The following is a 72,089-nucleotide window of genomic DNA, read 5'->3' as shown; positions in this document are numbered from 1 at the left end:
AATTGAGTATGTTTCAGTCCCCAATGAATCCTTAAATTGTGCCAAAAATGTCCTGGTGGACCATTTGAGTATGTTTCAGTCCTCAATGAATCCTGAAAGTGTGCCAGAAATGCCCTGGTGAATCATTTGTGCATGTTTAAAAGACATGCTGAGGCCGGACAATAGTATCTTTCTTGGACTCCATCAAGACTAGTTGAGCATGTTTTCGGGACGTCACAATGTCCTCACGAGAACGTTTTGAAAACGTGCTGAAGATGTGTTACTGTTGTCTGGGCACTTTGTTGCAACCATACTGTTGTCAATTGAGAGCCAAAAAAGAGTCTTGAGCATCGTTTGAGCATAACTTTGAAGTTATGAAATGTTCTTGTCGCTGATCTGGCAGTTAAGCAGCTTTGAGGCTGTATCGAATCTGTGGAAGAACATTCAGAAGTGTGCTTGATTGTAAGCTCGAGCGCGCATGGGACCTTACAAAACTGTGATGCTCTGCACACAGCAACAAGTGCATGGATTGCAGCTTGTATATGCTCTTCAGTGACCCCACCATTGTAGTTGTCCAGCGAATATTTAGGCAATGTAACGAGTTAGATTTCAGGCTTTGTGACATGGTTGCAGTTTGCTTGCATATAGGCAAGTTGATGTTAGTGTTTTGTTACGACTTATTTCAGTGGCCGATGAAACACCGCGCTTCTGTTATCGGGGGTTAACTGAGTTTATTAAGTATTAGGGCACAGGAATAGGCGAGGCTACGGGGCGGTAGGAATGTAGAGAGAAGTGTTCAGAGGCGGAGAAGTGGCCCGCGAGCAAGAGGGCCCGACGAAATTTAGTACATCAGCTTGGAGTTCGTAGAGGAGCCCTCAAAGGGGAACTCCAGTGCATTTTCGACCATATTGAGATGGTGCCGTTTTTAAATAGTAATAGAAGTCCTGTATCAGCTAGGGTGGTTCATTTTGCTGAGGGACTCCTCAATAATTTTAAATAGACAATAAAAGATGATTCAAAACCGAAACAGGGAGCTGCTCCGTGGTGGGTATGCGATGACGTCACGAAATACGCTGCACGCTGCCACGACTAGCCAGGGTGTAAACATAGCACACGTGCTTCTCCTATCGCACGAAAAGCAAGCTGGCAATGTCATCCGACGTGGAATCAAGCTGTGCCAGCCTGTGTGAACTTACCAGTGACAAGTTCAACGATGATCACAGCTACTGAGCGCGGAAGCATCGCCTTTTGATTTCGACCCGCCGGCGCATGATGTAGCTGACATCACCCGCATCGATCTCCTCGTTGCTCAATATTGTGCGTGCTTACTGTAAGACCAGATGTCAGCAACGACTAACATGCTGTGCAGCTGACAAAACCGAACAACTGTGCTCGCGTCGTTGTCGTCACGTAGAAGAAAGCACACACTGCATGTGCTGGACGAGGCGGGGCTGGAAAAGAGTAGGCACGTTACGTTGGCGTACACAGGGTAGCCCGCGTTTGCAAATGTGATTCCGGAGTTGGCTACCAAGTTTTAAAGTTTGTTTTCTAAATACTCAAGGTTGTACAATTTTCCACATATCATCAAGGTACCGAAGAGAACATATTTGAAAGTTTTATTGAAACTGGTGAATATCGAAAAATTCCTTTTAAGCGCGACTTCTGAGATATGAAGGTGCTGAAGCACATCACAACCAGCATGTTGGGACCTATGTCATAATGACAACCACCATGTGCATGGATTGCCTACTTAAAGGAGTACTGACACAAAATTTTGAAGGCGAGATAACTTGTGGGATAGATTTGTGTGGACACACATGTATCATCTACAAAATATCAATGGATAATGCGGCCTAGAGAGAGAGAGAAACTTTATTTGCGTATAACGCGGAGCAAAGCAAATGGTCGGGCCCCTATTCCAGGGCTCCGCTGGCCCTTGCCATCTTCTCTGCCCGTTGGATCAGACAAAGCTGATCATCAAATCTAGAACTATTTAAAATCAATTTCAAAGTATGTGTCGTGGCACTGCGAGTGAAACGTGCCTCTGGTTTCCTTGTAAACAACCAACCGCCACCTGCGTCACGAGTTTGTGTTGGCTGCCGTTATCCTTGCAAGCGCTGTCTCCTAGCAGACCTTTTCAATGGAAAGAGGGGGCAGGCTTGCACGGGAGTACAAAGGCTGGTGTCCTTGCCTTGGCAGTGCATTTTTAGGGGGTCACGTATATTTCGTTGAAGCCTTCGTTAAAAAGAGCTGTCAAGGCGGTGCTCACGTGCACGCGGTTTTTTGTCCTCACGTAGCCAACTTATGTTTACACGAAAACCACTCTAGGTCCCGTCTCGCTCCGCACTCTCTGAAACGGAAACTGCGACTGGGCGGTATAAAACCCTTCCCAATAATTAACCGCGGTGCACTCGAGCAAACGAGCTTTCCAGCCATGATAAGTGGATTATTATCTACTTATTGCCAAAAGAAAAAAGAAGGTGCAAAATTTTTGTGTTGGTGCTCCTTTAAGAACTGTTTTAGGCAGCTAACAAGAAATATACGGTTATCAGCTTTACAGGCTTACCAAGATGGCTTTAGTGGTAAATAATGCTCACTCATAACAAATTTAAAGAAAATGAGATTTTATTGCAGTTGGCCCCTAGTTGCACACTGAAAGCAAGCTAGACAATCTGGTTGGATCGTTAGAAGACTGCTGCCTTGAGATTTTACAATGTTGTGGAGAATTTGAACATAAAAGGTTCACAGTAAAGAGTTTCTTACATTCACTAGCAAGCATTTCATAAGATAATGAAAGTAAATGGTAGCATGACCTAGGTTTGGCCCATGGTAATTAGTTAATTTTTTAAATGGGTACCAAGAATATAGCGAGCCACTCGAGAGCATGCACTAAACCAAGGGAACTTTAGGCTCATGTTCCTCAAAGTGGAAAAATTTAACAGCATTGGTTGTCAAGTATTTGAGTATATGTATATAAAATACAGTTGAAACTCGACTTATTGAAGTGACGAAGGGGCTCGAATTATTTAATTGAATCAGGAAGTTTGTAAAATTGAGGGAGGGATTTTTCAGTCCTTTGAAATCTGAAATTTCAGCGTAGTGTCACCCAAAACGCACTGTGGCATTTTATTTGCCACTAATACACGTTTTCACATGTGAAAAGTCTGCGAGGGCAGTCCGAGCAGAAATTCGTCCGATGTTAGGGCGATACAGCGAGGAAGACGGCCACATGCAGCTACGAAAAGCTGCCGATATTCAAAGACAGGGACAACGAATGCATTTAATGTGCGAGCAGGCAGAGCAAGAAAGTTTTATAGAGACTATTGGTGCCATCTGCTGCATAAATTATTAAATAACAAAAGTAACCACCGTGTTCGTGTGGGAGTATTTCTAGAGACAGCAAACGCTATCTGCCTCGCGCACTTTGATACGTAAAAGCACTGCTGGCTGCAGCGTGCAGCCTTGTCAAAATAAAACTAGTCTGACTACCACGTTACTGATTTGGTTAATGGTCTAAAGGGGTACTCATACAGTAATTTTCAGTTGTCGTTTTCTTTGTGCCAAATGAAAAGCCAAGCCCTCAAGAGCCTAGAAGCCCATCCTGAAGAAATAATTATAGTATGTTTTTAAAAGCTAGTTTTGGTTCCTTCTGTACCCGTGCGTTAAAACACTGTGTGAGCTTCTCCTCATGCTCTAGCACAAGATATCATGATATTTGCATGACCACTTCACCTCATGTGCTAGCACAAGATATCGTGATATTTTCATAGCCGTTTCATACCGTGGCTTCGTTGGTGGGGCACGAGTGACAATTTCGGTTGTTTCAGTGACACACAAGTGGCCATTTCGGAAATTTTGGTACCCGACATCATCACAACTAGCCAGACTGCTGCGTGTAGTCACCAAAATTAGTACTGTAGCCTGACGCCAAGCTAATGTCGATGCACCATGGGAAACTTGGAAGAATACCTGAAATTGACTGTTTATCCAAACAGTTGTATCTTCTGAGGGAATATACGAGGCTTTCATAATTTTTTCATATTTTTGTTCAATATCTCCCCTTTAAGCCCCAAACTTAATATTGCTGAAGTTTTGCGGAGAAAAGTGGCATTTTGCCAGTGGTTTAGTATAATGCCATGTCTGTGGGCATTATACTAAATGCGAAAGAGGCAGTGGCCTAGCTTAATAATGCAACATGCATTACACATTGAAGTCTTTACACAAGAAGATCAATCATAAATAAGAATATCTGGGGTCAGGCCCGTAGCCAGGAAATTTTTTCGAGGGAGGCCCACTTGCTGAAAGCCTTGACTATTTGAGAAAAACGGCTACTTTCATGATTTATTTTTAATAAAACACCGTGTGTCATCAAAATTTCGGGAGCCCCTCCCCCCCCCCCCGGGCTACGGGCCTGTCTGGGGTCTGACGTTCCAGAACCACAATATGATTATGAGAGACGCTATACTTGGTATTCACGTGACGTCACGATAGAGCAGCCTGACGGGCGCAGCAGCGGAAAGGGCACGAACTGCGTTGGCCACCGTGGATCCGCCATCTTTTTGGGGGGACGGTGTCAACAAAACGTACTTCTCCCCATGCTTCTCCAGCACCGCGGCTAGTGATCTGTGCTTTTTCATCACTTTATCTGAGGTGCGCCAGTGTTTTCCAACCATGAATGCGGGCCTCTCCTTAAGGTTGAGTTCGTATGCGCAAAATTTAAACGCGAGTGCGAAGGAACGCTACATCAAGAAAGTGGAGCTTTGCGGTGGCGTCGATCCTCTTTCGCTTACGTCCAACGAGACGGCGTTCGATCTCGCGCTCGTACCCAAGGTAGAACTTTCGGACATCAAAGACTACCTCGTGCACGCGACGAGTTTCATTACTCACGAACAGCTGAAGGCAAAGAAGTCTCTCGAGTCGCATAATTACTTGACCAGCGGATTCGTGCAAGAGCCCCAGCTGCGAAGACACGGCGAGCACATCATCGCGCGCACCAAGGTAAGACAATCTAAAGCGTACTAGGCAGACTGAATTTCTGGATCGCGCTGTAAAGCTAACAGATAGTGCTTACCGATGTGTGCGACAGTGGTGTGATTGATCTTGGAATATTGATGTTGAAACCTCGTAACACATTCACAAGTGTATGTGAGGTGATTACTACTTTCGCTTATAAGTCGTTAGAGCGTGACAGTGATAATTCCTGAAGTGCCTTTTTGCACAGCACAGGGTCAAGTAACGCAGTCTCTTCGGAGCTGAGAGAGAGAGAGGAAAAAAGCGATTGTAAAATAATCACTGGTCACAATCACACAGGTCTTTTCCCACCCTGCTGCTGTTAACAATTCAGGCTCAGCTGCGCTCTCCAAGGAATTACCTTCCTCGAATTCGCGAACTCTTGTCACTTACCGAAGTGTACTGCGTTTTTTCAGATTATCACTGCCGGCGAGGTAGCGGTTGTTGCGCATGTCCGCCCAAGTGTCTCTCAAATGTAACATATGCATGAAAGATGCTCGCTTGCGCTTTGGTTCTGTACTGTTACAGTGATGCCCACATTAGTTTCACTCATTGTATATGCAGTAAGTCGCCTTGCTTTGTGTGCATTTGGGCAGCCTGTGTTCTCAGCATGCATAAAGCCAGCAGTTAAATAAACTCCGTCTTCCTTTCGCAGGTGAACCACTCCCAGGCGATATCATCTCAGCCGCTGGAGCCATGGCTTCTAGTCAAGCAGGATGGAATGGTCGAAGCTGCACACTGCACATGCATGGCCGGTCTCGGCGAAGCCTGCTCGCACATTGGTGCGCTGCTCTTCTATTTAGAAGTAGCCTCAAGTTTCCGGGATAGTCAGGCTTGCACTCAAAAGGAAAATGCATGGCTGCCTCCATACATGAGTGCTGTGCCTTGTGTGCCGCTTGCCCAAATGGACTTCACATCAGCAACTACCAAGAAAAGCCGCCTGGAGGGACATCAGTCCTCATCCTCAAGGAAACCAGCCACCGCCATCAAAAGGCCTGCACAGGACAAGTGGAAGACTTTCTTTGAGGAAATTAAGAAGGCTGGGCAAATCTTCTGCAGTGCTGTCATTAAAAATGACTATTGTGAAGAATTCATACCAGTGCAAGTGAAGCATTCCACTGCTCTTCTGGGGAACTTGGCAAGAGACAAGCCGTTGTCAAGGGATGCGATGCTGGAGGAGTGCAAAATGTTTTCCCAGGCACATGTTGTAGAGCTGAAGGTAATTATGTTTCCATTAAACGATAGCACAAATGAGAGGAAGTAACTACTCGTTGCATGACAAAGAGCTCTGTTAAGTAATTGAAACTACCAGCTTTTATCTTGCTAAATCTGCCTAGTTATGTACGTCATGTTTCTAGTTGGGATCTGCTAGCTAAGCGCAGTTTTATGAATGCCATGCACCCCAGGTGCACAAATTTTTATTTTTTCATGCGAGACAAGGCATGGGAAAACAAAGCCAAAGGCAATTCACTAGGGATATATTGTGTAAATGGACCACTTGAGAGCTGAAATATCTGACATTTTGTATACATTGGCCAATATTGTGAAAACTAATTCTGTTGAAACTGCAGGTCTGTGAAGATGTTGAAGCAGTTACCAAAGATCAGTCGGCCTCAGCAACGTGGTTCGCCTTCAGAGCAGGGCCGTGTCACAGCATCGACGGCCCATGCGGCTTGTCGGACGTCTTTAACTCAGCCATCTGTGAGCCTCGTGAAGAAGATTTGTTACCCAGAGGACAGTAAGTTTTCTTCGGCGGCCACTTCTTGGGGAATGCGCAAGGAGGACACTGCCAGAAAACAGTACATTGCTCAAGCATCCAGGAAACATACAGAGTTTGAGTGCAAGAAGTCTGGACTACACATTAGTCCACTCGAGCCTCACTTAGCAGCGAGTCCAGACAGCCTGATTTCTTGTGCCTGCTGCCAAGGTGATGTCTTGGAAATGAAGTGCCCATTCTCAGCTGCTTGTGTGAATGACATCACGAAACAAAAAACTGGCTGTTTAGAAGTTGATAGCAACAAAACATTCAAGCTCAAACGACGGCATGCGCATTTCACACAAATCCAGACGCAGCTGTTCGTCTGCCAGCGCAGCTATTGTGATTTCTTTGTGTGGACACCAGCAAACAGCCATCTTGAGCGGATATTCGTGGATGCTGACTTCTACGAAGGCGTCGTAACCAGGAGTAAGGCTTTTTTCACGATGGTCCTCCTGTCAGAGCTCCTTTTCAAGACCTGGACATCGCCAGAGAGCGAAAACGTGCTTGGAAACGTGCTTGGAGACACTTCTGATGACGAAGCACTGCAGTACTGCTATTGTGGTGGTCCAGAGTCCGGTGACATGGTGGAATGTAGTGGCCAGGACTGCAAGGGCAAATGGTTTCACTTTGGGTGTGCCAACCTGAAGCGTCGTCCTAAAGCAAAGGCTTGGTTTTGCAGGGATTGCAAGCCTCGCAAGAAGTAAATATACAGTCCAGTCCCATTAATGTGACCACCACATATGTTCGAAGTCGACGTTGGAGGGCCCCTAAACCACCTCCGATGATTTTTCAACATTTCAAGTAAACGCGTGCATTGAGTTCAGAATGCCGTCACGATCAACAATGCCGAATGCGGCAGCACTACGAGCCACGGGCGCCCCACAAATTCCAAGAAACAATCCCTTCTCCTCTTTGAGCATCTCAGCAGTGTTCAGCTCCTGAAGTGTTAGCCGTGACGTCAACTACAAGACCGTTTCTCTGCTCACAGGTGCGTGCGCTCGGCGCTCTTCCTCCTCACACGGTGAGCAATCGGCCACGAGGAGAGACAAGCTGACGAACGAAGGAATGAAACGAGTGAGGGCCTCTTTTGGATCATAAAATGCGTGCAACTCTGCTATTACGGCACAGTTTCGAAAAATTCTCACGGCAACGTGGTCATTGTAGACACATGTACAACTGCAACAGCACAGCGAAATTTTGACCTCTGGGTGGTTTAGGGGTTCCTTTAAAGGGGACATTTTCAGTTGCCGTTTTCTTGCATTAAATGAAAGGCAAGCCCTCAAGAGCCTAGAAAATGTAGTGCTGAAGGCGAGAACACCTTGAAAAAGTAATTACAGCATTTAGAAGCTAGTTTCGGTTCCTATGGCAAAATGGGACTGTCCAAAATCAGCAATGTGGGAAAATGTGGTGCACCACAGGCCATAGATGACAGAGGTCGATGATGGCTGCGGAGACGCGTTAAGGTGAATAGACGTGCTACCGTTGAGCAACTGACCTCCCAGATGAACCAAGGGGCTACCAACAATGTCTCCCAAACTACTGTTCAGCGAACATTGCTGTGTCTGGGCCTCCGAAGCAGATGCCTGGTTCATGCACCTATGCTGACTGCTGTCCATCGGTGACGAAGGCTGGAATTTCCACACCAGTACCGCAACTGGACGTCCACTGAGTGGTGACAGGCAGTGTTTTCCGATGAATCATGTTTTATGCTCCGTTAGACAGATGGACGTTGGCGTATATGGCACCATGGATCCTCAACCGCATAATCTAGCGAAACTGGCTGCAGCACTGGGGTCAGCAAGGCTCAATGTCTGAGTGAGCACCTTCAACAACGTAATTGATTCTCTTCTGCACGTGTTGCTGCAGTCTGTCCTTCAACAGGTGGCTATTGTGGCTTTTGACAGGTGGTCATATTAATGTGACTGTACTGTGTATTTGTAGTTCTGTTGGTGTTATAATATGTAAATGCATGCATAAAAGGACCTGGAGAATTTCTTCTGGAAAATCAGTTTAGGCAAAAATGATTACAGTGCATAAATAGGGAAACAGAACAAAGTCCTCAAACTGTTCACACTATCATTACAATGCTCATTCTGAGGAAGTTGTCCGAGAAATGCAAAAGATTTGGATAACAGCACACAATTTTTATTCGCAGTGTTACCCCTAGCATTAGAGCCGCCCCTGTTAGGTCTTTTTGAAGATTCTTGCTTTGACATGTTTGGCTTGGCATGTAATGCACATTACCCAACACGTTTGCTTAAAGCTAGAGAGTATTCCAAGGCATGGAAAGTGTAGTTGTAGAAGACAAATGTAGGTGGCGAGATGAACTTTATTCCCAGCAGGTTTGTTTCTGCTGGGTGATCAATGGATTTTTAAAAAGATTCTTGCTTCAACAGAATGGGCTCAGCATGTTATGTGCGTGACCTAACATATGGTCAATTAGGGCAGGGAAGGGATTTCAAGAAAATCGAAAGTGCTTTTGAAAGAAATTTAGGTAGAAAAATGAACTTTATTCCCAGCTTTTCTTCTTACAGCATCAATGTTCAAAACCTCGTTCAGAGTTCGTACAAGTTTCACAGACAAAAATTACGGTCATTCAAGCCCCGTCAATGCTTCTAAAATGATTGAGAACGCAGCATAGATCAGCAAACTCACTCTGAGCGAGTCCGGGTGAGCCATATTTTGGCGAGTGTGAGTCCGGTTGAGGAAAATTTTAGCGAGTCTGAGTGAGTGGTATGAGGAAAACTTCGATGAGTCCGAGTGAGCTCTCGGAGCAAAATTTATTAAATGCGAAGCATTTCTTGGCGAACCTCTGGCACTTTGAGCGTTTCTATCTACGTATCTATCTATCCATCTAGCCGCTTACGTCAGGGTGCTCTCATGATCGCCTCCTTAACTTGGTGTAGACCAAAATTTGTATGAGAGGGTAAGAGGATTTGACGAATATGAGTGCCGGGTCATGACACGAATAACGTTAAAATCCTGTCGTACGTCGAACCCTTTCCACTAGACACGTGTGGCACATACCTGTTTACCACGGGCCGCTGTGTACGGCTATGCGCCACAGGTGATTGACAGTTTATATCTACCCAGGAACGGCGAGAACAGACATTGGTAACTTAAATTCTAGAGCGTTAAGGAAACACAACATCGGCAGCGTTGACTCAACGAATGGAAAGAATGAAAAACAGGATCCCAGCAGGAATCGAACCCAAGCATTCTGCGTGGCAATCTGGAACTCTACCACTGAGCCACGCCAGGTACATAAACTGGTTTGGAAAAAACAGCCTACGCAGGCGTAATATCGGTGCAACGTCAATTGTGGTTGTGGTGCTGGCTATCTAATTTTACAAGAAAGCAATAAACACTACATGATATTCTTACGATGTGTACTCCTACGATAGCAGGCGTCATATCAGATTAACGTCTGTAGTTCCAGTGTTGGCTCCGCTTTTATAGCAGTCTAATAAACATTACGTTTGTATTCCTATGATTCAGCAAGCTATATTGAAGCATTGCTCGACCCCGGAGGAATACATTAACGAAAGTTAAATATGATATCCACATCACCGCACTGTAAAGTGCACTTGGTCCACCAGAACGACGCAGTGTCCTCTTCATTTCTTATGAGGCTGGGCGATGGCCTCATGCTGACCGAGGATGATGCCAGATTGATTGACAGCCGCTTTGTAGACTAGCCTACGTAGGCGACATATGCCCAGGTAGTCTGCGAATACGACAAACACCATCCACTGATGTTGGTCTACGCAGCACTATCCAGGCCTACCAGCCTCGACGGCCTATACGTCACCAACGCGAAGGGTGGCTTCAGGTTCCGACATGTCGCCGGCTCTGTCGACAGACAATTTGTCGACGAAATGACCAAGGCATCCAAGAATCCCAACAGCTCTACTACACCACATACTTCACTACACATAGGCCCCTCGTCACCACGATCACGACCGGATCCTATAACAAGTCATGAACAGCTGCTGGTGCTCACTGATCACGGTGATGATGCCCTTGTTCAAGAACTGTCAAGAACTTCTTCCACACATGCACACGGGTTCGTGAAACGTGCGTGTGTTCTCGGGACACGTATTAGCACTACATATCAGCTTACTGCTTCTGGCGTTGGTAATAACCACGTTGCGATTGGCAGCTTTACCTAACCGTAAGCAACTGGTTATATAACACATATGCGGCTTTTCAACATGTATGTGTGCGCAGAAAATTGATACAAATGTTTAGCATCATTTTGTAACGTGTCGCTCAGTAAAAAAAAAGCTACGCCACAGTCACCTTCCCGCCGCGTGCTTCGCATAACATCGTCTCCCACGGAACGTGGGACCTGCCGAATTTTTTTTTTAAGTGAGCTCCAATAATTTTGCCAACCTATGCCGTGCAGCGCTTTTACCACAGTAACATCTCCACAACATCACATGAAGGTGAAAATGCATCATTGAAATGATGATAATCAATCAACTGGCACAACAGATTTGCTCAAGTTTGTCAGTGCAGCACAGACTGCAACAACTTTGTCAAGTTGTGTGACGGTGTCTCCCTTTCGCACTGCTACGAGATCAATTGGGACGGTGCTCGACAGTATCTTATACTTCCGCCTCAGCAAGCCTATCACGCGTTCCACATGTATTCTCACATTTGCAATTTTCCTAGTTTTTTCATCCTCCCAGGCTGACAGCTGAGGTTTGCCCCTTGTGAACGCGGGGATCTCGAGGCGTGCACGATGAATGCCTACAGCATCACCAATGGTAAATCCTCTGTCTGCAAGGACTGTGTCCCCTGGGAGAAGATTGTTTAAAATTCCACTAGACTCTGTTATAAGTTTGTCACTGGTCCGACCTCCCCACCCTTTTGAAATAAAAGTGATAACTCCCTGAGGTGCTATTCCAATCAAATATTTTGCTGTGTTATGGTGCTTATACCGCGACCATGTCTGCGACCTTGGAAGCACTGACGAAGGGCGCTGAATGAATATCTCAAAACAGTCGATTATGACAGCGACGCTTGTCCCAAACGATTTTCTGAAAGCCATTGGCATGGTCTGCTGCAGCTGTTCACGGCTAGGCCACTCCACAAGCTCCCCTAAACATGCATGCATGGTCGTGATCCACCGGTAAAATATTCGTGTCGCTGTGGCTTGGCTGATCTGAAAGATAAAGTCAACAGTCTATTATGACAGCCACGTTTAGTCCCAAACGCTTTCCTGAAAGCTACTGGTTTATGAAGCAAACGGGACCACCTTGCCGCTGAGTGTTAACCCTCGAGAACATGATGCAACTGTAAATAAGCGCTTGCAACAATACTCAGTGCAATTAATCCACTTACCTCAAATCTATAAGCCAGGTCCTGCAAGGCCGCTCCCAATCGCAGCCTCATTAGTGTTAGCACAAACTCTTGGAATTTTGCAAGAGCATTGTTTGCCCTGTGTGACACACTACTCTCGACAAGAGTAAACAGTACAATCAGAACAGTATAGCTTGGTAGGCCCGTGTAAAATTGCACACTGCTGTCATCATGCTCCAAAGACGCTTTCGATAGCTGAAGTGTGTCTAGAGAGCCCTTCACCTCCTGCAACTCGGTGCGTAGAGCCTGGTTATCGGCTTCAAAAGATTTCAGAATACTTCCTGTAATGTCTGTTTGAGTTTCAGCATCTTTTAGTGCTGAAATAAATGTAAAGGCAATACATTACTATGCATTTGTAATATTCAGGTGCACGGTGCTTGAAATATTTGTCATTGTACTTACATGAAGTGGTGTTTACTGAAGCTTCAGCTGTCGAAGTGGTGGCTTGAACAGCACTTTCAGAAAACTTTACATCTGATAAAGAATGCGAGATAGTGACTCTTAGAATCGCTTATGTTGAACACTTCTGGTTTGCTCCAACTGAACGAATGCAGTACTTACAAGATGAGGCATCCACAGCAGCTCCAACAGTAGAACCAGCTGAGGCCCTGCCTACCTCGGGTGATGGCACAAATGGTGGGCCTGCAGTGAGTTGTTGTCAGTAATTGAAGTAATGTTCTTAAAGTACTCAGGTCCTTAGCAACTGTGCGAACACAGATCACTTACAATATAAGTCCGCTGCAGTATCATAATCTTCAGCTACTGGTGCAGCAGGCTGCAGGTTGAAGCTGGTTACAGCTACTTTCAGCGTGGATTGGCCTGCATTGAAGTGTTGTCATTGGTATTTCACAACCATGAACTTTGTTTCTGCAACAGCCTTGGTTTATCACTACCTCAAGTATCCTGTGCTCACATAATGGGCCCACTGCTCCAGAAAGAGGGAAACAGCAAATAGTTTACACTGCAGGACTGTTGGATATGTGACACTGCTTACTGCAAGCAATTGGGTAGACGATGGGCATATAGTGAGGTTTTGTTATTTTTGCCAGAAAGACAAGTGACACCAAGATAGAAGGTAGCCAACTTGCCACTACCTGCAAGATCAAGTAACATAAGAAACACTATAATTCCATTACAATAATAATAATAATAATATCTGGGGTTTAACGACCCAAAACCACGATATGATTATGAGAGACGCTGTAGTAGAGGGCTCCGGAAATTTTGACCACCTGGGGTTCTTTAACGTGCGCCTAAATCTAAAAACACGAGCCTCGGCATTTTCGCCTGCGGCAGGGATTCGATCCCGCGACCTTCGGGTCAACAGTCGAGCACCATAACCACTAGATCACCGTGGCAGGGCTATAATTTCATTCCATTAAAATCACACTGTGGTGTAAAATACTGCCTAGTATATGGACAGCTTATATAGGTCACTGACCTGAACCGCTGTTGACTGTGCAATCAGATGCATGTGGCTCATCAGCTTCCTTGCCATGCACTGCAACGGGGCTCCCAAGTGGTGTGCCTGTATAAAAACAAGACGCTGAATGTCATTAAAGGAAACAGTTCCCTTTTATGAATAAGCCATGAACAGCTCGCATGGGGCACTGACCTGAACCGCTGTTGATTGTGCAACGAGATGTTAGTGGCTCATCAGCTTCCTTGTTATCCATTGCATTGGGGCTTCCAAGTGGCATGCCTGTATGCAAACAAGGTTTTATGACGATGCTGCATGCCTTAAAGGAAAGTCTCTTGTATGAATAAACCATTTTACCCGTGATAGTGCTGCACACAGTGCTCTGCTGCACATTCAATTTATTTGAGGACTGGAGAACTCTGCCATTGGCCTTGAGGATCTCCTTTGAGGTCGCAGCCCTCTTGCAACGTCGCTGGTGCCTGAAATAAAATGTAAAGCCTCTATGCGAAAACGTCTATGCTGCATTACTTCCACTGATGATTGGACCTCTACAACTGTTTGCTATTGGCAACAATACTTACCAGAGTTTTCACCATTTCGTAAGCTACAACCTGCCTGCTCTCTGCTGAAACTATTATTCTCATAACTTCAACATATCTATTGGCGCTCATAACTTGATGCTTGTGTAACTTGTACTGCAGCTTGCATCACAGGCAACCCGAGTAACAGATAACTTTCGATAAATAATGCAAAAATGCTCAGGTTGCCTGGCTCTTGGTGGCCTTCTGCTGTTTAAAGTGCTACATAAAATGTAGCTGCCATATTTACTACCACCTACCGTGTCTACTAGCACCTACTGAGGTCTCATTCATATTTACCTTGCATGCGTGGTATTCACTGATTGCTTGGCAGTTTCGCAGTTCAAATTCGTTGTGCATTACCAGAAGTAGCTTATTCAAACGTACCTTTCTTCGGATTTAGTACTTGAGTTAGTGTCGTACCCCAGGTGCAAGCTCGGTGCCCAGTCCGGGTTTGTAACGTCCATCAGGTAGGATGCCCTTCCTAAAGGTGTAAACGAGACTGTGTTAGCACAGCACAAAGTTGTAGAAAACTGTCACATTTCTAACAAGAGATACTCGCTGCAGTAGCAAGAAGTTCAACCATTACTTGGAGTCGAGCCACAACCACACGAAATAAATTCGGCCCTGTTCTAAGGGCTCCTGCGCAAAATAATATGAAGCAACGGGATTAATAGCACAAGTTTCGCTTCCACACCAACTCAGAAAAACCAACGGGCATAATTTAGCCTGGCCATTAGTTAATTTCTGGAGTTTACATGCCAACAACACTTCCAGACACGCCGCAGAAAGGGTTCTACACCACTTGGGGTTCATTACCCAAAGGGATATTCATTCATACAGACACCCCTGCGTTTCGAAAACGTGAAAACGCGGCTGCTGTGACCGAAAATTGATACCACGAACTCGAGCTTAGGAGCGCGTCGCTGCCAGCACTAAAGGAAAAAGCAATGAGCTCAGCGCAAATTGTTTCCGCAGCTTTTTTGTTTTGGGTGTGCAAGCGTCCCTATTTAGGATAATTACGCTTACACAACTAGCTTCAAGTTCGCTACCTAAAACAAGCCTTCAAACGTTTTGAAAACTACAAACGCTACACCATTACTAGCGTCGACCAACATACGCTAACCAATCTATGAAATTATAAAAAGAACGACAAATATTCACTCACCAGAAACGTAGTGCTCGCTGCAGACCTTGTAGTGAGTAGCGTTTGTATTAATATCTCCACGGTTGAGGCGACGAAACCATTCTGCCCGACGTTCGTTGAGATCTCAAGGGTATGATCGCACTGACGACGAATAACAGTCGGAACGGAAAAAAAAGCAGACCTTCGTCTTCTCACTAGAGTCAGCTTTCCGCCTTGACTCATTATTACATCCCAACACAGCACAATTAACCATGATTGAAATTCTAGTCGATGACTCCAAATTTCAATGCTCAGCGCTATGCTTGACAGCACCACGAACGAAAGCATTCCCCCAAAAACATGGCGACAGGAAGCGGAAGTCTCGCCGCGCCTTTCCCGTCATGCCTCAATGAAGCGCAGCCAGGCGCAGCGTTGCTTACACGTGAATACCACGTATAGTGGAGGGCTCCGGAAATTTCGACCACCTGGGGTTCTTTAACACGCACTGACATCGCTCAGTACACGGGCCTCTACCATTTCGCCTCCACCGAAAAGCGATTGCCGTGGCCGAGATCAAACCAGCGACCTTCGGGAAGATCGATCATTTATTGCACACTGAAAATAATTTCTATTGCGTAAAGGCGATATAATGCTTTAATAAAGATACGTACAAGCTGCTCTGACAAACTCGTTTTATAGAAGACTTGTATGAAGCCTTCAATGATTGTTTTTAGCAATAAGCAAGGGGCTTCTGCGCTAATTCTGTTCATCTGAATGTGTCTCTAGTGTTTTTGTTCTTTTACCGTTTTGTTGTCCTTCGTTTTGCTAGCATCTGTAATGCTCATTTATAGAGTTTTTGTAAGATTTGTTTTTCTTCTAAGGCACATTATCTTGGGATTTTTTATGCACAAGAATATAAAGTTTCACATTATTCAGTTCTCACTGGGGTTATTTCACTGCGTGTACAGGTACCCGTCCAGGCAGCTCTATCGGGTAGCTGCTGAGAGATTGGTCACCGCTCATCCACACCTTGCAGATAGGGTCGGTTGCAGCCTGTTAAGAGCATCGGACATCGCACTTTCTTTTTTCTATCTTTGCAGTGCCACAAAACCTTACCACACTGTGTAGCTGCAATACTAGTTGCCATTTTACATTGTGACTGTAAATTTTTCTGGTCATGTAAGAGCTAAGCATGATGTTGATCTCTGGTTCTTCTAATGAAGCATGTCTATCCCTAGCTGCTATTTTGGTGCAGATCAGTTGTTATAAGGGGCAATCAAAGTTTGCATTAAAGGGACTGTGTACGGTCCTTCATCACTTTTCTGTTTTGTACCGCAATAGAAAGCGTACCATCTGAAGTGTCCGACCTTGCAGCGGTTTCTCTGGAAAGTGAGTAGAAATTTTTGAAACAGAATTTTTCGATCTGCGTTCGGTCTTCTTTCATTGGCGTGAAACATGCCCACAACACTGGTTGGTGGAGGCGATGACGATTGTAGTGCCGGTAAAAATTAAAACCGAAAGCACATGTGATTTCTGTAGGATTACTTTATTTTCGCTGAACACTATTGTAATGAATGGTAACAATCGTTTTCAGTGCGCTAGCGGTAAATGAAGCCTTATTATACGATTACAGAACACTTGTTTTGCTGTAATCGCAGTCTATGCGTTTATTTTAGCACAGCTGCCGCAATCCAAGCCAAGTCGATCAATAAATGCGCGCCTTCACAGCGCAGTACATGTGAGACATCCTAACAACAATACAGCAGCACAGTACGATCAGCGCAGAGAGCCGCATGGCCTACCGCATGAGTTGAAGCAGACGAAATCGAAGATGGCACCGTAAGCAGCGCCACCAGGCGCCTTTTTGGATGCGTGAGAAAAAAAGCAAAAAATTACTCTCTGACGCAACCGAAGGGTGCCTCAAGTGCGTAAAATACAATTTCAAGTTATACATGTTTGTTTTTAAGCAAAATGAGTCTACCTGTGTGGATTTCTTGTCATACCAGTAGACTGAACCACATCGCCATTGGGTGACGCTAGCGGTCATTCTTTCACGATTTTCAACATCAAATTAAAAATATAATTCCTCTTTTATGGCGCAAAAGCATCCTCGTGGCTGCCGATGCGACGAACGATATTCTCATTTTCACCACAATCAGAAAATTTTTTCCGAGCGGGAGACAGTCCCTTTAAGAATGAAAAAAAAGGCGTGCCTGCTGGGGCAGTTTTGTGGTGAACGTGTACCATTGTTATGAACGAGAATGCAGAACTTGTGTCTCGTCTGTGGTGGGTACATTTCATTAAGGCTTAAAATACAAAAGCCATGTGCTCAGATTCAACCTTGATAAAGACCAGCAGATAATGAAGCCAAAGAAGGTATAGGAGGTGTTAACTGTACTGCTTTAAGTGCATTGTGGTAATCGCAATATAGTAGATGCGAAGAAAGTAAAGTGGACAAAAGGCAACTTGCCGCTGGCAGGGACCGAACCTGTAGCCTTCGTGTAATGCGCCCCGATGCTCTACCAATGTAGACACACGTTAAAAAACACCAGGGGGTCCGAATTAATCTGGACTCCCCACCATTTGGGTGTGCCACATAATAATATTGTGGTTTGGACGCATCAAACTGCAACATTTAGTTTCATTTTTATAAGTTTTAGGTGGGAATATGCCCTGCATTATGCCAGCCTGCTTTGCTATTTTTGCAACATCTGTCTGCCAGTCTACAAGCAATGAGGCATCCACTCGTGCATAAAGTTCTGCTACATCATTAAGTGACAGTTGACCACCTAATTCTTTGTCTCAGCTTTTCAAGTACAATGATATAGCCTTCACCATTTCAGGAGTGTCATAAGCTGGAGCGCCACCACACATTTACCAGTTTGCCACAGACATTCTTGAAACAAGGACCCTTCAAATTGCAGATCAAATTGCTGTTTATGATTTAACCTGTTTTTTATAGGTGCTGCCATTTTTTTGTTTTGATGCTTTAGGTGGGATCTACGGTAACATGTAGAGCAAAATTTGTATTTATGTTGATACAGAAGTGACGTGTGCTCTCATTTTGGTGAAAATTGCGCGTGGACATTCCAAATTCATGATACATTTGCCATGAAAATTTCAGAATGCTCGTCATAGCGGTACAGTCATGCTCAGTGCAGGAAAATGAAGGACGATAGATGGGCTAGCTAGTTGATATGTGATGAACTCAATGTAGCTCTTAAAGCAATGCTTAACAAAAATAGGTAAAAAATGACAAAATACCACTTGAAAGGCGCTAGCTAGTGACAGATAAACAGTTTCACATATTTTAACAGTTGGGTGTAGTTTTGGTGGATTAACAGTGCGTGACAGCTGCACGTCAGAGTAAGAGGGGCACATCGACGGCTGTGAGATTAAATGCCTCCCTGGCGAATGCAGGGTGCGTGTTTTCCTGTTCTGCTACCTCCCTTTTTCCGCCTCTCATCTGCATCGCACTCAACGGCTTTCACAAAGGCACTGAGGTGTGCCCCACCCGTTCGGGCCTTTACCCCAACCAAGAGCATTGTTCGCTGTCGGTGCCGATCATACGGGCTCTAGGAACCATAGTGAAAGCAGAGCCAGTTGAGAGATGCAGGCAACGGCTGGCAAAGTTGGCACTCCCATTGCCAGGGGCGTTAAGCATCACCTCCTCTAGTTCACAGCATGGCCGCTGCACGGAGCAATTTGTGAAAAACTCATTCAATTCATTCTTTTCCATTAGTTTCTGCCTGAAATGAAGGTTGTGGCTACAGAATGCGGCACCCAATCTTTCAGTATGGCTGAGAATCTAGGGGGCGAAAATTTTGTTCAGTGTTTCTTTCAGCAACATAAAACCGTGCATACTGGGCCCTACATGGTGTCTGGTTCATTAGTTCTGTTCAAGTTTGGTGCTATAATGGTGCCGTCAGCTATATCATTTGTGTAGTTAGTTCCGTGTGTACACCTGCAACACTGATGAATTTTTCAATGATTGTTATTAATGTATGTGTTTAAAACTTTACAGGAATCATGGGTGATCGCCCTGAGGAACAAGTTCCAACAACACAAGAAAAAAGCTACAAAACTGTTCGGAGGAAATGCTAATTCGAAAGAAACGCTGTCTGCCAAAGCAAATGCAGGCGCCATCTGAATAAGTGGCAAACAACAAATTGTGCCGTCTTTTTGTGAGTTGCTTTGAAAAATATTTCTTGCATCTTCTGATGGTATCTTGGTGCAGCAGCTGCAGTACCACTGGTGCTGCGCTATTATTTAGTGCTGTGTGGCAGCCGATTTCTTAAAGGGGTGGTGTCATCAAATTGCGAGGCTATAACAAGCCTGTTGTGGGTTTCCTCTGTATGCAAGGACATTCCACACGAAGGGTTGGACACAGCAAACGTTTAGAATATATTTTAATTCACTTCCAAAGTGTACCTAAATGCCCATTCTCCCGATCGAAACCCATCGCTAGCGCGCCAACACTGACGTAGATCTGTAGGATGCAGGGGCGTAGCCAGAAATTTTTTTCGGGGGGGGTTCAACCATACTTTATGTATGTTCGTGCGTGCGTTTGTATGTGTGCGTGCCTATATACGCAAGCAAAATTGAAAAATTTCGCGGGGGGTTTGAACCCCCAACCCCCCCCCCTTGGCTACGCCCCTGGTAGGATGGGCAACGAAAGTTGCAGTGACGTCACACCAAATCTGCAGTAGTAACCTGAGTGACCTCCGGACCTCCACCACTTCCGCAACGTACGTACCGGCTGTAGTGAACTAGAATATATTCTAGTTCACTATAGTGCCGGCAAAGCATCGGTTGCTACATCACTCGCCGAGTTTCGATCGCTTCCTGGCTAGAGCGTCACAGCCTTGTGTGGTCACGTGACCACGCCTCCTACTCTTCTACGTCACTGCCCAACCTCGGCGCCCAGAAACCGAAACCGAAAGTTGTCCACATCAAAAGGCGATATTAAATTATTTAGCGAGAACACATGAATCTTGGTGCTTGCATCATGCTTCCTGGAGCTATAGGAAACGCTTACAGCAAAGAACGCGCAAGCCACAAATTTGGTGGCACCACCCCTTTAAATAACTAAAGTGACAAATGCAGGAAAAATAAATTAGTTACATTGTGCAATAAAAGCTCGTCAATTTGGATATCATCAGACCGAAAAAAAATGACCGAATTAACAGAGTGCCATGTCATTGAAAGTATCAAGAAAACAATAAACAAATGCCTGTTACGTTATTACACTTTCATTTTCTGATAAATAAGTATTTCTTTGCATAAGAGCAGTGTAAAAGCCGCATTAGTCATCCTGTGACTGCATTCACATTGTGACCATGGCACAAGACTCCAGTGTTTCATTAGCCTGAAATGTGCTCTTCACCCCTCCCTTATAACGTACCGCCGCCACCACCACGTATGTGACGGTACTTTTTTCTCTGATAAGATGTTTGGCAACTGATTGTTTGTTCATCGCAACACAGCAATCAAGTTTTATGTCAGCATGAGGACTGCGGCTGAAAGCTCTTGGCATTCAACAGCTTCTGCGTTGTTTGAGTTTTGTGGCTTTGCGCGCGCAATAAAGTCCAAAGCTGCTGAGTGCCGAATTTGCATGCGGAGAATACACTAAAGAATGTTACGTATCATATTCGCAGTGTCACATCGTAGCGTGCGATGTTGTGAATATCACACGTAGCATTCGTAAGGGTATTGCTCCGGGGTCGAGCAATGCGAAATGTGAGTCGCACCGTGGCGTGCGCTTCGTTTCAATAAAACCGAGGTCCTTGCTCTAACATGAGTGCTGACTTTACCTCAGGCCCATTAAACGTCAATGTAGTCAGCCTGCCCAGTAAGAGCACGATTTGCACACAACTACTTCATTTACGAAAACGTGGCAGTCCACCTCGTAATGCTTCACACAAAGCCAAAAAAATGCAGCATAGACAGCTGCTTGCTGTCTGATTTGCATGAAACAGATTCCCGTGATGCGTGGGACCTGCTGAATTTTTGGATGAGTGATTGTCTGCATTCTTGTAGTTGCACTGCACCATTTCATTTTATTTTTCTTGCATTTCAGGACTGCAGCCATCTTACTACATATGGAGAAACCGTTGAGTCCTTGCAAATTCATAACGAAAGGCTCCAGAATAATGCAGCCTGCCACAATGAAGCAACAGGAAGGCCAAGGTTGCGGGCAACAGCACTGGACAGGCATAAAGAGCTTCGCAGCCTCACCCTGTTGGATGCTCTTTTACTGTTTCCATTTCTTGGAACTGAGGCATTGGTAAGTTCGAGCAAGACCCTTTGCTTTCTTTTTCGTTTGTCGGTTTTAGTGGCTCCTGTGTATCTCAGGCAGTAATTGCAGTGTCATTTTTATCACAGGATAACATGGGTTTATGCTGCAGTGATGAAATCTGATACGAGAACTGAATGGTACTTCGGGATGAGTACTGGGTCAAACCTTCTCAACAGTGATAAAGGATGTAGACCAAAGCACAACAATCGACTGATACTGCAATGCATTAGTAAAAAACAGAATCATGGTTTAGGAAATAGAGTACCTAGCGTTCATCCAATCACCAAGACATGTGCTTCAGTCAGTGCAGCAATGTGGATAATTCCAAATATTCATACAACTTCATTTACCTTGTAAATGTGGGATATCGTCAACTCCTTAAAATACTGGCTGATATATTTAGTGGCTGTTCATGCAAGGCGAAAGCAATGATGCCAAATTATCAGGTCCTGGCGCTCTTTGGCCATCAATGGCCCTTGCGCCATAAAACACCATATATCATCATCATCAATGATGCCAAAGAAGGGATTAGGAAACTGTCACTTGAAATAAGCTAAAGTGCAGTCAAGCTGGATGAAAAAGCAGCTTTCTGCAAGTAGCAGCCAAATGCACATTGTTCAAATTCGTGTTGTGCTTTACTGAAATATCCACCGTGTCCAGGTTCCCCAGTTTACTTTATTGCTATCCTCCTGTCAATAATACCAAGGATGAATCCTCATTTGGCATTAATACTGCCAACTTTGTGGATTGAATATATAATAAGCAAGGAGGAGACCAGGAGCTTGAACGTTTATTTGCAACTGTAAAAATGCAGTCAGTGAATCCAAACGAAGCATGGTTACACGATTATGTATGATTGATAGTTAAATACAATAATTAATAGTGAAATGAAAGTATATAAAAAAGCTGATGCATGCGCGACCTGAGCCCAGTTCCTATTATTCACCTGCTTGGCGTGTACTACATGTTTGTGTGGTGGATGCAGCTTCCACTTGCAGCATGTTTTCTTTCTGTGCGCTATTTTAAATGCAACGCATTTCTTCGCGAACCACAGGCACTTTGACTGTTTCATCTGCCCACCTATCTACCTACCCCCCTATGTCGTGGTACTCTTGTGATCATGTCTCCTTGGTAGACACTAAAATTGGCATTGGAAGACATGAGTGTATTAAAAGTACGATTCATCGGTAATGACAAGAATAATGTGAGCTCATGGTTCTATGTAACATTGTCACTCATGTTACAACGTAGATGTCACTTTCATTGCAATGAAGTCCACACTGCGTTGTGATGACTGGCATATTTGAGCAATGCTTGACCGTGCCTTGCCGAGTCGCAGGAGTACATATGTAATGGTTACGACGCTGTTATAAAAGTGGATCGCAGGCACTGCAACCATAATTAGCATTGCCCTGACATGATGCTTCTGCAGCGTCTTTTTCCAAAAGAGCTTGGAGCACTGGTGTCTCTGGTAGAATACTTAAATGCTGTGCAGAATGCCTGGGTTTGATTCTGGCTCAAGCCTTGAATGCCGGCACATGGTTTTCTCTTTAGCACTATCATGTTAACATTTCCAAAGTCTATTCTCACTGTCGCTAGTAAAGACAGTGTATCACCTGTAATACCACAGGCTGTGGTATGCAGGCATGTGCCACATGTTGCTGGTGGGAAGAGTTTAATGAGGTACAGTAAAAGCTCGTTAATTCAAACTTGGTTAAGAAGGATCCGTTGATGGGCGAGTTGGTACATGTCTTGAAATATACTGAGTATGTGCAGCGCAATGGTACGAAGACAAGAGAAGACACACAAACGACATAGACTGGCGCTGACTTCCAACTGATTTATTGAAAAGCACGAAGCCCGCTTTTATGCATGCGCACCTGTTAGCAACAACTCAAACGCATCATCAGGGACCATACAAAACCTGCATCTCTTTGTCACTTAGATAAACACTTGGCGTACTTACACTTGGCGTACTTATCTTGGCGTACTTATCTAAGTGACAAAGAGATGCAGGTTTTGTATGGTCCCTGATGATGCGTTTGAGTTGTTGCTAACAGGTGCGCATGCATAAAAGCGGGCTTCGTGCTTTTCAATAAATCAGTTGGAAGTCAGCGCCAGTCTATGTCGTTTGTGTGTCTTCTCTTGTCTTCGTACCATTGCGCTGCACATACTCAGTATATTTCAAAACTTGGTTAATTCGAACTTACTGCTAATTTGAACTGACACTCTGGTCCCGGCACAGCCCTATGTATTTCTATCGAGGAAAACTCCCGATAATTCGAACGCGTTGGTATCTACAACGGTGAATTCAAACTGGGAGCCCTCTGGCTTTCGTTCCTCCTCACAGAAATTGGCCCAGAATGATCACCCGAATGACTCATTACTTTTATCTGTAAAACAAGTGTAGTGATTGATTTCCATGTATGATTTTATGGTTCCAAATGTCGTCTGTCTGCTGCTACTGCTGTATGGGTGGCATGGCCCAGTCAGGCAGTGTTTGCCTTTAGCCGTGTCCCCTTGGACAATTTCAATATTGTTCTATAAGTAAACTAAGAAAGACCTTAAATTTTGATTGTGTTAACTGTGCCATGTAAATGAACGTGTTTTGGAGCACAAATAGCTTCGTATATTTTGGCATTAAGGCTCACTGCTCACGTGAATGCAAGTCCCTGCTTGTTTCTGGCATATCACTGACTGATCAATAAATTCTGTTAGTTGTTTGAGCATGAACTTAACTTACGAATTTACCTGCCACAAATCTGTAATATCGCCTAATTTGCAGGAACGAGTCCAGAGGTGGCTTCTCTGGGTTCTCTCCACACGCTGTGGCACGATATCTGTTCAATCTAGTGCCCGCACACTAATTCGAACTCCGCTTAGTTGGAACAGTTTTATACTCCCCTTTGAGTTTGAATTAACGTGCTTTTACTGTAGTTGACCAGTCATCACATTATTCAGGACATCAGCTGTGACATCGGAACATTTAACTGGTCAAGTTAGTGCACTTCCATCTTGAACGAATAAACAGTGCGAAAGAACAAGGACGAATGAAAGAAACGACAGACAACGGTGCTAACTCACAACTAAAAGCGTTATTCTGAAATGAACGGAATAAATTAGCAACTTGAGAAGGATTATAAACAATCATCATGCATGCACAAGGTAATAAAAGTAACAAAAAATATCCAAGTGGCTGATTATGCATGAACATGAGGCAAACTATTCCTGCGATATGATACATCTGCCTGTGATAAGGCTAGCGAAGGTTGGCTGATGCACTTGTGACCTTCCAGTGACATGTAAAAGGCTTCCATGATTTCTCGCATGTGCTGATCCCTGTGCCGATGCAAAATTTCTGTCCTATCTAAACATGGATTACAAGCACTTTTGCGACAATGAAGAGCCAAATGAGAACCTGTGCCATTTTTAGCTTCTTTTGTTTGTCCTTGTTCTTTGGTGCTGTTCATTCGTTCAAGACATCAGCTGTGAATCGTGTCTGTCATATACTCACGGTTTCATATGCTAATTTCGGTATGTGCCACGGTAAGGAGATGACCACGAGAGCGCCCTGGCATACGTGGCTTAATAGATAGATAAACAGAAAGAAGCAGTTAAAGTGCATTTGGTTTGCTGAGAAATGCTTTGCATTTAATAGATGTTTGCCTGCTTCCTTGGCCCTCACTGGCACAGGATGACATTCCCAGAGTTAATTGAACATATATCCCAAGGAAACTAAAGGCTGGCTGCTGCAGTAGATTGTGTGTGTTTCTCACCTGTAGCAAGTCCTTTCTTGTGCACATTCATTTTCCTTTCTCTTGCTGCACTGTTTTTGTTCTTATGGTTGTAACAAATAGACCTCAACCCTTGTTCTGTCTGTCATATCAGCTTCAATAAGTGTCATTAGCTGTGCAATTACTTGGAAATGGGGGAAATATTTTGGGAACGATCTTTCTTATCTTTTTTTGCCAGCTACTTTCAGAGTTTGAACTCTTTTTCCAAAGAAGTGTGCTCCATGAAATGAAGAGTGGCTTCAAGATGCTCAGTTACGTTATTCTCAACTTTGGGGAAGCAGATGAAGTGGCAGAAAACTAGAAAGGATCACCCCTCATGCCTCGCTGACCTTATCAGAACAGGCAGTTCTTCTGCATAGTTCTAAGGAATATTTTTTTTGTTTGGTTCAGCATTATCGACACTAAAAGTTACATTACGCTTAACAGCATTCTTTTTTTTTTCTTCAATCATAGGAACAAGCCCTGCTCACACCTTGCCTTGTGGAGAAAGAAGGACTTACTCTACACATTGACGGAGAGCCTGTTTTGAGTGTGCCATCACTTCTTGCAGGAATGGCGTGCCTGTTTGCATCGTTTTGGGTATTCCATGTGGAATACCCAAAAAAAGGCACACAAAATGCTCACATTCCTTGAGCACGCGTTCCTACACCTTTCACACGTGAAGCCGAGTCTGAAAGCTCTGGAACTTAGAAATTTTTTTTAATGAGTAACATTAATTTAGTTTCACAATTGTAGTTTTGTAGTTTTGTTCAAATACATTGTGCAAGCTGGCATTTTGGACTTCTGTGCCTTGAGAAGAGGTGAAAAAAAAAATGTGACAGACAAATGTTGATATTGCATTTTTTTGTACAAGGTTCTTTTTTCTTAAACCTTGGTCGTGTCGCATGTGGAATACGGCGTGCACTTGTTCAACCAATGTGTACATTTTTTTATTGCAAACAAGTTCTGCGGTATCCCGCAAGGTGGAGGAAAGATTAAGAAAGGGAAAATAGACAACCACCTGTTTGTAGCATGAAGCCACAAGAAAATTCATGCAGCTTTCTTAGGGAAAAAAAGGCTTCTTCGTTGCCAAAAAATTCGTCCTAGTTCGGGGTCCCGGACCAGGACGAATTTTTCGGCAACGAGGAAGCTTTTCTTTCGGATAAATCCGTATGGATTGCCTTGTTGCTTCGTGCTACAAACGGGTGGTTATCTGTTTTCTCTTTCTTAGCCTTTCCTCCACCTTGCGGGATTCCACAGAACTCATAGCTTTTTAGTTGCCGAAAAATTTTTCCTGGTCCGGGGTCTGGGACCCCAGAAAAGAACGAATTTTTCTGCAACTAAAAAGCTTTTCTTTCTGAGAAATCCATATGGATTTCCTTGTCGCTTCAGGCTACAAATGGGTGGTTGTCTATTTTCCCTTTCTTAAATTTTTTTTATTATTAAACCATGCTTGGCAGCATTTATAAAAATAATTTTCATTTTGTGATGTCAACAATGTGCCCATAGCCTCGCAGTTGGCTACTTGCTCTAAAATGTTTTATCCACCATTGAAATTTTTAGATGGGCCACCCAGGTCTTGAGTATTCAGTGAGAAAGCCTAGTTACTTTTGAATGTTGTGACATCATGAGTGATAAAATGGTTACTACAGGTATCTTACTTGCATTTGTAGTGTTTGTGTATGGTATATGTGGTAGCCATATATTATAGGTTATATTTAAGGCATCCAGGTTTACAAGTTTGTCAGCCTTTTTGTCATGGAACAAATGTGATCAGTTGACCTGTCTCAATGTATTTTTAAGGTATCCACGATTTATTTCATTGTGCTAAGTCATGGTGAACAGAATAATTGCAGCCGTGAAAATTGCTGTTAAATTTAGTTGACAGCACAGATCTCTAGTCATGTGTGAAAGTGCTTTACACATAGTACTGAGCAATTAGCTGTTTCAGTTTATAGAAATGTCATGAATGTGTGATATCGATATCTGATAGGGCCACCTTCTTTTACATTTATATAGACTTATCATTTACTGGCAGTTAAGGCACTGCTATACAATACCTGCATTTTGTATGTTTCTGTCCGCAGAATTGCTCACTGCCGGAAATTCAACACTAGACTTGTATTATATATGCTATTGGACATTTACCTACAATAAATATTTTTGTCAATGTTTGGTGTGTGTCTTCTCCAACGGCGCAAGCAGGAAGCCTTTCGGAAGTTCTGCATCGCCACTTCTGCTGAAAAGCCCCCCCCTCCCCCCCCAAAGCTTTTATTAATGTCTAAATTGTCGAGATACAGTTTTGCAAGAATGCTAGCATGGCTTCAGTTTTTGCGAGACTGTATTTTGGCAATTTAGAAATGGCATAGAAGCTCTAGAGGGAGTTATGTAGCAAAGGTTACTCCCGTTTACTACCGCAAGCACTCCCCAGAGGAGTAAACTAAAGTACCCTAAAAGCACCGAATTCACTCCCAAACTTAAGAAAAAACAAAACAAAAACGTGCTCGCTCAATAACAAGAACTCCCATTTCCCCCCCTAGAAACGACTGCATTACGCCTTAAATGCTCCCCAATAAGAACGATAAAACCCCCCATTGTGCCTCGCAAAATATTTTATTGGTGCACAAAGGGAGTAAAGCATATTCCCGACGTAAGCCCCATAAATGCCCATCTAAGGGAGTTATATGCCACCATTATTACACCGAAAAACCTCCCTAATGAGAACGACATAACCCCCTTTGTCTCTCGTGGAAATGTTCTATTCAGACACAAAGGGAGTAACATTTATGCCCAACGTACACTCTATACACACCCTCTTATGGGAGTTATTTTTTACGCCCTTTCGAGGGCATAGAAAGATGTACAGATGGGAGTGTTCTAGAGGACAAGCCAAAAACTCCCATCTGGGCGTTTTTCTGTTTAGAGTGTGGGCGAGCGCGTGAGCGGGAAACGCGGTGTTACAGCCAGGTGAGGCAGGGACGCGTCGCAGAGCTATTTTTGGTTTGAATTAGCGTGATGCTATGAGCGAGGCCGACACTTTTACGACGCTTGGGCGGAGGTCACCACCTCGCGGTGTGTTAAGGCATTGACAGAATTGAACTTCTATTGAAAGCGCGCCGAATGCGACGGACCTGTAACGCGTTGCAGGTGCTAATCGCGGAGGCCACAGTAATAATGAATTCCTTTACTTTACCGCTCTCAGAGGGCAACACCAGCCCACCGACCGGGAGAGTGGTGATATAAAAAGACGCGTTTGTAAAGCCTCTAGCGTATGTGACCGTGGCGCAGTGGATAGCGTGCCCGGCAACTGTTGTTGCGGACCGAGCGGTCGTGGGTTCGATGCCCGTTGATGGAACTTTTTTCTTTGCCATCTGATCGTGATAAAACACTTTCGCGTTAAAAGGGTCAGAAGACAACCCACCTTCGCAGACGTGGTGTCCACGGTTGCCGCTGACGTTCTCGAAGACGCTGGTAGAAGGCTTGGAGGAAAACTCGTTGAAAAAACGCAAATAATTGCGATCGTTCCAGGAGCTGACGTGCCATGCGACTGCTCCCGTCGTTCTCCAAGGTTGCCTCCAAAACGGGCTAAAGCCGGTGGTCTGATACAGCGCAGTGTTGTAGGGGTAAGTCATAAAAGGTAGAATTGCGTCCCAGTTTTTAATGCGAAGCATTTCTTAGCGAACTTCTGCGACTTTGAGCGTATGTATCTATCTATCTATCTATCTATCTATCTATCTATCTATCTATCTATCTATCTATCTATCTATCTATCTATCTATCTAGCCGCCTACGACTTTGTGCTCTCCTGGCCGTTTCGTTAATAGGATGTATACGAAAATTGGTATGGCGTAACATGACCGTATTACTAACATAAATGACAAGTCATGTGATGAAAACCACGACACGCATGTCATGAACAGCATGATTTACATTCGAGGGCCTTGGGGCTCTTGCGGCCGTTACGTTAATTTCATCTATACGAAAATTGGTATGGCGTGACAAGCGTTCATGACGAACATAATGACAAGCCCTAACATGCAAATCTTGACTCGCATGTCGTGTGCAGCATGATTTCCATGACATGGTCTCGGGGCGCTAGCGGCCGTTTAAATGAATGGATATATACGAAAACTGGTGTGACGAGACATTTCTGTATGACGAACATAACTGACACGTGGTAACATGAAAATCATGACATGCATGTCATGTACGACATGATTTACATGCCTCGCTCATGGAGCACTCGCGCCCGTTTTGTTAGATTGATATACATCAAAATTGGTATTGCGCGATGTGACTGTATGAATAACGTGAATAACAGGTGGTAACATGAAAACCATGACATGCATGTCATGTGTGCCATGATTTACATGCCACACTTATGGTGCCCTCGCGGCCGTATCTATCCGCCTACGACTTTGTGCTCTCCTGGCCGTTTCGTTAATCGGATGTATACGAAAATTGGTATGGCGTAACATGACCGTATTACTAACATAAATGACAAGTCATATGAAAATCATGACACGCATGTCATGAACCGCATGATTTACGTTCCAGGGCCTTGGGGCTCTTGCGGCCGTTACGTTAATTTCATCTATACGAAAATTGGTATGGCGTGACAAGAGTTCATGACGAACATAATGACAAGCCCTAACGTGCAAATCATGACTCGCATGTCCTGTGCAGCATGATTTCCATGACATGGTCTCGGGGCGCTAGCGGCCGTTTAAATGAATGGATATATACGAACACTGATGTGACGAGACATTTCTGTATGACGAACATAACTGACACGTGGTAACATGAAAATCACGACATGTATGTCATGTACGACATGATTTACATGCCTCGCTCACGGAGCACTCGCGCCCGTTTCGCTAGATTGATATACATCAAAATTGGTATTGCGCGATGTGACTGTACGAAGAACGTGAATCACAGGTGATAACATGAAAACCATGACATGCATGTCATGTATGCCATGATTTACATGCCACGATCATGGTGCCCTCGCGGCCGCATCGCTGGCTTTATATTCACCAAAATTGGTGTTGCGCGCCGATACTGTATGCTGAACGTAAATATGAAGTGAAAATTATGACGTGCAAGGCTTGTGAGACATGATTTCCATGCCACGCTCATGGCATGTCATGTGGCATGCTCATGTCGAGCTCGCGGCCGTTTCACTAGCTCTATGTACACCAGAATTCGAATTGAATGACGGGCCCGTATACCGCACATAAATGGAAGGTCCTAAAATGCACCTCGTGGTATGCATGTCATGTTCGACATGCTTACATGGCTCCGTGTTGTTCGCTTCCCGTATGTGCCGTCAAATGTACCGTGTTTACTCGCGTAATGCCGCTCCGGTTTCGGTTGCCCACCTGTTGCCTTGTGTTGTGCAATGGTATTTAGTGCGCGATGTGCCGCCTTTGCGTGGCCTATGGCCTACGCTTCAATCGTCCGATTCTAGCGCCACTCGATCCGTCTTTCCGTGGAGTCGACCTGCCCCGTAAGCGCACACAGCGCAGGCGTCTGCTCCATTTACACAACCGCTTGCAGCACAACGAGCCTGTGGTCACTTGAGCCGTCGCCCGAATTCGGTGCGCATCCAGAGAACGGGTGGGATGGCACCGAGGGAGGAAATAATATGTCTCACGTAACCGACGCAATCGATGTCCGAACTTGCTGAGCGACAAAGCCGGGCACAGCGTGCGCTGGTGGTGGTATTGCGTAAGTACGTCGCACTTTGATCCTTTGCTGTGCCGCTGCCGCAACGCGCAAGCTGTCCGCCTCGATCCTGCCTCGGTCCTCGCGATGGCTGCCAATTTCCACGAATTTCCACGTCCACTGTGTTTCGCTGTGCAGTGATGTGGCCGTCATGTGCCCGCGAGTGACTCCGTGTGCGGCCTATCTGAAAAGTGACTTTCTACGTGTCGTGTAATTTCCTTTATTCATGCCGCGTCCAAAGAAGGTTCCTACAACCGAAGAGCTCGAAGAGCGCAAGCGGCGTCGTGCCGAGAGCGCTCGCCGTCGCTATGCGCTGCGACAAGGCGAAGCACGCGCCGCTCGCTTGGAATAGATGCGGCTGTCGGCTCGTTCGCAACATTCGGCGCTAGAAGGAAAAGCACGCACAGCTCGTTTACAAGGCATGCGACGGTCGGCTCGTTCGCAACATGCGGCGCTACAAGACGAAGCACGGACCGCTCGTTTGCAAGGGATGCGACGGTCGGCTCGATCGCAACATGCGGCGCTACAAGGGGAAGCACGCACCACCCGTTTAGAACAGATGCGAGAGGCGGCTCGTTCGCAGCGTTCTGCGCAACCTGGTACCGCCCGCACCGTTCTGTCGTATGCTGGCGCGCATAGGCGTACCAGCATACCTTTGCCCCCCCCCCCCCCCTGATGGGGAACCCTGCGCACGCCTATGCTGGCGCGAAGAAGCATTTCAAGAAGCATTTTCTTGATCATCCTTTCGGGACGTCATGCAGTGTCTGCGACCGCCTCTGGTTCGCGTCGCACGTGTCAAAAATTATAGATCGCTTCATTCCCGTCCTCGCGCCTCAGTTTATCGACGAAGACATACACAATTTTCGGGTGTGCGCTACCTGCAAGGCGACTCTTTCTTGGGGAAAGCTGCCCCGACTCTCGCGCTCCAACGGCTTCGTCTTCCCGCCCAAGCCGGCACATCTGCCTCCACTCAACGAGATCAGCGAGCGCCTGGTATCGCCCCGTATACCATTTATGCGAATCCGCCGCCTCATGCACGGGGGACAGTTTGGACTTGTTGGCCAAGTGGTGAACGTGCCTGTGGAAGTGGATAAGATGGTCCAGTCACTTCCACGTGCGGTGTCGGATGATATGGGCATCTTTGTGAACCTAAAAAAGATGAAGACGCTTAAGTCAGTGTATGTATTGGGTGTGGTGCGTAAGGCGGAATGGAAGCTGTGGCTCGACTACTTGTGCAGTAGCCCGCTTTACATGCGTTATCACATATCGGTCCCGGAGGGGGCCATTGATCAGTGTCTTAACGATCTGGCCAACGCGGATGAAATGGAGACGGCAGAGGGCCTGGAGGACGACGCCGCCGCGATTGATGATCCAGTACGCGCAAATCGGCTCCTGACGCTGCGCCAAGAGACAGTCATTTGGGACGACACCGCGTACCTTGACATAAGCCCCGGCGAAAACATCGTCCCACAAAGCCTTCTCTACGACGAACACGCAGAAGAGCTCTCGTTCCCGCAGATTTACTTCGGGCACCCCCGGCGCCGACATACACCCAACTGTTGTCGACTTGGCGACTAGTGAAATTCGACGCACCGACCGGCGTGGTGTCGTGCCCTCCCACGTTCTGTATATGGCGATGAAAGTCCTTCGGTTCCGCATACGCGCCAGGCTTGCCGTCACTTTCAGAAACTGCCAGGCGACTGAGAATCTCGCGAAGAAGCTATTAGAAGACCACAGCTTCGTCGAGGAGTGCATCAGCTCAGACTTTGCGTTCCTTAGGGGCATACCAAACTCCGTGTATTACTGGGCGCAGAAGAAAAGATATGTCTTCGCGATGATCCGGCAGCTTGGAAATCCTACACTCTTTATGACCCTCGGTATGCACAACGACCACCTTCTGCAACTCAGAGAAACTCAAGGAGCCGCTCGAGGAGCGCCGCCGCAAAGTCGAGCACTCGTTGCACTCGTTGTACAAGGCTAGCCTTGTCAATAATGACCCAGTAGTTTGCGCCCTCTTCTTCGACAAACTCGTCCGTGTAATCATGATGGTGCTGCAGAACACTAAGATATTCCCCTTCGGCAACCACCACGTTGTGGACTACTTTAAGCGAATAGAATTCCAGCAGACGGGAAGCGTACACCCACACCTTCTCATCTTGCTCAACGAGGCACCTCAGGAGGACCTGAGTGACGATATGCCTTGTTCGGTTGTCTTGGTCAACCGTCTAATGAGCCTGGATACCAGCCTCCTTGAGCGCGAGCGTTGCTAAATACACCAGCACACCTTTACATGCTACAAGCGCGACGAAACTAGGAAAGTGTGTCGGTTTAACGCTCCCCTCTGGCCAATGAATGAGACGCGCATTCTCACTCCCACTCTCAAGCGCGAAGGAAACACGCTGGAACACAAGGCCCTGCGTGAAAAGTATAACAACATGCACTGCAAATTGGAAGAAGTGCAGTACGCATCAATTGACGAGTTTTGGCAAAACAATGGCATCGCCACAGAAAAAGAATACATCCGGGTGCTCAAGGCAGGCATCACCCGCCCCACAGTCTTTGTCAAGAGAGAGCCCCACCAGCGATTCGTGAATGCCTTTCATCCGTGGATAGCATCTGTCCTAAATTCCAACATGGACCTTCAGCTGATTGTGGATGCCTATTCGTGCGCGGCGTATGTTGTGGACTACGTCAACAAGTCCAACAGCGGATTCTCAAACCTTCACACCGCACTGGCAGACATCGAGAAGCACCACCCAAACCTCGCTCTCGGCAAGCTTGTAGCTGAGCTCGGTGTTCGTGTGCTTAACGGGGTAGAAATGAGCACCCAAGAAGCTGCGTGGATCCGCCTTCGTCTTGGCATGTCTGATTGCAGCCGGCAAATCGCCTTCATACCCACCATGCACCCCGACGAGCGAGTGCGCGTCCGCAAGCAACAGCGAGAACTCGAAGACGAAGACGACGACTCCACTGATGTTTGGAAGCTCAACGTGGTGCAGAAGTACGAGGATCGCCCCGAAGAAATGGCCGACGTGTGCCTCGCGAACTTTGTCGCACATTACACATACAACCATCAGCGTGGCGAGTACCGACGCCGCAAGGTGCCCAGGATCATCCGATACCGTGCCTACAGAAGAGACGACACGGACGATTTCATGAGAAAAATGGTCACACTCTTCCACCCGTTCCGGCGCGAAAGCATCGATGTGTTGGACAATTTCAGGTCTCTCTACGAGACTCACCTCGACCAAATTGTGGCGAAAAAGAAGCAGTTCGAAGGAAACATTTCTGGGAGGACCTCGAAGAGATGTGTCGCGAGCTTCTGCAACAAAACGTCATCGAACACCAACAGCAAGAGCAGGTTGTGGTACGGGAAGAAAGCGTTCTGTCGGTGGACCGAGCCGAAAATGTCGACATCGCGCACGCTACTTCTGCATGTGGTGCAGGAAACACGTGTAGTGCGGTGAGGACCAGAGAGGACGTTATGAGTGCCAAGGACTACTGTGCCGCCATGCGCCTCACAAACCACGAGCAACGCTCACAACTGCCAGAGGTCATTCATCGCTCGCAGCTGCCAGATAGGAAACCCATCCGAGTCTTCCTCCCGGGCCAGCGGGATGCGGCAAGACATTTACTCTTAACCTCTTAAAGGACACCTACAACCGGCTCTATACTAGCCCAAGTTCCGCAAGCAACGCTTATGTCGCTATGGCAACAACGGGGAAGGCCTCCACTGCTATCGGGGGCGTCACCGTGCACTCGGCGCTCAAGATAACCATGAAGAAGGATGATGGAGGCTTGCGTTACAGCGATCTGAATACCTACCGATGTGTCTTCAGTGATGTCAAGGCAATATTAGTGGACGAGGTCAGCATGATGGGCTCCGAGGTGCTGGTCAAAGTAGACGACAGGCCACGCAGAACTTTCACGAACCCTTCGGAGGCCTCGACGTTTACATGTGTGGCGACCTCCGCCAGTTGCCTCCCATCAAGGCCACTGAGGCGTACAGGCGCAGCGCGAGACAAGTGAGGGAGCTGAAGACGGAACATCCCTGGAAGACTCTCGACTACCATCGCTCGTCAGCGTTGTCCGCCAAAACGACGCAATCTTCTCGTCATTTCTTACGAGATTGGGCGATGGCCTCATGTTGAGCGAGGATGACGTCAGGATGATTGAGAGTCGCTTTGTGACACTCGAGGAAGCCGCCACAAAGTGCCCTAACGGCATCAGGCTGTTCTACAGCAACGCGGACGTCGACCGCTACAACGCCCATTGCCTCAAGGATGCGGACGACGTTTTATGCCATCCCGCCTGCGATAAGATCTCCGGCTACAAGAATGAGCAAGCGTATAGAGATGCCCCGTCAAAGGTGGCCAAGATCAACACAAGCGACATGGGGGGCCTTCCGGCCTCAATTTGTCTGAGCGTCGGCAAGCCCTATATGATCACAGCCAACATCGACGTCAGCGATGGCCTCGTTAATGGAAATATGGGCACTTTACGGTACATCGAGCATGATGAACACGCCAACCTCGTGCGCCTGTGGCTGGAGTTTCCGACATCTGCAGTAGGCATCGTCGCTCGAGCTAGGATGAAACACGTCACGGCCGCAAACCCCTCCATACAATCGCAGTGGGTTCCCGTGGGACTGCGAACCACCACCACCACGATCTACGCAAGGCTAAGCATCTGCTGCAAGAGGACACAGCTTCCCCTCGCGCAAGCCAACGCGATAACTATACACAAGTCGCAAGGGGCCACGTACGCCGAGGTAGTCTACGAATATGACAGGCGCCATCCCCTGAGGCTGGTCTACGTGGCACTGTCCAGGGCTACCAGTCTAGACGGCTTATACCTCACCAACGCAAAGTGTGATTTCAGGTTTCATCACGTGCGTGGCTCCACTGACAGACAACTAGCCGACGAAGTGTCCCGGCTAGCAAAAAGGCGGCTGGATACTGTCCTGGACCAGATTGACGCCTTCTTGCGGCGCCACAATCACCGCAAACACCTCACGCTTGCCGCTCTCAACATCCAGTCTCTGCACGCGCACGTGCACAACCTTGAAGAAGACGCTGTGCTCAAACTTGCGTGCTCGTCCTCTCTGAAAGCTGGAGCGAGGCTCCCATTTGCATCAGGGGATTCCAGTCTGTCGTCCACAGCAAGCGGCCTCATTGCAGATGCGCCGGCGTGGCCATCTATAAGAACACGGCAATGTGCAACTTCAACATTGGCGGCGTCGCGCAGCGCACATAAACTGTGTGCGCTGTCTGTGTTGCGCACATAAACTACCACGACAGCAACATCGCGCTCGCCGCCATTTACCTGAGCCCCGGAGCGCAAAACGAGTCTGTCAAAACCTTATCTACGTTCCTTGGCAATTACGCCACAACCGGGGCGACTCCTCACTGCAATAACTCTGCCGAGAGGAACATGCCGCTCATCATTGCCGGTGACTTCAATGTGGATTTGTCGAAACCCAACAACGCCTGGCTGACACAGTACATGAAAGACGTTTTCAATGTGCACAGGGCCTCCCATGACCTCGTGCCTACGACGAGGACCGGAGGTGTCATTGACCATTTCTTCGTAAGAGGCATCAGCGATTTCCAGCAGCTTAACTATACGTCATACTTCAGTGTCCGTAGGCCCCTCATCGCCGCAATAACGGACGAATCTGATGACTCCTGTTCTGCAGCTGGTGCTGACTGTTCTCAGTGATGGTGCCCTGGTTGTCGAAGTTTCAACAACCCGCTCCACATATGGACGCGTATTCGTAATTTGTGTGTGCGTTCAGCGCCATCACGGACTAATACAAGAACAACATATCAGCCTACCATTGCTGGTGCTCGCAGTGGAAACGTTAGTGGTGGCATCTTTACGCACCTATGAACTCCTTCAGTGTACATAGGCACCTCATCGCCGCAATAACGGACGAATCTGTTAACTCCTGTTCTGCAGCTGGTGCTGACTGTTCTCAGTGATGGTGCCCTGGTTATCGAAGCGCCAACAACCCGCTCCACATATGGACGCGTATTCGTAATTTGTGTGTGCGTTCAGCGCCACCACGGACTAATACAAGAACATATCAGCCTACCATTGCTGGTGCTCGCTGTGCAAACGTTAGTGGTGGCATCTTTACGCAACTATGAACTACTTCAGTGTACATAGGCACATCATCGCCGCAATAACGGACGAATCTGTTAACTCCTGTTCTGCAGCTGGCACTGACTGTTCTCAGTGACGTTGCCCTGGTTATCGAAGTGTCAAGAACCCGCTCCACACATATATATATTCTTAATTTGTGTGTGGGTTCAGCGTCATCACGGACAAATACAAGAACAACATATTAGCCTACCATTGCTGGTGTTTGTAGTGCAAACGTTAATGGTGGCATCTTTACGCAACTATGAACGACCAGTTCTACACCTTTGCATCTTTTCTAGAAATGTCAGTGCGTCTAACATTTCTACGCATGTTTACCGTGTGCTACATCCGTCCGCCTCCTAACGTTTCGCTGCTAATAAAGAGCGACACAGCAAATTCCTGATGCGTGCTTCGCATATCATTAATTCGCACTGTACGTGGGATCTGCCGACTTTTTGTGCTTGGAGTCACGGTGCATGGCAAGCATGTTAATGAGCGTCCTGTTGAGGCGCTCAGTTAGTCCGTTGGTTTGTGGATTATATGGAGTGGCGTGACGGAACTGGGAAGCAAACCGGCGGAGCCGCTCCTCCACGACGTCGGCTACAAACTGACGGCCACGGTCACTGATAATGGCGCGAGCGGACCCATACAGGCGTATGATGTAGTGTAGTATGAATCGGCTGCCGCAGCAGACATCACTGTGGTTTCAGCGTAACGAGTGAGGTGGTCAACACAGATTATAATCCAGTGGTTTCCAGTGATCGATCGCGGAAAAGGGCCCAGCAAGTCAATACCGACAACCTCAAAGGGGAAACACTGAGGTCGTATGGGATGAAAAAGTCCCGATCGCGCACTAGTTGGACGTTTGTACCGTTGGCAATGCTCACAACTCGCGACGTATTTAGCTGTAGTTTGACGCGTGCTCTGGCCAGTATTAACGTTCGAATGTGCGGTGATAGGTCTATCTTTTTTTTTTTGAAAGCATGCCATAGACAACTATAGATTAGAGTGCGATAAACGTGCGTGGCTGGGACGTCTCGCAGACGTCATTCATAGATTTAGAGATTTGGATCTTACTTGTACATCGCAGAGATATTTGTGGTTTATTGGGATGCGGCGTACTTTTCATCGATGGACCTCAAGACGGGCTGTTGGCAAATCAAAGACGACAAGAGAGACCGAAAGAATAATAATACCTGGGGTTTTACGTCGAGGAATGCCGGCATGATTATCAGGGACTTCGTTGAGGAGGGCTCCGCAAATTTTGACCATTTTGTGTTTTTAACGTGCATCGAGCATCTCGTGTTCTTTAACAGCAGGGGCGTAGCCAAGGGGGGGGGGGGGGTTGGGGGTGTTGAAACCCTCCCCCCCCCGAAAATATTCAAGTTTGCTTGCCTATATAGCCACGCACACATACAAACACACGCACGAACATACATAAAGTATGGTTGAACCCCCCCCCCCCCGAACAAAATTTCTGGCTACGCCCCTGTTTAACAGCATTTCGCCACCATAGAAATGCGAACGCCGCGGCCATAATCGAACCGAAAGATTGCTGTTTTTATCATCAAAACGGTATTCACCGGAGCTAGTTGGTTCATCGCTAACAGTAGTTTGAGCAGCAGAACTTAAAACGAGGGACAAAGGAAGACAGACAAGGACGTCGCTATACAAACAACTGAAATTTTACTTCTGTGCGCACGGCTAAATAAATAACTGAACTCGCACAGTCACCTGCAGGTATCTAGCATTGATTGGGGCCCCGTGTTGTTTTCACGAGCTGGTTTTTTACATGCCAGAAAGATATACAAGTTCGGTTCTTGTCAGAGCCACTGACGCTGCACTGACACACGTGCTACCCTCCTTCTCGATCTCTATGGCTTCTTTTATCTCGCGCTTGTGTTTGTCGCCGCCTTTCCCTATGAGAAATGCCTGCCATGCGCAGTTCATGCAATGAGTTGCCAGGTGTCCGCAAGGTGCTGTTGTCTTTAGTGAGGCAGCGTGTTCCCTTGTCCGGTCAGTAAGGTATCGACCACTTTGACCGATGTAAGCCCGGCCGCATCATATGCAGCTTTTCTGGACACCAGCGGCCTAGTTCGCGTGAACGACACCACGTGGAGTATCGACATTAAAGAATTCAAAAGTCCCGCCAAGACGTATGCAGTGACGCGGCACTAAATAAAATAGAATCAAAAGAAACGGTACACACGCCCCGAGACGGTCGCTTCACCTCAGTGCTCAGAAAACAGAACGCTGTGTGTCGGTATTATCTTGACGGCGACGACTGGCAATGAATTGACAGTTTTTCTAGACGTACCGCGCCAAATATCTGGCCGTGATAGACGCATCCGCGATGCATCAAGAGAATCGTGTTTTTTTTTTGTTTAGTTTCTTGCGCTGGGCCGTACCGGCGGGATAATGGAGCAGCATGCTGCTTTCCGAGTTTCTTTTTGAGCTAGCGGGAACCACTATGTTTGGGTACGAGCAGGATATTGTGGTTGCATAATAACCGAATTTCATTTGGTGTACCACTTAGGTGTTGCTCGTTTGCTCCTTGCGTTACCTCAAATTAGAACCAGGGGAGTGAAAATTCCTATACCATCCATGGAACGCGATATTCGCTCGCAGCGCCAGACGAACACCTGGTGTTTGGGGGCGGTACCAAAACATGGCGGCGCATTGCAGACACGCACTCGGGGACGCCATCTTGATGAGGACTGGGGATCCGAGTGGCGGGGGGAGCGATTTAGCGCCAAATGCAATTGGGATGCACCAGCAAGCCAAACTGAGCGAGTGGAAGGTATTCAGATGGCGAGCGCACGACCGTCTTCCTATTGCGCAACCCGCCACATGATCAAAACGGCAATCGTCGCGTTCTGATTCATGAAGGCTTGCCCGTCAACCTATTTTTGCACCACTTATTCTAAGTCAGACTGTGTTTTTGTTTACGTGTACACATAAATTAGACCAGAATAAAGAGCATAGCTTGTTTGAATCTTTTATTGCCTAAGTGTACCATTCATACAGTAAAAACACAACACAGAAACAAAAGCAGACAATCAGAATGTAATAAATAAATCATGGCCGTCTATGCTCAATTAAATTACACAGTGTTACGAGATGCACCAGCGTCTCGTGGGTAGCATGACACGAGGGCCAAAGGACTGGGCTGGGAAGATCCAGGCAGTGGTAAGGCAAAAGGTAGCCAACGAAAATATGGATGCCATCTGGCAATACGTCGGGAAACATGACTGCTGTGTTGCGGGCTGGTAGTCCCGGCGCAGCAGCAGGCGAAGACCGGCGGTGACCAACGCGACCGGCGGGGACACCAGCCAGCCCGAACACGCGGTTTGGCGCGAAGCGCCGAAGCAGAAGAAACGTCCGCACTCAACAAGTACTCTCCACACACTCTTTTATTTACCCGTCGCCTGGGTAAAACAGGAATGCCAGAGCGGCGCCCCATGGCATTCGTACAGTGCAATGCAGAACCGAAACCGAAACACAACAATGAGCTTGTGCAGAGCGCAAGGAGTAAGGCAAGTTTCAGCGCAGTCGCATTTTCAGCGCAGCTTAAGAAAGTAGGGTCTTTAGAATTACGTATGTATGCATTTTCTATTAAAGGAACACACCACCTAATACTTGCCTAGTGATGTTGCACCTCAGATATGCGTAATGTTTGCTTTTTGATCGACAATGTACACAAGTATGAACCTAGTGAGCCGTACAAGATGGCTGGCCCTTGGGCAAGTGGTTCAACTTTGGCCGAGTTTTTGAATCGAGGGACGTGCCGACAAACAGAAAGACAGACCAAAATTTCTGCGTTTAAGTTCCCCAAGAAAGACTATCGTCTTTAAAAGACGCTCAATACGTGGCGAGGACAAAACACACACAAAGCATGTGGAAGCAGAAGCCTCGACGCTCGATGCGCCGACCTTTTTTCAGCACTCAGACGCTAAGACGAGGAGGCCGCAGCTCCCTGTTCGGACGCGTCCGGCGTCTCCGAGGAACGCGTCCAGTGTCTCTGAGAGGGACGCCAGCAAGGAAGAGAGCACTGCACAGGGGTCGCGCGTTCTGCACGTTAATGCAGCTCGGTTCTGAGGCACTTGGCCAGGTATTCGTGCTTGGGGTCCAGCCTGTGGGAGCCTTTACGGTGGTGGGTCGTAGCGCGATCATAGCAGCTTCTCCGCCGGGGTATCGTTGTCCCGATGGACAAGGGTCAGCAACCACTGTCCAGAGGGATACTTCGCGGAAACCTGAAGTGCGCGTTGCTGGCGACGCTTCGACTCGCTGTCGGTTGCGGTACAATTATCGCCCTGGAAAGTGCACCACGATAAGGCGACACAGCAACACCCGTTACACACACCGCTGTATATGGCTTCCCTTTGGTGCGTCGGTTGTGAAAACTCAAAACAGTTCTGGCCTTGTTGTACGTTTTCAGAAGTGCGATCTTGATGGTGGCTTCACTAGAAGTACCTCGGTGAAAGCAGCCCGCAAGCGCCAGACAATCCACCCCAAAGACCTACCAGGCTCAAATTAAAACAATCAATAAAGTTGGCAGGCGACAGGAACAAAAACTGAAAGCCCAACGCATTAGCCAGTACTTCAATTCTCAGTGAACGGAACACTTTTTTACAGACAATAGCATTTCCTGAAAACCTTCAGGCGGAGTTTGAAATACATTCAGGCAGGCTCATTATTCGAAGCAGCGCCTTAAGCCCTCTGCATTACCGCTCATTTTTCTTTTTTTTTTCGCCGAAGACGATGTCTCGCCTTTCTCGATATTGCCGGAACAAAATGCCATTGCTCTTTGGGACAGCCACATTTTTCCATGGTAGCTCGCCCTTGCGCCTCTGGAAACGCGTCATCTGTTCTAGCAACGGTTCTAGCGTCTAGATCGGCAACGCTTTCTGGAGTTGGGCCATCCGCGTTCGGCTGTGGCGCCTCGCATGCGTCTATCGAGGCAGGCGGATCATAGTCCAGCTGCCTAGAGAGAGAGAGAGAGTGATTCGTGAAAGAAATGAAAAGGGGCGCTATTTTCTGCCTCCCGTCGCGGGGGCACGGCTCAGCGCCCTTAGGAATGGGGAAGGGGAAGTAAAGATGATAGAAGAAAGGAAGATAGAAGGAGTGATTAGCGTGGCAAGTGTGTCTTGTCCACGAAGGCGGGAGCACGAAGCCAAAGGGCTCCTCTATAAGGTGGCGAGGTCCGCAGAAGCCGCAAACTCGAGGAAGGCTCGCAGGGCTTGCAGCTTTGAACGTGCAGGAAAGAGAAAGTCCTCCACCGTTGTGGCAGGGAGCCCGAGCAGGCGATAGCGGCGCACCATCAAGCGTCGTTCAGCGGCCAGGGCAGGGCAGGCGCAAATTATATGGTCCAAAGTTTCGTCGTCACCGCATCTGCGGCACGCAGGCGATGAGCAGCGACCCTTGGAAAACATGCGTGCCGCAGGCCAAGCACTGCCGGTCCGCAGGCGAAGCAGTAGCCACCGCTCGCGTCTCTCCAGGCCGGTCTCTGGTAGGGGTGGCGGTGGTTTGCCGCTTGCCACGCGCGTGTCAGGGTGGGCCGCTGGAAGCAGCTGCCGCAGTCGTTGCCGGGAGTAGTCCGACAGGGCTATCGCCTTGGTGACTGGGGTGTCGCCGTGGTGTGCTGCCTTAGCGGCGGCGTCGGCCTCCTCGTTACCGGCTATCCCAACGTGCGAGGGAAGCCAGTGAAGGGACAGACGCACACCGCTAGTTTTGATGGCGGTTCGCTTGGCGTGCAGTAACGCCACGGTAATGCCGGCTTGGTCTGGCTGCAGCAGCGCTTGTAGGGCTGGCCGGGAGTCGCACAGGATCGCCACGGGCAGCTGGGGTGGCATAGCAGCGAGGTAGTCAGCTGCCAAGTGAAGGCCAGCCAATTCTGCTGCAGTGGAGCTGGCGTGGAAGGGAAGGCGACACCGGATGGTCGTCCCAGTCGTTGGTATGACACAGGCAGCCGCGGCCGAGCGGGGGCTGTCCCGGACTGACCCGTCCGTGAACACCAGGAGGCGCCCCCGCAGCCTGTCGTGGAGCTTCGCCACGGCTGTCTGGTGGAGCTCGCACACCGGTGTTCGCCTTTTGCTGAGGTTGCCCAGCTCCAAATGCACGTCCAGAGGCTGCTGGTGTGGTGGAGGGGGCTGGATAGGACAGGGAGCCGCGGGCACCAGTTCTTCATAGAGTGTGCAGATTTGTCCCATTCGTGAAGCTGGTCGGCTCCGCAGTCTCCGTAGCAGGGCATCGCCCCCTGGGGCCCTGTGGAGACGGTCCACATGATTCAGCGCCTGTCGCAGCACTAGAACGTTCTCGTACTTTTAAGCGGGTAAGCGGGGAAACCTCCCCCTTTTCAAAACAAGTTCCCATATTCCTCAGAAACATTTCTGATCTATTCGAAAATAGGTACGAATCCTGTGGTGGGAGTCTGGCCGAAACCGCAGCTTCAGTAGTGAACGTTCCAAAGAGCCCCTCGATGCGGACGCGCGCGAGTGGAAGACAAACGCTGTGCTCCTGCACCACCTGTCGTATCCATGCACACTCGCCAGTGAAGTCCTTGGCGCTGACATAAGATGAATGAACGACATCCATGGTGGCTGCGGAATCTCTAAGTACCCTGCAGCGCTTTCCGTTCACTGTACACTCTTTCATGAACGGCTTAAGTAGCTCTAAGTTCTCATCGTCGGCACTGACATACGAGAATACAAGACTGATTTCGGCAACCTGAGGCAAGGTGCCCCGGTCATAAAGGCACTTATAGCATGTTATCGGCTTCAGCGCTTCAAACTGCTTGTTCTTCTTGTCTTTAAATGTAGCTTAAATGTAGCTTTAGGTCACGTCTGCTCAATTTCCTTCTCTGGATCTGGGCCTTTCGCGTTACCGTTGCGTCTGAAAAGCTTTGGGGGATCCATTTTCCGCGCCTTGCTTCAGAAACACGTCGAGCGTCCGCCCTTCACTTTGCTGCGATGCATGACGCGACGCGTATTCCTCCGCGAGCTCAGCCGCTTCTTCAACTGTGGTCACGTCGGGCCTGTCGAGGATCCATAAACGCATTCGGTCAGGAATTGTGTTGTAAAACTGCTCTAGGCACAGGCACTCGACAACCTTCGCCATGTCTCCGTAAACTTCCGCACTTCTTAGCCATTCAACGAAGTTTGAGCTTTAAGTTGTATCCGAACTCAACGTACGACTCGTTTTTCAACTTAGTGGCTTTTCGAAAGCGCTGCCGAAACGCTTCTGGAGACAGGCGGTACCTCTTAAGAAGACTGGATTTTACAATATCGTAATTCTCATACTGCTCTGCGCTAAGTCTCCCCATAGCGTCCGCTACCTGGCACGGCAAAACGGTTAACAGGCGCTGTGGCCATGACGCCTTAGAGAACTTCATTCTTTGGCAAGTCCGTTCAACGTTCACGAGAAACATTCCAATGTCCTCTCCTACTTGGAAAGGCTGCATTAAATCCTTTATACTAAAATTTTCTCGCGCTTCTGCGACTGGAAGGTGCGCTTCGACGCTAGCCGCCTTCGCGTTCTGCAGTTCCAGCTCTAAGCGATTTTATTCGAGCTCAAGCAATAGTCTCTCTTTCTCATCAGCACGCCTCTTTTCATCGTTTGCCTGGCGCTCTTTGACAATTTCCCAACATTCTAGAAGCTCGCTATCATCTGCTTCCAAGCCAAGCAAAGCCTGGATGATTTGCGGCTTCCGCATGGCGTTTCCCGCTTCCACTCCCAATTCTGCACATAGCAATAACAATTCTGGCTTGCGTAGAGAATTGAGATCCATGACCAGCTAAGACACTGAACCTCTCTCCCTATCTTTTCTATATCAGCTACCGCCAAGTGCGTTAACGTAAAGGGACTCAGTACCGATAAAGGCAACCTGCCAGCTTCAACCTTCAAAGCTGTTCTTAAAAGCCTGGCACATCTTCAAGGGGGAAAAGTCCGACACTCACGTGACTGCAGTCACGGGCTTCGATGCGATGTCCACGGTTCAGTTGGCACAAATTGCAAGGTCCACTGCAATCCCGCCTCTGCCATCCAGTTGTTACGAGATGCACCAGGGTCTCGTGGGTAGCATGACACGAGGGCCAAAGGACTGGGCTGGGAAGATCCAGGCAGTGGCAAGGCAAAAGGTAGCCAAGGAAAAAAAATTGGCCACGTATCTGCGTGCTTCGCTGCAAATGTCGTCTAAAGACGATAGAAGAGGCGCTGCGTGAGATATGGACGCCATCTCGCAATACGTCGGGAAACATGAGTGCTGTGTTGCGGGCTGGTAGTCCCGGCGCAGCGGCAGGTGAAGACCGGCGGTGACCAACGCGACCGGCGGGGACACCGGCCAGCCCGAACACGCGGTTTGGCGCGATGCGCCGAGAGAGAAGAAACGTCCGCACTCAACGAGTACTCTTCACAAACACTCTTATTTACACGTCGCCTGGGTAAAACAGGAATGCCAGAGCGGCGCCAACCGAAACCGAAACACAACATGAGCGTGTGCAGAGGGCACGGAGGAAGACAAATTTCAGCGCAGCTTAAGAAACTATGGTCTTTAAAATTGCGTATCTATGTATTTTCTATTAAAGGAACACACCACCTAATTCTTACCTAATGATGTTGCGCCTCAGATATGCCTAATATTTACTTTTTGATCGACAATATTCACAAGTAGGAACAGCCGTACCAGTTCAAGATGGGTGGGCGGTAAGCAAGTGGTTCAACTTTGGCCGGGTGGCTGAATCGCGTGACGTGCCGACAAACAAAAAGACAGATCAAAATTTCTGCGTTTAAGTTGCCCAAGAAAGACTATCGTCTTTAATAAACGTTTAATACGTGACGAGGACAAAACACACACAAAGCATGTGGAAGCAGAAGCCTCGACGCTCGATGCACCGGCCTTTTTTCAGCACTCAGACGCTAAGAGGAGGAGGGCGCAGCTCCCTGTTCGGACGTGTCCGGCGTCTCCGAGGAACGGGCTGGAAAGCCGACCAACATCTCGGATGGGCGCACTGCTACAGGTCTATCGAGAAGTTGTAGGACCTGTGCCTCCAGCCATGCCCCCTCCTCCGCCGACAGTGAAACCACTGACAGTCACCACCGATCTAGGTCGGCTCTCCAAGCGTCGCTCACCCACCTGCGCTCTCCAGCAGGCAGTCGCCTCCAAGCTAGAGGAAGAGCTGGCTGGTAGGCTTACTGTCTAAACGGATGGCTCTGTCCTCCCAGCTACAGGCTCCGCCACGGCCGCCTGCGTCATGCCAGCCCTTGGTAGAACGGCCTCCTGTCGTCTCCCCTTTGATGCCTGCTCTACCGCCGCAGAGACGGCCGGTCTCCACCTCGCCGTGGACCTCCTGGCAGCAGACCCCCCCACGTGTCCCGTGACTGTCGCGTGCGACTCACGAGCCGCACTGCAGGCCGTCGCGAAACCGGAATGGGCGGGTTTCGGCACTCAACTGCTGGTCACCAAGCTGCATGCCCTCCTCGCCAGTGGCGTCGATGTCTCCCTGCATTGGGTCCCATCTCATGTGGGTATTCAGGGAAATGAGCAAGCAGACGCACTGGCGAAGGAGGCACATCACTCTACCGTCGCTGTCTGCCGTGCTGTGGTCGCCTCAGACTATTCGAGGCTGACCTTGAGGCGGCTGTTGCTACGCTGCCACCCCGACGAACGTGTGGCCAGGCTGGAACCTCCGACCCGGCTGCCTGACAGGGGCCTCTCCGGGAGGGAGCGGTCCCTTCTACTGCGTCTACGCATCGGCTGCTCCTGGCCTGCGGCACGACGTCATCGGCTCGGCAGAGCTTCGTCACCTGCGTGCAGTGCGTGTGGGGCAGACGAAACAATTGATCACCTGTTGTGTGTGTGCCCAACGCTTCAAGCACAACGAGCTGCCTTGCTCGCCGCACTCCGTCGCCAGGGTATTCCCGCGGCTACACAGAGGGACCTCCTTTTCCCTGCAAAGCACCACACCCAGGTTTTCAAGGCGGTTCTTCGCTTCCTTGAGGACACTGGACTTGCCAACCGGCTATAGTAGCCGCCCGCCGCGTCCTCGGTCATGGACAGCATTCCTCCTCTCCTCCTCCTTCTCATCTTTATATCCCTTTCCCCCTTTCCCTTAAAGGCGCTGAGCCGTGCTCCCAATTAGGGTTGCAGAAGTTGCGCCTTTTCCTTTCCTCAACCTCTCCTCCTCCTCCTCCTCTCCGAGGAACGCGTCCAGTGTCTCTGAGAGGGACGCCAGCAAGGAAAAGAGCACTGCACAGGGGTCGCGCGTTCTGCACGTTAATGCAGCTCGGTTCTGAGGCACTTGGCCAGGTATTCGTGCTTATGGTCCAGCCTGTGGGAGCCTTAACGGTGGTGGGTCGTAGCGCGATCATAACAACAGCTACTGCTGCAACCGTATCCTGATATGCCGTGCAAGCGTAGAAAAACAAAACAAGCAGCATGCAGATCGTACCTTTCGTCCGTCGCGGATCCGAAAAATTTTTATGCCGGTGCGGCGTGAAAAATTTCGACACCGCTCAGCACAGCGCGGTTTGTGATAACGGCGCGAATATATTCATGCGTCTGTTTCGCTGAAGCTTGCAAGGGTTTTGTGACTTTCGCTGAAACAAACTTTACAGTGGTAAACGCGGTCTTTGGGACACCGTAGGCCGCAGCATACACGGGCGTGTGACAAGAAACGCCCCTTTTTCGCCGTAAGAGATAGGACGGTGCAGTTCCCTTTTCCACTCCGGGTGGCGGTCGTATTTTCGCAATCCCGAAATGCAACCTTCAGGTTCACTTGCGTATTAAAGACACCGGAGTTAATAAGTAAACAGGTAATAAATATAACATGGAACAAGAACGTTCATTTATGCTCGTAGGATTAGTACGGCCCCCAAACGTTAGGATCGCTGCGGTCACGGGACAGAAAAACCACGAAGTTTCATCCCCCTGTTAGAACTGGATAAGTTTGAGGACGCTAGGAATGAGAGTAAAAAAACGAAGTTAAAGATAGTTTTTATTTGTTTTCACTTAGTTCTTATCGAAATGTGGCTGCCACGGCCAGCTTGGCGCCGTGAAATTGGGTGTGCAATAACGATACAGTCGTTGAATGATGATATTGTACACAGGAAAATGCGAACATGGTAAGCTTTTCTTGTTAGGAATGAACATATAGTAGAACACATGCGATCGACGTGTTGTGTAATAACCTCCACATCTGCCGTCTATCGCGCCCCAAAAAGGCACCTATCTATCCTATTGCATTTCTTGTTTTTCTTTTTTTTTCCACAGTCGACTGACTCATATGCTGGAGGTGATTATCTTGAATCCTGTTGGCGCAGCTACACCAACAGGTTACTCTAATGGGCTGGAAGCTCTCCTGAAGCACTTCTTTCATGTTCTGTAGGCGCAGTCTCTTTCAACTTTGCACTTCAGCAAGCACAAAGTCAATCATGAATCACCTACTGGCCCAATCGTCCACTTTGATCAGCACAAATAGTTTCATAAAAGCGAATTTTGGCGTTTTTGCGATGACAACAATGATTGTTAATGCGACATAATATAGTAACTATTCCTACAATCTCTCAAAACCACTTTTTTATTCTGTATCACTCGTGATGTAGAATATAAAATGCATTTGACTTGCTCAACAACGGGTCACAAGACACAGCAGAGAAAAGCGAACCCTTTAATTCCCCCTTCTTTCGTTCACTCAGCATATGAGAATTTATTGAGCTGTGAGCGGAGCTCTTTCTGTTGCCACGAAGATGTGCAGGTGTTCCAAAGGAAATCTTAAGCCTTTATTTCCAGGAGATTCCCTTAAGATTCCCTGACGGGCAAGCCTTCATAGTGCACGAATGAAATGTGCAGAATGCTGTACGCAGTGCGCTGCTTTTTACTAAAAAAAAATGCGTTTATTATTAATACAACAATAACAGCAATACAAAAAAAGAAAAAGAAAAGAAAAGTCAGGAAGGTCAGTAAGACGGGTTTTCCTTGACGCGGACATTGTGTTCGTTTAGGTAGCGACAACAATAGAGCCTCTGCGCACCCACCTTCCCCCAAACGGGCAATGTAATGACCCCGCGCATCTAGCATGGCACCTTCCGGTGTGGGGCCACGGGTGGCGTTTTTGACGTCCTTCTTCGTCGTTTACCGCGTTAAAGTAATTGGTGGGGTAGAGAGTGAAGGCTTTCAGCGTATGCTTTTCCGTGTCGGCCTGGGTGTAAGACCCGAAGTGGCCGGTATCGGCTCTTTTTGCGTATCGGCTCTTTTTGGAAGAGGAAAAGATGTAGAAAAAGGTAAGGGTTGTAAAGGAAAAAAGGCGGACTAAAAGCTTGTTCGTGTAATTACAGTTTAAGTGCAGTGCTGTACAACGTACACAACACTGTACGACGTCCGGGACCACTTATCTGTGCATGCCGGCTGTGATTGAAGTGGCAGATTAATCCTGGTTAGTGAGATGCATAAGCTCAAGGCTGCACCGAAGAGCGCTATCATTCAAAACATTATTATGCTCGCACTGGGCGCCAAGGGGCCGGGGATTGATTAGAAAATGGCGTTTGCGCTTTTTAATGATCGTAATGCGGAGAGGGTTCCCGGGTGTTCATTTATTCCACCACGTGGATATGCTGTGACGCATGTAAAATGCAATTATACATGCGTCTATCTGGAGCACAGCTCCTGTTATGACTCTGATTTCATGGGGAAGTTTATTTCAATGTTACGCCATCATCGCAGAAACCAGCTTAAGCAGGAAAATGAAATATTGAAAATTGTACACCAGTTTTCTTGCGTAAATTCTCCTGTTTTACTGTTTATTTGTCAAATAATCATAATGGAATGGTACTGAAGATAGGAACAAAAAAATTCGGCACATCCCACGTACCGTGGGAGTCGATGTTACGCGAAGCATGCGGCGGGAAGGTGACTGTGGCGTAATTTTTTTACTGAGCGAAACTTTACAAAATGACGCTAAAGATTTGTATAAATTTTATAAGCACACATATATGTTGAAGAGACGCATGTGCGTTACATAGCCAGTTTACGTTTGGGTAACGCTGCCAACGGCAATGTGGGTAACGCTGCCAACGCCAGAAGCGTTAAGCTGGTATGTACAGCTTATAATTGTCCCTTATGATGGATAACGCAAGCACGTTTCACGAACTCGTGTGCATGTGTGGAAGAGGTTCTTGACAGTTCTTGAACAAGGGCATCATCACCGTGGTCAGTCAGAACCAGCAGCTGGTCATGACTTGTTATTTGATCCGGTCGTGATCGCGGTGACGAGGGGTCCATGTGTAGTGAAGTATGAGGTATAGTACAGCTGTTGAAAATCGTGGATGCCTCGGCCATTTCGTCGACAAATTGTCTGTCGATAGAGCCCGAGACATGTCGGAACATGAAGTCACCCTTCTCGTTGGTGAAGTATAGGCCGTCGAAGATGGTAGGCCTAGATAGTGCTACGTAGACGAACATCAGTGGATGGCGCTTGTCGTATTCGTAGACTACCTGGGCGTATGTGGCCTACGTAGCCTTGACTACAAAACGGCTGTCAATCAATATGGCATCATCCTCGGTCAGCATGAGGCCATCGCCCAGCCTCGCAAGAAATGAAGAGGACACCGCGTTGTTCTGGTAGACAGTGCGTTTTACGGTGCGATTATGTGAATATCACACGTAACTTTCCTTAATGTATTCCTCAGGGATCGAGCAATGCCTCAATATATCTTGCTGAATCATAGAAATACAAATGTAATGCGATTATATATAAAAGGGGAGCCAACACTCGAACCATAGACGTTAATCTGATATGACGCCTGTATCACATAGTAGGAGTATCATGTAGTGTTCATTGCTTTCTTTCAAAAATAGATAGCCAGCACCATAACCACAATTCACGCTGCATCGACATTAGGCCTGCATAGGCTGTTTTTCAAAACCAGTTTATAGACCTGGCGTGGCTCTGTGGTAGAATACCTGACTGCCACGCAGAATGCTTGGGTTCGATTCCTGCTGGGATCCTAATTTCTGTTCTTTCCATTCGTCGGGTCAACGCTGCCGATGTCGTTTTTTCTTTACGCTCTCGCATTTAAGTTATGATGTCTGTTCTCGCCGTTTCTGGGTAGATATAAACTGTCAGTCACTTGTGGCGCGCAGCCGTAGACCGCGGGCCATGGTAAACGGGAATGTGCCACACATGTCTGGAGCAAAGGGTTTGACGACGCACGCGGCAGGATTTTCACGTTATTCTTGTCATGACCCGACAGTCATATTCATGAAATCCTCTTACCCTTCCATGCCAATTTTGGTCTACACCAAGTTAAGGAGGCGATCAAGAGAGCACCCAGACGTAGGCGGATAGATAGATAGATAGATAGATAGATAGATAGATAGATAGATAGATAGATAGATAGATAGAAACGCTCAAAGTGCCAACGGTTCGCTAAGAAATGCTTCGCATTTAAAAGAGGAAGATGGTGAAAAATGCTTAAATTCGAAACAATAATTGCAAGGATGCTCCTACACGCAATGATCGATGCTCACATTGGGAAACGGACACCTGCCATTGAAATAAACGCGGCATAACTTTTCTCTGCCAGAGTGCTACTATAGATTGACAGCAAGTTCGACAAGCCTTGGTTGGGTCGGAACACCTTCCGATTCCGTAGAAAAAAAAAGATGCCCTAGCCTGACAACTAACGGACCGTAAGACAACAGATAACCTACCTTCACGTTCTATCTGCGGAAAATCGTTCATTCAAAACGGTGCAAAAGCATGGTTATTTGCTTGCAATAAAACAGGAAAATTTGGTTGTCGAAGAAATGTATTAGGCGCTCCATCTAACTTTCAAATACCTTAGGCATATCGGAAGAAGGGAAACGCTGAGTTGTTGAGAAGCTGGAAATCAAACAAACAGCACCATGTCCTTGTCAATCCATGCCAAGTGTCCCAGACATGGCGCTCGCACATCGCAGATTTTGCTGATAAAATTTCTGCCTATTGCCTGTGCCACATAGCGTATTCTGGCAAAATATTTTTGCTCGAAAAAAAATTTTGACGATCATGGCGCCCCCTCGAAATTCGCTTGTATTTGTTAAACTGTGCCTAATAGAAAAATGTGTATAAAATCTATTTTTGTGTGTTGAGCTTCGAAACCACGCTTATCGCAGAGTTTCTGTTTAGTTGACCTAATAAGTAATTCCGAATATTTTGTGTTTCACTATCAGCTACCTATCTTCAAAAACTACAAAAATCTTCAAAGTTTGTGATTTTTTCTTGAGCTATCTGGAACTCTCCCTAAACAATCTTAATAATAGTATGATTTTTAGGAAAGTGTAGTTTAGTACAAATATATTTAGGGTTGAAATAAGGTTCAATTCTTCCAAAAACAATTATGAAATTAGAAAAATATATGCGATTTGTCGCATGTTTGACCGTATTTTTCATACTGATGCGTTTGAAGTAAAAATCCTCGTCTTGCGGCGTTTGATAGTATACTACATTGTTAAGTAATGAAGAAAGTATAATCAAATCATTTTCTTGTTTTAAGGAAGAAAATAATTTTTGAATTCGGCCCTCAGAACGCGTCCTGCATTACTTTTTGTTGGGGCTTCGCCGCAAAGCACGTGGTCGCCCTTACAGTTGACACTCGTCACAGGCAGCGGCAAGATGCGAGATATATGTCAGTGGCTCGTGAGTGGTCGAAAGTCTTGTCCCGTTGATGTCAGGGCGACGAGTAATGAATTCGCGTTACAATGTGAGCTTGCTTGGCGGGCCCAATGGGAAGTATGGACGCCCGAGAGCAGCCTATGGCGTCGTTGGCACAGCGTGCTTGAGGGCCGTCTGCACCATTAGCATACACATACTGAAAGAAATAATGCACATTGTATAAACTTGTTTGTCTGGGTATACGTGTTGTGCAGACGTCCCTCTAGCACACTGCGCCAACGACGCCATAGGCTGCTCTCGGGCGTCCATGCTTCCGATTGGGCCCGCCAAGCAAGCTCACATTGTAACGCGAATTCATTACTCGTCGCCCTGACATCAACGGGACAAGACTTTCGACCACTCACGAGCCACTGACATATATCTCGCATCTTGCCGCTGCCTGTGACGAGTGACAGCTGCTAGGGCTGCCGCGTGCTTTGCGGCGAAGTGGCAACGATATATATAATATATATATATATATATATATATATATATATATATATATATATATATATATATATATATATATTGAAAGACTCAGGAAGACTTCACCAGGCAGGGCCAGCAGCAGCGTTTATTCCGCGATGTCTGCCTCGGCTCAGAACAGCAACCAACCAACCCAATGGCGATGATGATGGTTATGTACAAGTGAGAACGATGAAGTACGATAAATGTGCTTACACTAATTTCCCCCCCTCTTCGAAGCGGCCAGCCTGGCCGCAACTCAAAGGTCAGCTGAACGAGTAATGAAAGGCTTCATGCGTGACACGTGAACAATTTCTGTGCTGCGACGACGGTGGTCAGTGACGGAGTGAAGCGGGGTGACGAGATAGTTCACTGGGGAAGTTCGTCGTTGAACGGTGTATGGGCCAACGTACCGGTGAAGAAATTTCTCGCAGAGCCCTGACGCTCGAGTCGGGGTCCATAGTAAGACCTTATCTCCGGAATGAAATGTCACGTCGCGTCTTTTGCTATCGCAGCGACGTTTTCGTTCTTCTTGAGTGGCTTCCGTGTTGCGCCGAGCAATTTCACGGCATTGCGCGACTCGAGCTGCGAACTCTTCTGGTAGAGGAGTACTGGACGGAGCTGGACCAAAGAAGAATGCCGTGTCGAAGGCTGATGATGCAGATCGTCCATACACAAGGAAGAAAGGGCTGTAGCCGGTAGATCTTTGTGTCGCGGTATTATATGCGAAGGTGACAAATGGCAAAATATTGTCCCAGTTTTTGTGATCCGGACGTAGGTACATGGAGATCATGTCAGAGAGCGTTCGGTGAAAGCGCTCAGTAAGACCGTTCGTCTGTGGGTGGTACGTAGAAGTGGTTTTATGCGTCGTTCTACAGGCCCGTAGGACTTCCTCGAGGACGTGCGAAATGAAGGCTTTGCCCCGGTCACTCAGAAGAACGCGAGGAGCTCCATGGCGCAAGACGATGGACTGCAAGAAAAAGTCGGCGACTTCTGTAGCAGTACCGGACCGAAGAGACGCAGTCTCGGCGTATCTTGTCAAATGATCGACTGCAGTTACGATCCAACGGTGACCGTTAGACGTCAACGGCAAGGGACCATACAAGTCAATTCTGACAAATTCAAAAGGTGTTGTCGGACAGGGAAGAGGCTGCAGGAAACCGGTGGATGGGGACGTGGACCGCTTACGGTGCTGACATGACGCGCACGAGCCCACGTATTTGGCTACCGACGTGGACAAGCCGGGCCAGAAACAGCGGGTCCTGATGCGGTCGTAGGTCTTGCGAAAACCTAGATGACCAGCAGCAATGTCATCGTGAAATGCTTCTAAAACGCGAAGACGAAGGCAGCGGGGAAGGACCGGCACCCACTTGTTACCCGTGGGATGATAAATATAGCGTTCGAGCACACCGTCGTCGAGGCGGAATTGTCTAAGCTGGCGTCTCAAGCGGCTGTTAGGTGGTTAAGTGATGCCGCGAAGGTAGTCAAGGAAAGTTCGACAGTAGGAGTCGGCCCGCTGAAGTGAACGGAAACCGGCTTGCGAAGAAGGTTGAATTTGGTCCAGTGAGGTGATCGACAGGTGTCGTGAGGCAGGCGGGATGTCGGAGCTCTCAGGAGGCGATGCGGAGGACGTATTGTGAAGAGTGAGTGAAAGTGGGCATCGGGACAGCGCGTCGGCATCATGATGACATTTGCCAGACTTATATGTGATGGTAAAGTCATACTCTTGCAAGCGCAGGACCCAGCGCCCTAGACGTCCTGACATATTCTTCATCGAGGACAACCAACACAGTGCGTGATGGTCTGTGACGATAGTGAAGTGCCGACCGTAGAGGTACGGGCGGAATTTCTGTATCGACCAGACAATAGCCAGGCATTCCTGCTCCGTGATCGTGTAGTTCCTCTCCGCTGTCGACAGAGTCCGGCTGTCGTATGCCACAACCTGCTCTTTAGAGGCGGCATCACGCTGCAAAAGTACTGCTCCAATACCTTGCGCGCTTGCGTCAGTGTGGAGGATAGTAGGCGCGCTCTCGTCAAAGTGGCGAAGCACTGGTCCGGAAGTCAGGCGTTCTTTAAGGACTTCAAATGCGATCTCGCAGTCGTTGGACCAAGCGAAAGGAGCACCAGCGACTAATAGCTTATTTAGGGGAGCCGCTATAGTCGCGAAGTTGCGTATAAAGCGGCGAAAGTATGACGCCAGGCCAAGAAAACTGCGCAACGTCTTTTGGGTGGAAGGCCGAGGAAACTGCAATACAGCAGCTATCTTGTCGGGATCTGGCCGGACTCCGTCTTTGGAAACGACGTGACCGAGGACTTTTATACTTTTGCTGGCAAACATGCACTTTTTGGTATTTATCTGAAGGCCAGCGTTTGAAAGGCACTGAAGTACTTCGTCTAATCGTTGAAGGTGTTGGGCAAAGGTAGATGAAAACACAACAATATCATCTAAATAACAGAGGCAGGTCTTCCATTTTAGGCCACGAAGAACAGTATTTATCATGCGCTCAAATGTTGCCGGAGCGTTGCACAGGCCAAATGGCATTACGTTAAATTCGTAGAGCCCATCCGGTGTAGCAAAGGCGGTTTTTTCTTTGTCAGCCTCATTCATAGGGATTTGCCAATACCCCGATCGTAGGTCAAGACTGGAAAAATACTGCGCTCCTTGTAGTGTGTCCAAGGCGTCATCTATTCGAGGGATAGGATATACATCCTTGGGCGTGATCTTATTAAGCGCTCGATAATCAACGCAGAAACGAACGGAGCCATCTTTTTTCTTCACTAAGACGACGCGAGAAGCCCAGGAACTGGAAGATGGCCGTATTATCTTGCGTGATAGCATATCATCAACTTGTTCTTCAATGACTTTTCTTTCCGATTGTGAGACACGATAAGGCCGACGGCGTATAACACCAGAGCCATCCGTTTCAATGCGGTGTACGGCCACGGGAGTCTGACTCAGTGTCGTGGCACAGCTATCGAAGCAGGCCTTATGTTTAGCTAAAAGCGCCAATAACGCTGTGGATTGTGCAGAGGTTAGATCGGAGCCGATTACTGCTCGGAAAGGGGAAGAACTCGCACCTGATGTGGGTACTGACGATGAAGACGGGCAAAGTGCTGAAATGGAGGCCAGTGGAGATGCGTCTATCGTCGCTACAGTCATCCCCTTGGGCACCATCATAGATTCTGCAGTTGTGTTGCAAATGGGCAGAAGCGCGCGGCCATGGGACAACCGGAGGATACAGGAGGCGACGAGAATTCCACGAGAGGTGCAGCGAGGAGCAGGGGCAACTAGGGCGTCACCATCGGCTACTTGGCTAGATGCAACAGCTACCACGTGTTCATGACCAGGGCGCAAAACACAGTCTTCAGCGACAGCCAAGTTGAAGATCAATGAAGGCGGGGCTGACATAGATGCATCCGACGTATCCGTGATGTGAACGACGTGTTCTTTACATGATATGACAGCGGAGGCAGAATGTAGGAAGTCCCAACCCAGGATAAGTTCATGACCGCACGTGCGTAGCACAATCATCTCGATATGGTGCCGTATGCCGTCGATGAAAACGCGAGCCGTACACTGTCCATCAGGTTGGATGAGTACGTTATTTGCGCCACGCAACACAGGTCCCACATAAGGTGTTCTGACTTTACGGAGCCGCGAGCACAAGTCACTACGTATAACAGAAGTAGCGGCACCGGTATCAACAAGCGCTTGCACAGGAACACCTTCAATAGTCACTGACAACAGGTTAGCCGGGGAAACGGGAGGCATTTTTGATGATCGACGGGACGCAGTTTTCCCTCCAAAAACTGCAATCCTTGGTTTTCCGAATGTTGTTCAAGAGTGCGGGAGAGGGGGCGAAGCGGCGATGCCGAGCGGCGGTAGGGTGATGGAGAGCGTCGCCTGGAGGAGCGGTAGTCCTGATGTTGACGCGGGGACGCTGGAGGAGACGGAGACCGGTACTGCGTGAATGAGTAGGAGTCTGGACCATAATGATCGGGTCTTCGAAACCGGTCCCGCTCGAACTCAGCATAGCCTCGTCGTTCATCCTGCTGGCGGCGACGGCAGTAACGAGTAGAGCTGTGCACGGGCCGTATTTCCGAGCCCGAGCCCGGCCCGGGCCCGCTGACTTTGTCGAAGGCCCGCCCGAGCCCGACGGCAAAGGGCTGCGAGCCCGCCCGGCCCGGCCCGACGTACGAAAACACAATCCCGGGCCCGGCCCGGCCCGGCCCGGCCCGGCCCGGCTTTTTGAAGGTTCGCTGCGAAAACAAAACATCGTTTTCCGGTAATTTGGCATTTTATCGAGCATATCGAATATGACCAAACGACACACGACGAACAGTCTCTAATAGTGACTGTTCGCGGTACTTTTGCTATACAAGTAGAGGGCCACATGCCAGCAACAATGGAGTTCGCTCGCCAAAGCTGTCACGTGTATGGGGCATGCCAATGCAAGCGTAAGCTTGCACGAAAGCGATCTACGTCGGGTCGCTCGTCGCTGTCGCGTGAATTTTCACTCATATGGGATTTGGCCTCTAACGCGGAACAGTCGCGTGGCGCCGTCACTAGCTCAGGCGGTGCTACTTCTCTATTTGTCGCAGTGCAACAGAGGCAGTGCTTTACCTGCTCCCCTTTTGTTTAAAGTGGCGAATGGAAAGGAAAAGCGGTAAAGGGCGGCCGCGGAAGAGGCGCTGTATGCGTCCTGGAAAACCATTCCCGCTCATTCTCTATATTTCGGGCTTGAGTCGGGCTTTGCGTCGAGCCCGAGCCCGGCCCGATAAAGCTCCAAGCAGCCCGAGCCCGGCCCGGGCCCGAGGTGAAAGTACGTCGGCCCGCCCGAGCCCGGCCCGCGGGCCGGGTCGGGCTCGGGCTTTCGGGCTACCCGGAGCCCGTGCACACCTCTAGTAACGAGATATGTGGCCTCGGATACCGCAGTAAAAACAAACAGGACGGGACGGACGCCACTGAGGAGACGAGGGTGGAGCAGGTACCGCACCTCGCACAGAAGCCAAATTGCCACAAGTAATGTCAGCAGGCCCAGATGTGACCGCAGCAGGCGGAATTGCAGCTATATCGGCATATGTGGGCATCAGTGTTTGCGCAACTGATGCTGTCGGTGTCGTCAGGGAGGCCACATCAGCGTATGTGGGCAGCGGGCGTGCTGGTGGAGCGACCGGCGCTGTCGGTGTTGTCATGGCCGCCAACTCCTGCTTCACAAGATTCCGCAGGTCGAACGGTGCGGGTGGAGTTGAGACGGCAGTGGACCGCTGCTGTTCCAGGTCTCGAAGTTCTTCACGGATGATGGCGCGGATAAGAGCTTTCAAATCAGAGGGAGGCATAAGGCGAGGATCGCTGTCTTGTTGAAGGCGGAGGGACTGCAATTGGTCAAGGCGTTGGCATGTGGAAATGATGTTTTCAACCGTAGTTGGATTGTTAACAGCCAAGGCGTTGAACGCAATCGTGCCAATTCCTTTAAGGATGTGGCGAACGCGCTCGGCTTCCGTCATATCGCTGTTCGCACGGCGACAGAGGGCCAAAACATCCTCGATATATGAAGTGTATGTCTCGTGTGCAAGTTGAACCCGCGTAGCCAGCTTCTGTTTGGCGGTTTCGGAACGACCTGACGAACATCCGAAGATTTGTCGCAGCTTGGTGGCAAAGGTCAACCAATCGACGAAGTCAGTTTCGTGGTTGAAATACCACGTTTTGGCAACGCCGGTCAGGTAGAATGGGAGATAGCTCAATTTCTCCGCTTCGGTCCACCGATTGGCTGAACCCACACGGTTGTAAAGGTCGAGCCAGTCCTCGACGTCGTCACCGCGGAGACCAGCGAATACGGGTGGTTCGCGCTGAGGGCTAGTGACAGTGGACGAAGGGAGGGCAGCCGCAGGCATCGGCGCGGTAGGGTTAGGGCTAGGTGTTGGTTCCGTTGTCTGCATAGCTGTGGGGGTGGCCGGGCGCAAGCGGCGACCGGATCGTAGCTCCAGGTGGGACACGAACGTAGGAGGACGTCGGGATCTTGACCCACCTCCACCACTCTGAAAGACGCAGGAAGACTTCACCAGGCAGGGCCAGCAGCAGCGTTTATTCCGCGATGTCTGCCTCGGCGCAGAACAGCAACCAACCAACCCAATGGCGATGATGATGGTTATGTACAAGTGAGAACGATGAAGTACGATAAATGTGCTTACAATATATATATATATATATATATATATATATATATATATATATATATATATATATTGTGCAGCAGCGACACATTAGTCATAATCCTGAGGCGAACATGCAAGGCGAGCTTGATCTGTTCGTATAGCTTGATGCCCCATGATTAGGTGTGGCTCGCAAACACAATGCGGAGGGCAATCTAGTGAGCACCGAATACTTGGCTGATTGAATCGGCAAGCAGAACTGTAATGCGAAAAGCGCTTGTTAGTATTGAAGTTCTCTTCCTCGCTGTTTTCATTCGCTCTGTTGTACATTGCTGCTAACATGGGTACCTGTTTCGGGAAAGTCAGCAGTATAGACAACATGCATGTGTCCATGCCTGAACTTCCCTCTTTGTGATTGCTCTTTCAACTGCGTAAAGTGGTGTTGCTGCAACAATGGCAGTGTGTCATCGCCTGATATTCCCGATAAAATTACCTATGCTGATCAGGAAAGCATCGTACACTAAATAACGTGTTGAAAGGGTGTCGTTTCACCTCACAAAAATAGTCCTGATATCTTGCATGCTTCTCGATCGCATTATCGCCGCGCGCACGGCACTTCCAGGTCACGAATGGCATGCACGTTATGAGCGTCAGACAGCATTATTCATAGGAATGTGGCGAGCACCGAAAATTCAATAAAGGAAACGCAAGCCAGCAGCAAAGCAGCCGGTGGAAGATCTCTCTGTCGCTGCCATGGCAACGGCGCGCGGCCGCGCTTTGTCGCGTTTCCTCGTCTGCTTGCCTACCGTTTCACGTCTGTTCTGCGCACACCGGTCCCCGCCACCGTCGCTGCCGGCCTGCGCCAGTCAGCGAAAAGCGAGGGGGGGGAGGAGGGAGGGGGCACTTGCTGAAGGCCTTGACTGTCTGACAAAAAAAAATACCTATTCTCATTATTCTTGTCGGTAAAACACGCCCTCCTTCAAACTTTTGTGAGGGGGCGCGGGCCCGTGGGGCATACCCCCTAGCTACGGGCCTGGGCTCTGGACTCCTAGGTGGCCCCGGTCGGTCTATGAAGCTTCTTCCGAAGTACCACGGCCCGTACCGTGCGCTCTAGCAAGCCTCGTACTTGATTTACGTTGTCAAGTCGCTTGAAACTTATTGTAATCAAATAACTAAGCATGAGATTGTGCATATGGACCAGATAAAGCTTCACTGTCACTGTGCAGCTGTCCGTAATTAGCCAGGGTGGCTCTTTTTTGTAGGGGTAGTAAATGTAATGCAAAACAGCGGCACTACTTCCAGAAGCAGAGAACGCTGCTCCCTTAGAAAAAATGCGACGATTCGACAATACAAGCTTTGCCTTGGTTCTACTATTTCTGGTAACGTTTCTGCGTCTGTCTCTAATAGTAGAGTACTTCTTCAAAACGCTTCATTATATTGTAAATGGCTGACCTCTTGCTTGCCTTGGTTTCACTGCGTATTGCCTTCTTATGACTGAGTTTAACTAAATTTTGGTTCCTTTTCATCGTTATTAAGTAATGGATGGCGTGGTAATAAATAATAAAACATGAGAAGTTTACTTGCTCCATTTACAGAAGTGAAACCGAAACTGCAGCAAATACCTTGGGTGAAATGGTCCAGCGAGAAAACAAGCAACTAATATTCAGCAGCGTTGCACTAGTAATAATCTTTTTCAGGTTGTGCGAAATTTTATGCAGGTAGGGGAGCACCGCGACTCGTTTATTATCTCTAGCGGCACAGCTCGCTGATGCAGACAGGGAGGTGAAGCATCAGCGAGCTATGCCGCTAAAGATAATAAACTAGTCGCGGTGCTCCCCAACCTGCATAAAATTTCGCACAACCTGAAAAAGATAGGGGACAAGGTTGACGTTAAGGTTGTATTCTCAGCTCCGGAAAAACTATCAATGCTTTGTAAGCGCGTGAATACCCAAGCCACTCGAAGGAGCGTTTGCATAACAAAACACAAGAGGCAGTTTGTAGCATGCGCTGTGGGTGTTGTATACGTGATCGCGTTGTCTTGTGGTAAGAAGGACGTTGGGCAAATGGGCAGATGCTTGAACGAGCGTTTAAAAGAGCATCACTATCATGTCACCACAGCTGTTCAAGGTAATCTCGGCATACATTGTAGAGATTGTGGGTGTAAACCAGAATTTGAAAAGTGCGTAGCTGTCGCGAAACACCGCGAACAGCTTACACGCGAAATCATAGAAGCGAATCAAATCCAACAGCTGGGTGACCTCTGTGTAAGCATGCCATCAGTTGCCCTAACCAAAAAGGAAGTCGTGTATCTGGCTTTGACGCAATAGGTTTGTGCGTTTGTGCTGATGTGTGCTGGTGTTATCAGCTGTATATATTTCTAGCGTTTTCGCTAATAAAATTCAGTTGAAGTCAGCGCCTGTGTTGTGTCCTTTCATACGTCCTCGTTCTCGTAGCGCTGTGCAAATATGTCGATTACAAATCACCAACTAGCCCATGCTGCCGTTCTCTCACCTTCTGACTTTGTGCGATTATCTAGCCGCGTTCGCGCAGCAAGTTTTATACGCCTGTAGAGCCGATATCATCATAAAAAGAGAATGCAAGCATGACGCGAGAGCCGAAGAAACGGGGCGAGCAGTTCATCTTGCTTAACAGTGGTTAAAGCTCAGCTAGCTACCTTGCGTCTTAATCGGTGGGTGATGCTCCAGCGGCATAGGGGACTTGATTTCATGAGCAGTCGAGGCAACAACGAGGCTGAACGACAGCTAATAATTTACCTTGCGTTATGCAGAACGCTGGTGGTGGAAGCAGGCAAGGTCTGCGGGATCACGTCTTAAGCCGCGACACTTCGTTGCCACGTCTCTGGCCTGCCGTCGCTCGTTGGGTTTCAGCACGTGTCTTCGGAAACGATCAGCGCGACTAGGAATCAAGTGGGCGGAACCGGGAACAACGCCCCCTGAAATACCGTGACGTCACAGCTCTGCTATAAAACCACCGCTCCAGCGACGATAAGCCGTCATTTCACGAGCAGTCCAGGCAACAACGAGGCTGAAAGACATCTAATAATTTACCTTGCTTTATGCAGAACGCTGGTGGTGGAAGCAGGCAAGGACTGCGGGATCACGTCTTAAAGGGGTACTGACACCTTTTTTTGAAGGCGAGTTTACTCTGCCATACAAATCTCCTGCATGCAGAGAGGGCTCTGAGCACGTGTGAAGCTCAGCAAATGCTGATAAGATATTTAAATTTGATATTAAAGTCAATTTTTCCATGGCGCACCTACTGACATCGACACTAGCTTGACGTCAGGCTACAACTAATTCCTGTGACTTCATGCAGCAGTCTGACTAGTTGTGGTGACGTCAGGTACCAAAACTTCCAAGATGGCCGCTTGTGCGTCATCAAAACTTCCAAAATGGCCGCTTGTACGTCCCCAACGGAGCCCCGGCGCGGAGCGGCCGTGGAAACGTCACTATATATTGTGCGAGCACGTGACGAGAAGCTCATATCGTGTTGTGACGTCAGGGTACAGTAGGAACCGAAACTAGCTTTTAAAAACATACTGTAATTACTTTTCCAGGGCGCAGTCGCGCTTAGCACTACCTTTTCTAGGCTCTTGGAGGCTTGACCTTTCATTTGACGCAAAAAAACGACAACTGAAAATATTCGTGTCAGTACCCCTTTAAGCCGCGACACTTCGTTGCCATGTCTCTGGCCTGCCGTCGCTCGTTGGGTTTCAGCACGTGTCTTCGGAAGCGCTCAGCGCGACTAGGAATCAAGAGGGCGGAACCGGGAACAACGCCCCCTGAAATACCGTGACGTCACAGCTCTGCTATAAAACCACCGCTCCAGCGAGGATCAGCCGTCATTTCACGAGCAGTCCAGGCAACAACGAGGCTGAACGACATCTAATAATTTACCTTGCTTGATGCAGAACACTGCTGGTGGAAGCAGGCACGGTCTGCGGGATCACGTCTTAAGCACTTCTTAGTTCCTGGACTGCTCAGTGAATGACGGGTGCTATGTTTGAGAAGCCGCCCACTACTGTGAAGTAACTAGCAAAGACCTTGCCGGATTTTTCTGCTAGAATTGATGCCAAACATGATGAGCTAAAGAAAGACATCACAAAGGTTATTGAAGGCGAACTACAAACTCTCAGACAGTCGGTCAACTTCATGAATGAGCACTTTGAGCAATTAAAGGAGGAACTTGGCGAAACAAAGAAAGAGCTTGCTGCGGTGCGAGCAGAAAACCACGCGAGTGAAAGTGAAAACAGTCGCCTCGCCAAGGATCTTAAGGAAATAAAACAGGAACTCACTGCTCTGCAACAATACAGTAGACAGAATAACCTGGAAATAAAGGGCGTACCTGTAATGGAGGGGGAAAACTTGATTTCCACAATGGAACAGCTTGCCACCTGCCTGAAAGTTGAAGTCAAAGAAACAGATATAGACGTTGTGCACCGAGTACCATCAAGGAGCGCGTCAACACCTAACATCATAGTTGGGTTTCTTTCGGGAGCTGTGAAAGATAATGTTGTGAGGACTGCTAAGGAGCAACGACTTAACACGACAGCTTTAGGTTTTCAGGGCATCGCATCTCCAGCAAGGTATATGTAAACTCGTAGCGTAACTTCCGTAGAAGCCCACTTGTCAAGCCGGTGGCTAGTTGTTGCAACAGTCGCCATCTATGTGAGGAGGGGACAAACAGAATTAAAAAAAGAAAAAGATGACGTCACAACCGGAAGAGGAAATGACGTCACGTTTTAACGCAATGGGCGCGAAATTATGAAATTTTTTTGACAGGGCGCCGCTTCTTACTTTTTTTTTATAGCTGCACGTTCTTTTTCTTATCACTATGACGGCTCCATAATGGAAGCCTGCAAGATAACGGGAAGACGAAAAAGACAGATTTGATAAATAAGGTGTATTTTATTGGCGAAATATTGCAGTTGAACAGGATATTACCCCAAAATATATAACACAGAAATCCGAAGTAGCATAACAATTCAACGTGCACACAAACCTTGCACACGTGTTGCTCTTGCATCCGTAGACAGCGCAGCGTTTCTTCGCCTAGCGTGGCGGACTCATCGTCCCGAAGGGCGACAGCACGCCGGCCGTGCGCTGGCAAAACACAATCACTGAAACGGTTCCCGATGGCTGCGATGGGCTATATTACCTTCTGACAAGTACTACGCCTAGAAAACAACGCTTATGGGAGGAAATCACCTGCGGACGACAGGCACAAAAATACTGCGCAAAAACGAGCGACGCCATTTGCATCTGAAAATGCGCAAAACCGTTGGCCCATGTTACCAGACTGCCTGCATGTGCCCGCTGTTTCTGAAAAATAAACGAAAAAAATTGGCCACTCAACCACATACCCAAGACTAAAGTTTGATTAAAGTAATCTACTAATTTAATTCGTGACAAATAAAATTAAAACTAATGAAAATAAACGTTTAATTATTTTTTTGTTTTCATTATTTGTCCCACCCCCCCTCACCTGGTAGCGCTTTAATCGTCACGCGGGTGTTGATGTTTGTCGCAATAGGTTTCCGACCACTTTTCTTTCCGACTTTCGCGACCTATTTAGATTGACCCTGTCTCCAGTATACATAAATGAGCACTTGTGTCCGGCAAACAAGGAATAGCTAACAGCCACACTAAAGACAAAGCGGGAAAAAACTGGTGGCAAGATTTTGATGCGGAAGGCGGATAATTCACGTGTGCTTCACGTAACGTGTGCTGAGGATCTTTCCAAAGTTGTTTGAGGATTGCCTGCTTGTTTCTGTAAACCTGGAGTTTGTTAAATTTTTAAATGGCGTTTTCTTTTTCTGAGGTTGAAAACACATGGCTGCAGCAGGATCATTTCGCAGTATTACATTGTAATATTCGCAGCATAAAGAAGGACTTCGATCATCTGCTTTCGTACTGATCACAGCACTCGTTTAAATATCATGTCATCGCTATAACTGAAACTTGGCTTCGAGAAAGCGAATCAGTCCATCTGCCCGGCTACGTCATGCTGTCGCAACCTAGAAACAGTGCTACACGAGGAGGGGGCGTGGCGCTATTTATCAAAGACTGTTTTAGTTTCGTTCACCTTAGCAATTGCTCATGCTGCAGTTCATCGGTAAAGACTCTTTTTATTCATCTTCAAAATGGTGTTATCATCGGTCTAATATATCGTCCACCAAATTCCAGTGTGGCTGACTTCATTACCGTGATGGAAAGTACCATGATTCCCATTGTGGCCTCTAAAGTGCCTCTTATTGTTTGCGGTGATATTAACATAGACTTGTCTGGAGATACATGTGATGATTACGTGTTTTTGCTACAATCAGTTATTCTGAGAAATGTTATTTCATCACCTACTCGCATAACAGGCCACTCGGAGTCGATTATTGATCACGTGTTGTGTAACGCGACTTGGATGTATCGGCAGGCGTATACGCTGTTGTTATTGCGGATCACAATCCCACCTTTCTATTTTTACCCCAGAAACACATTTGTGCTCCTGACATACCTGCCATTAAACGAACAACACGTGTCGACTATAATTCCGCGCAAAAACTACTACAAGGTACGAATTTTGATGCCCTCTATGATGAAGACGTGGACTTCGAGTGTGATAACATTGTACAATGCATTGTGGATGCCATTAAACGATCAACGCGTAGCTGTTCGCGCCGAAATTATGACCATGCCATATGTCCATGGATGAATAGAAATATACTTGAGGTTTTGAAGCTGAAAGATTTTTACTACGACAAATGGAAAAATAACAGCAGCAATAAATACTACCATCAAAATTTTAGGTTTTACAGAAATAAGTCAGTAGTAATGGTAAGAAAATCCAAACAATGCTACTATACTAACCTAGTGAAAAAAATGATGGTAACACGAAGAAGATATGGCAGATTGTTAAAGACGTCACTAGCATGGGTAGCAAGGAACGCATTATCCCTGATGATCCAACTCGCGAAGTGGCCGACAACTTTAACGATTACTTCGCTAATATTGGTCTCAGCCTTGCGAGGAAGTTCCCTGCTCATATGCCGAATTTAAATGCACCCTGTACTGTTACCAATAATTTCCATCTATGTGATGTGACTGAGCATGACATCCGACAAGTTATTAAGAAGTTACCAGGGAACAAGGCAGCTGGCCATGACGCCATATCATCAAGGATTTTAAAGGAGAATATTGATGTTTTGTGTGGTCCCTTATGCCATATATTTAATCATGCATTTTCCTCTAAAACTTATCCTGGTATACTTAAGACCGCCAAAGTAATACCAGTGTACAAATCTGGTGATCGGAATCTTCCGGACAGCTACAGACCAATATCTGTCCTGAGTAGTATTAACACTACGCTTGAAAAACGAATTTCGTCGCAACTAAGGCGCTTCCTGGGTGAACAGAATGTACTTTGTCCCCAGCAACACGGCTTTGTTGCTAGCAGGTCCACTTCATCTGCTGTTTCGATGCTTACGCACTATACTAATTCCGCGCTACATGAAAACAGCATAGCAATAGCAGTATTTTTAGAGATACGAAAGGCATTTGATGCTATTCGTCATTCCATTTTACTGGAAAAATGCATTCCTATGGGATAAAAGGTAACTCGCTTGATTTATTTTCTAGTTATTTATCGGCACGCAAACAAAAGGTAGTCATTGGTGACATCAAGTCATCTTACGGTTATATTAAATGCGGGGTGCCACAGGGTTGAGTTTTGGGCCGTATATTGTTCTCTCTTTATATAAATGATGTCCCGCGATCCCCACAGAGGTCAAGGGCACTGATGTACGCGGACGACACTGCTTTAGTTTTCACGGGACACTCCTTAGCAGATCTACAAAATGACGCGATGACCGATTTATCGAACACTTCGGAATGGTTTTCCAGGAATCAGCTGACTGTTAACTGTACTAAAACAAAGTACACGGTGTTTCACTCTCGTAGGAAACACATTGATGCTGAATATCTTAACCTAACAATAAACAACGCTCCTATACAACAAGTTCCTTGTTTTAAATATTTAGGCGTCACTTTTGATGAGCATTTACACTGGCATGAGCAAGCACAGAGTGTGTGCGCAAAGGTAGCCTATGGCTGCTATTCTCTAATAAAAGCTCGCCAATATTTTCCACAAGCTATACTTCGCACGCTCTACTTTTCATTGTGTCACTGTCACATAGGTTACTGTCTAGAATCGTGGGGCGTGACGTACAACAGTTATCTAAAAACTCTTGAACGACTACAAAAGCGTACACTGAAAATCATAAGCCAAGGTGAAACAGTAGGTAATATTTTCCAGTCACAACGCATTCTCTCGATTCCGATGTTGCGCGACTACAAAATTGCCGTTTCAGTAAATAACATAATTAATAGAAATTCACCTCTGCCTGCTGATCTTTTTTTAATTCCTAAACGCAATACGCGACATGCTTCGAATGGTAATTTCAATCTGCCCAAATGTTTTAATGGTTACGGAGAAAGACTAATTTAGCGCAACAAAAATATGGAACACGGTCCCCCTAGAGATTAAAACGGCACGTAATTTCAGCATGGCATGTAAATCATTTTAGGAGCTTGCTCGCCAAGCTTCTTATGCTCGCGCCTTGTCCCACCTATGTGACCGTCGGCGCTGCGGCACACACCACGCTCGGCGCAGCTGCGCTCTCACGGCCGGACTCGACTCTCTCTCCTCCGAGCGGAGGAGAGAGTCGAGTCCGGCCGTGGCTCTCTCTGGTGATTTCAAGAATGCTCACTAGATGGCGCCGCCGCTCAAGGCGGCACACACCACGCTCGGCGCTAGCGCGACTGCTCGAGGGCCGCACCTCTCGTTTCGCTGGCTTCCTTTCTCTTCGCCGGGAGCTCACTAAGTGAACCCTCTTCGTTGCCGCTCCGCAGCATGAATGGCAGCAGCGCGACGGGCTCGCAACGCAGCAGCAGCTTGGGAAGATCTCGCCTTGCTAATAACCAGCCAACACATGATGTCACGTTACGCTCTCCGATGCGTATCGTACGACTGCAAACATCCCACCCACCATCAGGGGCACCTGTATCGATGTTGCCTTCTCGAACTTTCCATTGCGTCCCATCATCGATGATCCCTTGGCAACATACTTTACTGATCATAAAGCAATCATCTTTAAAGGGAAAACGAGACCCCAAGCTCATCGAGGGACGCCCCTTCTTGTACTTTGTAAAAGAACATCTCTTGTGTATATGTAATGCATATAGTTCATCCATCATAAAGCAATCATCTTTAAAGGGAAACCAGTCCCCGAACTCATCGAGGGACGCCCTTCTGAAATTGGTAAAACAACATCTCTTGTGTATATATAATGTTTATAGTTCATCGAAATATATATATACTTCGTCAAAATGTATATAGAGCATCCAGCCTTATATTAATAAACATTATGTAATGCATATATAACAACGTTGTCACGTTTATATACAATGGTAGAGGAATGTGTTTGAACTTGGTAAAACAACATTTTGTGTGTATATATAATGTTTATAGTTCATCCAAATGTATATATACTTCATCAAAATATGTATATAGTGCATCCAACCGTAAATTAATAAGCATTGTGGATGTAATGTATGTATAACAACGTTGTCACGTCTATATATGATGGTAGAGGAATGTGCACGGAGCAATCGCGGGTTACTCGATCATCTCCGAGCAAGCTCCTCTAACATCATTCACTTCGTGGATATGGCGGTGAATTTTTTCTGTGGAGTCAAGACATGTAAGCATGTGTGTGTTTGATTCGAATTTCATTGTATTTTTTTAATAAGTGCCTATGTATAGCAAGCTAGTTGCAAGCTAATAAGTATGCATGTCTGCAGGAAAAAATGTATTACTGTGTTGTCTGTATTTATATGATTGCTTTCGTTTGTTACCTCCAAGCTGACCTGTACATTTTTTATGTTGCACATTGTATTGGACCGGCCACTAGCAACTTTAGGCTATCGGTCCAAATAATCCCTGTAATTGCATATATCTATTCATGAAAATAAAGTTTGATTGATTGATTGATTGATTGATTGATTGATTGATTGATTGATTGATTGATTGATTGATTGATTGATTGATTGATTGATTGATTGATTGATTGATTGACTGACTGACTGACTGACTGACTGACTGACTGACTGACTCTAACCCTCTCAGAAAAAAGTGCCATGGCCGTGTAATTTCTTTTTATCGCACGCCGCAAACGTTTGCTCACGCACGTGCACGACTGCTACTGCAAGCATGCCATATCAAAACAACAATCATATGTTTCATAGTCTACAGCGCAGGACATCTATTGCGTGCACGGCTTCATTTTAGAGTGCTTATGGACCATTACGCATCTTTAACATGACAGAATGAGACTCTCCTCGAGGCGTAGGTCCTACGCGGTGTAATCGCGACTTGGGAAATGCATTTCGCTTTGAGTCGGACGACGTTCTCGTCAATCGTCTGCTCTTCACCGTAAACGTGATTGACGAGCCTTTCTTTGCTTATAGACTGCGGACATGGGGATTTAAAATGTAGTTTTTATTGGTACGTTAACGATTTGGCGGCTTCATTTCCTTGTACACCTTTCACATTTCTGTGAGCAATAAAGAGGAGTTCATGCCCATGTGGCAATTGGCTGGGGAGCTGTTCGCCTCGGCACGAACCGAGAGATTACATCCCCTCGTGGTCGTGCGAGACACACTGCTTCGGCTACCCTGGCCCCAACCTTTCCCTTTATACTCTCGTTACTAAACAATCAAACAAAAAAAACGACATCTAAAAGTAAAGCGGCGTCCCACGCAAAAAAAAACAAAAATTGGCCGCGTATCTGCGTGCTTCGCTGCAAATGTCGTCTAAAGACGATAGAAGAGGCGCTGCATGAGATATGGACGCCATCTGGCATACGTCGGGAAACATGAGTGCTGTGTTGCGGGCTGGCAGTCCCGGCGCAGCAGCAGGCGAAGAACGGCGGTGACCAACGCGACCGGCGGGAACGCCAGCCAGCCCGAACACGCGGTTTGGTGCGAAGCGCTGAAGCAGGAGAAACGTCCGCACTCAACGAGTACTATCCACGCACTCTTTTATTTACACGTCACCTGGGTAAAACAGGAATGCCAGAGCGGCGCCCCATGGCATTCGTACAGTGCAATACAGAACCGAACCCGAAACACAACAATGACCTCGTGCAGAGGGCACGCAGGAAGGCAAGTTTCAGCGCAGTCGCATTTTCAGCGCAGCTTAATAAACTAGGGTCTTTAGAATTACGTATGTATGCATTTTCTATTAAAGGAACACACCACTTAATACTTACCTAGTGATCTTGCGCCTCAGATATGCGTAATGTTGGCTTTTTGATCGACAATGTACACAAGTATGAACCTAGTCAGCCGTTCAAGATGGCTGGCCCTTGGGCAAGTGGTTCAACTTTGGCCGAGTGATTGAATCGAGTGACGTGCCGACAAACAGAAAGACAGAAAAACAGACAGAAAGACAGACAAAAATTTCTCCGTATCCCAAGTATCCCAAGAAAGACTATCGTCTTTAAAACGCGCGTCGTTTGCCCCCAGTTTCTATTTTTATGCCAGAGAATGGCGCTGCCTATCAAGAGAAGCAGCGCCACTAAGCGATGCTTAGGGAGCCTATAACCATTGGGACAATGCTCTTCAGAGGGAGGCTATGCCACGCGCGCGTCTTTTTAAATGCGAAGCATTTCTTGGCGAACTTTTGGCACTTTGAGCGTTTCTATCTACGTATCTATCTATCTATCTAGCGGCCTACGTCTGGGTGCTCTCATGTTCACCTCCTTATCTTTGTGTAGACCAAAATTGGCATGGTAGGGCAAGAAGATTTGAAGAATATGACTGTAGGACCATGACATGAATAACGTGAAACTTCTGTCGCGTACGTCGTCAAACCCTTTCCTCAAGACACGTGTGGCACATAACCGTTTACCACGGGCCGCGGTGCACGGGTATGCGCCACAGGTGATTGACAGTTTATATCTACCCAGGAACGGCGAGAACAGACATTGGTAACTTAGATGCGAGAGCTTTTAGAAAAAAGCGACATCGGCAGCGTTGACCCGACGAAAGGAAATAATGAAAATTAGGATTCTAGCAGGAATCGAACCCAAGCATTCTGCGTCGCTACCAGGTATTCTACCACAGAGCCACGCCAGGTATATAAACTGGTTTGGAAAAACAGCCTATGCAGGCGTAATGGCGGTGCAACGTCAATTGTGGTTGTGGTGCTCGTCATTTCTTTGGAAAGAACGCGATAAACACTGCATGATACCCCTACGATGTGTACTCCTGCGATACAGGCGTCGTCATATCAGATTAACGTCGGTGGTTCCAGTGTTGACTTTTATAGCAGTCTAATAAACATTGCATTTGTATTCCTATGATTCAGCAAGCTATATTCAAGCATTGCTCGACCCCGGAGGAATACATTAACGAAAGTTACGTATGATATTCACATCATCGCACCGTAAAGTGCACTTAGTCCACAAAAACGACGCAGTGTCCTCTTCCTTTCTTACGAGGCTGGGCGATGGTCTCATGCTGAC

The 72,089-nt window shown here is 47.5% G+C and overlaps 2 protein-coding genes across 2 annotated transcripts; one reads left to right on the top strand and one right to left on the bottom strand.

Annotated features, from left to right (window-relative positions):
- Positions 1-12,455: 12,455 nt before the first annotated feature.
- LOC119397242 (uncharacterized) lies at positions 12,456-15,692 on the bottom strand. The gene is made up of 7 exons (XM_049416761.1): positions 15,282-15,692; positions 14,501-14,597; positions 13,893-14,014; positions 13,731-13,817; positions 13,557-13,643; positions 12,842-12,934; positions 12,456-12,757 (listed from the first exon to the last, which is right to left on the bottom strand). The coding sequence occupies exons 2-7, from the start codon at positions 14,578-14,580 to the stop codon at positions 12,627-12,629; spliced, it is 600 nt and encodes a 199-aa protein (XP_049272718.1). The 5' UTR covers positions 14,581-14,597; positions 15,282-15,692; the 3' UTR covers positions 12,456-12,626.
- A 30,491-nt stretch (positions 15,693-46,183) lies between these two features.
- On the top strand, positions 46,184-47,209 carry LOC119397241 (uncharacterized). The gene is made up of 3 exons (XM_049416501.1): positions 46,184-46,367; positions 46,500-46,861; positions 47,030-47,209. Exons 1-3 carry the CDS (start codon positions 46,184-46,186, stop codon positions 47,207-47,209), a joined length of 726 nt encoding a protein of 241 aa, XP_049272458.1.
- Positions 47,210-72,089: the final 24,880 nt, after the last annotated feature.

The sequence above is a fragment of the Rhipicephalus sanguineus genome, chromosome 6, assembly GCF_013339695.2.
Source record: "Rhipicephalus sanguineus isolate Rsan-2018 chromosome 6, BIME_Rsan_1.4, whole genome shotgun sequence".
NCBI lineage: Eukaryota > Metazoa > Arthropoda > Arachnida > Ixodida > Ixodidae > Rhipicephalus > Rhipicephalus sanguineus.
This window is presented reverse-complemented; position numbering and strand designations above follow the sequence as displayed.

Excerpts from the sequence above, each read along its gene's own strand:
- LOC119397242 (XM_049416761.1), bottom strand. The coding sequence starts at position 14,580 with ATGGACGTTACAAACCCGGACTGGGCACCGAGCTTGCACCTGGGGTAC. Across the intron at positions 13,644-13,730 it reads CACAATCAACAGCGGTTCAG|GCACACCACTTGGGAGCCCC; the intron begins GTCAGTGCCCCA and ends GTTTTTATACAG. Across the intron at positions 12,758-12,841 it reads TACTGCAGCGGACTTATATT|GCCCACCATTTGTGCCATCA; the intron begins GTAAGTGATCTG and ends AACTCACTGCAG.
- LOC119397241 (XM_049416501.1), top strand. The coding sequence starts at position 46,184 with ATGGGCGCACTGCTACAGGTCTATCGAGAAGTTGTAGGACCTGTGCCT. Across the intron at positions 46,368-46,499 it reads GCTAGAGGAAGAGCTGGCTG|AGACGGCCGGTCTCCACCTC; the intron begins GTAGGCTTACTG and ends CTACCGCCGCAG. Across the intron at positions 46,862-47,029 it reads CCGACGAACGTGTGGCCAGG|CTGTTGTGTGTGTGCCCAAC; the intron begins CTGGAACCTCCG and ends ACAATTGATCAC.